The sequence below is a fragment of the Brachycentrus maculatus genome, unplaced genomic scaffold (genome assembly GCF_059751285.1).
Source record: "Brachycentrus maculatus isolate JH-2025_06_01 unplaced genomic scaffold, ASM5975128v1 h1tg000315l, whole genome shotgun sequence".
NCBI lineage: Eukaryota > Metazoa > Arthropoda > Insecta > Trichoptera > Brachycentridae > Brachycentrus > Brachycentrus maculatus.
The window spans coordinates 2,977,447-3,049,535 of NW_028281064.1; the positions used below are offsets into that span (position 1 = coordinate 2,977,447).

General features: G+C 30.6%; 1 protein-coding gene across 1 annotated transcript; it reads right to left on the minus strand.

The window, feature by feature from the left end:
• Window positions 1–576: 576 nt before the first annotated feature.
• On the minus strand, window positions 577–19,385 carry LOC148304491 (organic cation transporter protein-like). The gene is made up of 6 exons (XM_088268196.1): window positions 18,779–19,385; window positions 9,637–9,862; window positions 8,010–8,265; window positions 6,335–6,997; window positions 5,015–5,196; window positions 577–1,117 (listed from the first exon to the last, which is right to left on the minus strand). The coding sequence occupies exons 1-6, from the start codon at window positions 18,934–18,936 to the stop codon at window positions 962–964; spliced, it is 1,641 nt and encodes a 546-aa protein (XP_088124322.1). The 5' UTR covers window positions 18,937–19,385; the 3' UTR covers window positions 577–961.
• Window positions 19,386–72,089: the final 52,704 nt, after the last annotated feature.

Genomic DNA, 72,089 nt, shown 5'->3' on the forward strand with positions numbered 1-72,089 from the left:
GGGTACCAATTATAGCAAAAAAAGAGGGAACCATCTATTATAATATAGGCAGTTTAGTACTCAAACACAGAAAGATAATCACAGGGAATCACTGCAATAGTAGAATTATCCGAACCCTGAGGTTTTTTCCCCTTTATTTGATTCATATTAATTAGTATTCTTATTGTAGGAATGTAAAGACCCACTCGCTTTAAACGTGCTAAGAAAGGACACCATAACAATGGTTTGATGCGTATTTGGTCAAAAAAATTATATTAATATTATTTATGTATCTAATGTGTAAAGGCAACTACCCGTAACTCAAGTTGCGGCTGTTTGGCTTAACACGGCTTAAAGCATTCTTATAACTGGCCTCTATCATATACAATCACAGATTTTGCTCTATCTCTTTCCTTTACCGAGATATTCAGTATCCAAATAGCCGTAAAATTGTATTAATTTGATACACGTTTTGGCAAAAAGCAATATTATAAGTTAACGATAAACTCGTTTATCTCAAAACTACTGTTATTAATTTGCGGCTATTTGCCCTTGCACATTAAATATAACAAATTGCATTAAAATAAAATAAAAACATTTTTTTTTTGTATATATCCCATATAAACAAGAATGCATTCGTGAAATCGCTGTATACTCATATATGCATACTTTGCCATGAAAAAGACATGATTGAAACCGGTTAGAAAAATAGTACCAAATTAACATAAGTTTAAAACAAAGCTTGTGTCTAAGAATTCTATAATAAATTTATAAAATGTGCCACTAAGTATAAGTAAAATAAATACGTATTAAATACTGTTAAACATACGTATAAATATTATTGCATCCATTTTCATTCACAAAGTTACTTTATAATATCATTCCAATATTTTTTTAAGAAATAATATTACTCAAAATAAATATTAATCCTTCAGTGTCTACTTATTCTGCATTTTTTTAAACATAAAGGGTCCTAAAAAAATTATGGTACATTATTTCGATTTGAGATTTGTTCGGCTTCCTCGACTGTCTCTGGTAGCTTTCGATTTAGCGTTTCCGGTGATGTGAGCATGAGTGCAGCGGAAATGAGACAAGTTCCGGCAAACAGGAAGGAAGGAAGAGCATCGTAATATTCAGCCTAAAAATTAAAAAAGCAAATAAACAGGTGTCATTATTATAAAATTATTGCAATACGGATCGATAACCGCGTTCAGAAAATAAATTAATTTTATCGACTCTTCGCTTTAAATGTGTCTTAACTCGATATGAAACATATCGCTCACTCCTTTCAAGAACGTCATAAATCAAAAATCGTCAATTTCCAGTTGTGCATGTTTTCGGAATGCCCAGATAATGTTCTATATCCCAGCAAAAGCTGCATATTTTTAACTTAATATTTACCCGCTACAGGGCAGAAAGTGTTGTTTTTGCATTATGAAGAAAAGGTATTGTTCAAGTATTTTTTGAAATATACTATTATTTTTCAAATGGAGAAAAAACATTCAGGTTTCACCTAAAAAGATCTGTTGCACAGTAAAAAGTTCAATAAGTGGCTTGATATTTATTTTTAATGCATTGTATTATATTGCTTAACTTTAAAAACGTTCTACTGAATAATCAAGTTTTTTGATTTATGACGTTCTTGAAAGGAGTGAGTGATATGTCGTTCTTCCCTTTATATGAAAGAAGACGGAAGTCTGAGCATCCCCGGGCTAACGACCTGGCATTTTGTAAACCAGGATATCACTATGGATTTTCCTCGAAAGACATCTAGAGGAAGACCAAAAAATGCATGGATGCTACAGAAACATGACATGATTCGAAAGCATGACCTAGGTGATGTTTTATATGATAGAAGGACCTACAACCTGATGACGAAAAGAGCTGACTCTAACAGTCTACAAAGACGATGAGTTGGGATGGAGCAGGGAAGAAAAAGTCGTTCTGTACTAGCGTTCACATTTGCTAAATATACTTCCTTTGTCATTCTCTCGCTATCCATTCGCTCCATACGTCCAAACCACCTTACAGAACTTTGCTTCATCTTATTTGATATCCCTTATTCAGCCTTACATTCCATTCTAATACCTTCATTTGAAAATCTGTCATACATCGATTATTATCCTTATATTCGTCTGAGAGAATGCATTTCAACAGTGTTACCTGTACTTTCATCGTTTTAAAACCAATTTCAAGTTTCGCTTCCATACACCAGTGTCTCAGTACTAGCACTCCTTCGTGAACTACCAGCCAAGCTTCCATGGACATATTTTTATTTACAATCACTCTATTCAAAGTATTATGAAATACGTAAGTACATAATTACGCGGTTCGTAACAAATGGACGATTTAAGTTCAAATATGTGTGAAAATAAGGCAGTGTGTCAACGAGGCACTATACATGTTATATAAACAGACGTCGAAAGACGTCAGAGGTACCTAATACCTGATCAATATTCGTAAGGCACAATCCTTTTGTGTTCCAACTACCACCTTAAAATGACTTAAGAACTTAGGGGTTTTAATTAAGTTATTATGTAATTCTCAAGACAAGATTATCGTACGCAGTAATACCGAACCTAATGTAAATAATTCTTTTTAATTGGAAACGAAAATCGCATTGGAGATGGGTTGGTTACTAGGGATGTGCATTTAATATAGGCAGAATGCCAGTGCCTACAGTACCATACTAAGTAGTCCCTACATTACCTTACTGCCTACCCTGCCTACCTTACTTGCCTACCGTGATCGAAAACTTTGTGTTCACCACTGTTGGTAACCAACATTTTGATGTTAACTTTCAAACATCCATTTCTCACCTCTCAAAATTGTATATTCAGTCATTTAAAGAATTTCTTCAATGACGATCATGCCAAAATGCATATGGACTATAGATCTTTATACCATATAAACGTATAATTAATATTTTACTGTTGATAAAAAAAATACTACTACTACTACTACCATCACGCCGTTTCCCCTCAGGGGTAGGCAGAAAGGATGGAACGCCACACTCTTCTGTCCTGACATAAGTACACTCCTCGCCTTCTTCACATCCATACATTTAGTCATACATGCCCGCCGATTACGCAGACTTTTGACACCACTATACTTTAGGTCCTGATTGATCTGATCGTGCCAAGTCTTTTTCGGTCGTCTTCGATCTGTTTTCCTGCTCACATTCGCCACAAATATTTTCTTAGTCATTCTCTCGTTATCCGTTCGCTCCACATGTCCATACTACCGTAAATAACTCTTCCTAATCTTTTCAATTATTCCTTGTTCAGCCTTAAATTCCTTAATACATACAAAAATAAGTTTAACATAAATACGTAGATGAAAAGAAAACTGTATATTTTAATTATTAAAATGAAACACTGATTTTTAGGGTCTACTAAGTTGTCTGTTTTATTTTAGAAAAATTTAAAATTAAAAATCCGTGACAATTGTTTCGCCTTGATAGGGCATTACCAAACTATTGTAGTGTGATAATGCCTTATCAAAGCGAAACAAATAACGGTAATTAGTATTTAAAATTATATTAATACATATATATAATGTATACAACTTAGTAGACCTTAAAAATCATTACTTGTTTTTCATATTTAAAACATAAATAATAGAGTTCTACAAATTAAACGCCAAATCAATTGATAAATGTAAACCCTACAATACGACAGATGATTTAAAATATTAAAATCATATTCGGCGTTGCGAAATAGTTCATAATATCTCTCAAATATCCTTCTTTCCCACCGTTTATTTAGCTAAATTCACAGTTGCACAATTGAAATCAAAAAGGTTCGTCAGTTAATAAACAAACCCAATCAGCGAAAGGAATTAATCCTCAATATTTTTAAAATTATTATTTAGTTCAAGTATAGATGCACGAATCAATAATCCGATATTTGACATTGATTGGACCAATTTGCACTAGAGATTTATCCTAATAAAAAAATCGCACAATACATTTCTTTTCAACGATAAGTCACGGCTAAATCGTGATTTAAAGTGCTCTATTTCATCAAATCGTGATACTAATGTAGATATCTTGGTGCAATTTTTGAAATCTCCTTTCGTCTGCAAACAGTACGAGCGTGATTTGCGAATTAAACCTGATCCGAAATTTTGACAGTAATTAGTCAATAATTATTGAGTAACTTTCAGGTAATAAATCAATATAATGCTATGGTTCCCAAGTTCTAATATTAAACACATTTATTTTATTTTCTTAACGTAGAGAAAAAATATGGAAACCTGGGTATTTGCTGGGCTTACAATCTGTCATAGGCAGGGGCGTGCATTCCATAAAGGCAGAAAAGCAGTGCCTTTCCTAACCTACATAAAAACGCAACCAGTACCTACCCTACCTTACTAAGTAGTACCTAGCTTACCTTACTATCTACCTCCACTGCCTACCCTAGTAAGGAGTAGCTTACCTTACTACCTGCCTCTACTGCCTACCCTAGTAAGTTGTACCTAGCTTACCTTACTACCTACCTCTACTGCCTACCCTATTTAATCACCTGTGCGCGCCACTGGTTATAGACTGGTTTAAATGATCACTTTGTACACGTGTAACATTCACCATTCTACACATTTTGAATTTAACACGTGTAAAAAGTGATCATTTAAACCTGCCTATGATCGGTCGCAAACCCAGCTAATACCCACACTTCCATATTTCACTTCTATATTAATATGAATATGTTGAGATATTGATATAAATATGTTTTATATTTCATTAGTCACACGTGTATAAACTGATCACAAAACCAGCCTATGGCAGGTCGTGAGCCCCGTAAATATTCAGACTTTCATATTCTTCTTCATCTATCATAAGATGTCAAAATGTCAACTGTTAAACTAAGAATGGTATCTGGTAACCCCTTTGACTAAACAAAATTTAATCAAAATTTCTAGGTACGCAATAAATTATGAGGAGTTAGAATTAAAATATTTTTAACATGATAACATCTCATTCAATGTTTAATCACTTTTTAAACAGTCAAAAATAATAAATGCCATATTTTACCAGCAATGGTGTCTGTGGAGCTAGAATTGACCCAAGCCTGCCAATCATGGAGCATGCCGCCAGTAGAGAATGCCTTAGCTGAGTTGGAAACAGTTCTGAAGTGTATAGGTAAACTGAACCGAAAGCTAAGGTCACGAAAAACTTTCCAACAAAATAGGCTACTAATGACAACCAGGAAAGATCTGCAATGGAAAAAAAGGAAACATTTTTAAAGGTGACAATATTGGGAAAATTTTGACTAAATACTGCTAAATAAAAATGTTAATTGAAGCGGAAATGCATGTTTACAAGAACTCTCCAGCTAAATTAAAATTTTAATTTAAGTTAAACTAAACGTGTTAAATTAAACGTGTTTCGATGCATTCTGCATCATTTTCATACACCGTATGTGAAGTTAAGTCCAAATTTAATCGTTTTGTCTATGGGTCGTTGAAATGAAGAGGGGGTAGGAGCTGTGTAATTCTTATTATTATTCATATTTTTTTTATCAGTGGGAACATAGACAATACCATCCTTCAACGTACTACAGATACAACTCTAAAATTAAGAATTAACTTCACGTATGGTATTTGAAAATGATGCGGAGTGCATCGAAACAAGTATCACAATAGATTTTAAGAAAAAGTGGTAAGTACCTAGTAAAACTTAAATGATTAAATATGTGGTACTATTAAATATTAATAGTACCACAGAATGCCAAATCAATTAATGAAATTTAGTTAAATTTACTGAAATGGAATGGAAATGAAATGGATTTAAACATAATTATAAAATTATGATTGATTTGGAGTTTAATTTGTAGAACTCCATTTTAAATTATGTATTAAATTTTAAATCAAACATCGATTTTTTGAGTGTACTAAGTTGTATTTTATTGTTTAAAAAACACATTAAAAATCAATATTGTGACAATTGTTTCGCCTAGTTATGACATTCGTTTGAAAATGCCATAACTAGGTGTTTTTAAACAATAAAATACAAATACTTCAAAATCATTATCAAACACTGAATACATGGTATTGATGATGATGATGATATTGAAAAATCTTGATTGATGTTATATATTGTTTTATTTTTAGGGATCAACCTCATTAATTTATTATTTGCTTTACACATTCACTATCATTTTTAAGATATATAAACAGATATGTTATGAATCATTGTACATAAGAGGCAGGGAAAATTTTCTAAGGCAACTAAAAAATATAAAAAAGACCTAGTAGATAAAATACCATAATTGTTTATTAAACATTTCTCTTAATGAGATACGTAAGTATCAAGTACAAAATTGATTCAAATATTAAATAGACGCCTTCTTACCTTCAGGTATGAATGGGAAAGATACCAGACAGAGCCCTCCAAGTAAAAAGGACGTAAATATAGTCTTCTTCCTGCCAAGGTATGTCAATCCATAATATGCCATTATGTGAGATGGTATTTCAGTGGTAGCAGATATTATAAAGTTCGCAAAGTTGTTTCCCTTCAGAACCGTTGAATTAATTGAGAGTCCATAGAAACAGAACGTACAGGTAATCCACCATACCGACGCCTTCAATACCCTCAGTATTAAGATTTTAGACCTCAAGACAAGTCGTAGAGGAGATTCTCGCTTCCGCAACGCCTCGTCGCTTTTACCGTCATCATTTATGGAATGGAAATTAAATTTGTCTGCATTTGCCGCATTAAACCTGAGGTTTTCCAAGGCCTTTTCAGGGATTTCCTTTTTATTTTCTTTAGCCACTTTTGTGAGCAAGTCGATGACTTCCTGGTATCTGTATTTTGAGAGCAGCCATCGCACGCTCTCGTCGGATATCCAGTAAAAAATGAATATGAATAGAGACGGTGCGTAAATGACTTGTAGATAAGTTCTCCAGTAAGGGATGCCCCAAGCAATGGCTCCCATTAGCATCTGGCCAATAGCGAAGTAAACGTTGATAAGGGATGTTGCAGCTACCCTTGTGGAAGGAGTGAGAATTTCCAAGGCTGAAATAATAAAAAATATAAAAAAACAGACGCTAAGTATTTATTCTTCTTCTTCAAACCCTCATCCGCACCTGATGGTGCATAGGGCACTGCATTATATAATCGCAGTGTTATCTTAATCATTAACACATCAAGGAAAATGAATCAACCGTCCGCTTCAGGCACCAGTCCAGGGTAGCATTGAATAAATATTAGAGTGAAAAAATCAATTATATTTATTTGACCCCCCCTCTGGGAATCGTTCCCGGAACCTCCAGAACTTTAGCCATTAGAATAAAGATAATGTTATACACTGTGACATTTAGTATACAATAATATGACTCATATATCGACATATAGTAAACCCCCCTATAACACTGAGATAGGTACCGCGTTATCGGAGGGGATGTTATGGGAAAGTTTTTAAATGGCATTTCAATTTTAAACGATTCATTACGGGTTGGGCTGTGGTCCCGTAGTTAGCGTCACGGACTCTTAAGTCAAAGTTTTTTTGGTTCGAACCCCTCTCCCGCAATTTGATACCTATTTCTATTAATGAGCCGCTTAGGCTCACAGAAATAGTATGAAATTGATGATAATAAAAACACAAATATTTCTCTTAAAAAAAAATTAAAACATCAACTCCTTATACAATTCCCTAAGATAAAGGAGTACCTATGTCAACACTTTAGGGCGGTTTACTGTACTTTCAGTATATATGGTAAGTAAAGAAAAATTACGAAGACCTTAACCACATATTCTTTGTTTGCCCAATAAATGACCAAATGCCATTTTTTTTTTAATCTCTGGCCCCGCTTTTTCCCCTCCCTACAGATATCCATCTCATCCAGGCGAGCAGGAACCCAATTATGTACAGACTGTTAGTTGTTTTTTTTTTTTTAATTAAATGGAATTAATTTGTAGTTTAATAATAAGTCTATCATATTTTTTAATTATGAATTCAATTAACTTGACATTGGCAAATGCAATGTATTTCATGTGCAAAGCCATTCTATATTTTAAAAAAAATTACCTAAAATATAAGCTGATGTGAATACTCCTGACCCAAATGTAGGCTCGATCAACTCGAAGGCAAGAAACATCCCATAGTTGACTGAAAGGGACTTTATGATACCAAGGACTCCTTCCAGCATAGACGAGACGATGAGTCCACTCTTCCTGCCGAACTTATCTGAGAAGGCTCCAATCAAGGGGAGAGCAAATAATGTACCGAGACTGTGCATGGTACCGATGAGAGTCCTCTTCCATCCTTCGCACGGAATATCTGCCTAGAAATCAGTACAAAGCGATTTTTTTATTTATTTAATGTAGTTACATTTTTAAGTACAACATGATTATAACCCTTATCCGCACCCAATGGTGCATAGGGCACTGCATCGAATTGACGCAGTGTTATCTTGATCATTACTTACACGAAGGCAAGGTGATCACTCTTGCGCTTCAGGAACTAGTCCAGTCCTTACCCCCCTTGGGAATCGAACCCGGGACCTCCAGAACGGTAGCCGAGAGTGCTGACCATTACACTACGGAGGCGGACAAAAAAATGAATATTGGAAAATGAATATATAAATAAAAAATATTTTTTGCTTTTCTTGATTATTTATGGTCGTCATATAACACATTTTATAATTTATCGCCTTATATTTGCGGTGTCCACCTGATTTTAGGTTAGTTTTACAAATCGTGACAGAAAAAGATTCATATCTTTATAAATTTCACGTTTTCTAAAGCCTAACTGTGATACAAATTGGTTTATTTAGCTAATAACTAGTTTAGTCGGCAGAAACTCTATTATTACGTAAAATGGCGTGTTTATCGACGTAAATGCAAACTTATATAATAATGACACCACACAATATAAAGGCAAATTTTATTTTACCCATAACACTAAGGGGATATTCGCAAACTCTGGATTATCTCCAAATACATTCTCTCACAATACATTTTCTTCTTCATCTTTGATGTGATGTCAAAAAATAATTTGAAAAATAACTCCTCCAATTCGCATTGGAAGGGACAAGGTAGAAAGTGATTTAATTGAAGTCCAGGTGTATTTTTTTTATTGTAAAACCGTTGTGCTGTAAATTATTATTGTATCTCCTGTATGCAATGTATAAACTCTTATAATTAAAAAAAAACAAACAAATAAAATAATAATAAAAAATAAAAAATACAAAAAATGTATTAACATGTTAGTATTTCGGCTTAACACAGGCCATGCCTAAAGAGCAATAATACATATAGTAAATGTATCTATGAAATAAATATGTATCTATGTATGTATGAAATAAATAAATAAATAAATATAATAATAATAAAACCCTTACCCGCACCCCAATGGTGCATAGGGCACTGCGTCATATAAACGCAGTGTTATCTTGGAAAGGAAAGGTGATCAGCCCTCCGCTTCCGGTACCAGTCCATGGTAATATTGAATAAATACAGTGAAAAAATCACTCATATTTATTTTACCCCCCCTGGGAATCGAACCCGGATCCTCCAGAACGGTAGCCGAGCGTGCTGACCATTACACTAAGGAGGCGGACAAAAAAAAAAAAAATAAAATAAAATAATTGGAGATAATCCAGATTTGTGAACAAGTATTTGGATACACTCAAAATGTTGTATGTTTCTGTTACCTCCTCGACGAAAGTGTTTTGTTCCGCGAATACGTAGCCCTCACATTTGACTTTCTTGGAGTTATCGAACAGGCTAGCTGGACATTCAGTTTCCTCGTAATGACTCCAGCTGGAGTTGGTTACTGCTGCACCATACCTGGAACATTTTTCTCCCACTTTTATAGCATTGGGTAGCCAGGCTGTATCGTATACATTGTCATTACCATCGCATTCAGGTATCCGGCATCTGCAAACAAAGAAAATATATAAGATTTTAAAAACCAAGTCTGAAAACTAAGAAAATATTTAAGATTTTAATTTGTATTTACAGTAAAACCTCGTTATAACGGACTAATGGGGGAAGGGGGTGACCGTTAAAGCCGGAAGTCCGTTATATAAAAATAGGTTAAAAATATTTTTTATTTTAATTTGAACACTTTTTAGATAAGTATATGTAAAGAAACAATAATCTATTTACTGTCTTCGGACACGCGTCGTGAAGTTATATTGCTGTTTGATATCGACACGCTTGCTTTCGGTAATCCTGCTTATATATATACACACACACACACACACACACATTTATATATATATATATATATATATATATATATATATATATATATATATATATATATATATATATATATATATATATATAAATATATATATATATACATATATATATATATATATATATATATATATATATATATATATATATATATATATATATATATATTTATTTATTTATTTTTTATTATTAAAATACGATTACCATCAACCTGATACAAAAAATACATTTACTTAAAAGCTGATACTAAAACAGGTTCGCTGTAATAAACAAATAAGTTTTGTTACTAAACAAAAAAAACTAGTCTCAAACTTATTATATATATTCAAAATTTGGAACTAATTGCTATAAATAATTACTAGATACATATTTTTATAGCAATTACTATAAGATAATAATTTGAATATCTAAGATAATAAATATGTAATTCCCTATTCTTATTATGTGAAATCATTATCTGCATTATGATTCAATTAAATGCTTTTTATTAAATTATTCGTAACCTTCCGACGTAGGTAGAAGACAAAATAATTTAATTTTTGTATTAGGAAAATAAAAAAATTAAAACCTGAAACGGATGCAACAAATAAAGAAACACAAGGTACCAAGAAGGAACAATGTGACAAAATGACGAGTAGGTATATTATGTGTGTGGTGAGTGTCAAACGTAGAATTAACACAGGCTTCCGAAATTTTAGGACCCCAAAGCTTTTAGGATGTAATTTATGATAATTTTTGACATTTGGTATTTTTTTTATACTTACTTCAAAATAAAGAAACTGAAAAAAGTAAAACTATAAAGTGTGATATTTTCAATTCCCCGTCACAAATTTTTGGAAAAAATTGGTTTATGATCAACCTTTATATGTTGGTATTATGTAACTACGTATTTAATTATATATTTCCTAATGATTCGAAATTGAAGGTTAACAAATTTGAATTACGTGTTATGTTTATATATATATATATATATATATATATATATATATATATATATATATATATGTATATATAAATATATATATATATATATATATATAAATATATATATATATATATATATGTTTATATGTATATATATATATATATATATATATATATATATATATATATATATATATATATATATATATACATATATATATATATATATATATATATATATATATATATATATATATATATATATATATTTATATATATATATATATATATACTTATGTATGATATACATTTTTTATTGATGCAGTATCTTGTGTACCATTGATAACAGCATATCTTGCATGTTAAATTTCAGTTAAAATGACAGTGAAATAATATAATACAACAATTATAATGTGTTGGGTTATAGTCCTGTGGTTACTATCGTAGAGTCAGATTTTCTGGATTCGATCTCACCCTACCACAAGTTGATACTTATTTTAACAATGAGCCATAAAAAGGGCTCAATAAATGGCTTATAAAAATAGTAAGAAATATATTTGGGTATTTGTGCATTTGCCTAAATCGAGTAGATCACATCTGGATTTTTTATGTTACACATATCGTTCACTCCTTTCAACAACGTCATATATCAAACATCGGCAATTTTCAGTTGTGCATGTTTTCGGAATGTCCAGAAAATGTAATATATCCCAGCAAAAGTGGCATATTTTTAACTTAATATTTACCCGCTACAGGGCAGAAAGTGTTGTTTTTGCATTTTGAAGAAAAGGTATGGTTTAATTATTTTTTAAATATAAGTACTTAATATTTTTCAAATGGAGAAAAAACTTTTAGGTTTTGCCTAAAAAGATCTGTTGCACATTAAAAAGTGGCTTGATATTTTTTTTTAAAACATTTTATAATATTTTTAAACTTTAAAAACCATCTCCTGAAAATCAAGTTTTTTTTATATATGACGTTGTTAAAAGGAGTGAGCGATATGTAAATTATAAAAGTATAGTGGTTTTGTGATTTTTAATTTGGTATGATTATTTAGATTATTATTTTTATTTTTTATGTTAAATAACTTGATAGTTATTATAATTTTTTAGTGACAAGATTTTCGTTCATTTCTTATACCCATGTATAGTCATTGTAGTGTTTATGAGATAAGCAAATGGAATAAATATTTAATCTTCTGTTTGTTTGTTGAAATTACACTCGGGACTAATCCAGGACATACAACTAACGTACATAACAGGATACAGAAACTTACGACTCGGACAATTCTCAAGTTTGTCTCTGCGTATGAGTGATTCGGCGAATTCGTAAATTGAAACACCACAATGTTGCATTGTGTTATTGTACTGTCCATTATAATACGTAATAGTCAACGTCCGACCTCGTTATTGAATCGTATTGCTCTTGAAATTTGTATACAATGCCCAGATAATACTACTTCTTATCCTACACTACGCACTGAGAATAATGCATTATCAATTATATTTTAGTGTGACAATCAAAATTCTGTGGAGACTGAAATTTAATTTTAAAATAAAAACTAACTAACTAAACGTCACACGCTTCTCCCTGAGGGTCGACAGAGAGAATAGAACGCCATTTCTTATAAATTAAAAAAGGTTTAACATTTTAAAAATATTTGGCAATATAATTTTACAAATTGTATATATTAAAAGCAATGTTGGCTTTGTGCTTTGGTTATGTAACACTCTCCTTATCATTAATTTAAAGTGGTATAACACAAAGTAAACGATGAATGATAAAGAGAGTTTTATATACAACATTTTGAGTGTGTCCAAATACTTGTTCACAATATCTGGAAATCAAAATCTAGTGAAGTTCTAGTGATTCAAGAACAAGGTTTCTAAATTGGTTCATATATATAGAACTTCTTAGAATTTGAGTAGTGTGGTTGTCAATAATGGGTAGAATTGGTGAATGTTACACGTGTTAAGTGATCACTTAAACCAGCCGATATGACGGTCGTCAGCCCCGTAAATGCCCAGACTTCCATATTCTTCTTCATCTTTGATGAGATGTCAAAAAATAATATGAGTTTTTTGTAATTTAATCATTGATGAGATGTCAAAAAATAATATAATTTGGCATGTTTTCAATTTTATGTAGATTACTGATAAAATCGCAATTCTGGTGATCTATTATGCAATTAACGATAATTCAGGTTATTGCGCAGGTAAATTACTGATATATTAGATAAAAATAAAATAAAAGATCGATTGATGTCTAAAATGTCAAATATGTTATTTATTTATTTTGATAAATAAAATAATGAGGAATAAAATAATATTATTTAAAAAAATTTGTTAAACGTGAGTCCCATTTGAATCCTCTGCCACATATATGAGTAAGGTCCGTGTAACTTTCAACCAAGCCTTTAACACGTAAATTAAATACGGAAAAATTTCATCGGTACCTGTCTATATTACAATCAAAAGATTACTATTATTACTATTATTACTATTATTATTCTTTCCCCCTATCCTTATTTATAGAACAATTTTATATTTTATATTTTAGTTATTATACAGACCTGAATGATGGAAGTTTAGCTTCTGAAACATGTAGTCTATAATTAAACTCAAGTGGTAAAAAACGAAGTGTTTTCTTTAATTATTGTAACATGTCTTACCACAAAGTTAATGCCGAAACAATAAATAAAATAAAAGATTACTTTATGAACTAGGTACGCCCGTCCCGAATTGCTGCGGATCAGTTTAATTCAACGAGAGAAAAAGAAAAGAGAAAGCACACATTTCTAAACGGGTATACAATATTTTTTATATTGTTTTTTATATTTTTTAATATTGCAAGTGTTGTTATTACGTTATCAGATGGCGCTGCCATGTCAGAAAAATGTTTTTATAGGCATGTTCTTACGTTTCACAGACAAATATACCTGTCATAGGTAGGTACATGCAACGTTGTGTCGAAAAATCAAAGTAATCGCTACTTAATAAGCAAAATGGAAATTTTTAATTTTAAACATATTAACATTTATATTTTTGTTTTTATTTACAAGTAGAATTATAGATTTAAACACGAGCATATTTTATTGAAACGTTGTCAAGATTTCAAAGCAATCGGAGTGTTACTTTACCATAGGAGATTTAAGAATTTAAACGAACGACCATTTTCCTTTTTTTATACATATATATGTCGAGAAAGGAATGTAAGGCTGGACGAGGAATAATTGAAAAGATTAGAAAGAGCTCTTTGCGGTGGTATGGACATGTGGAGCGAATGGATAGCGAGAGAATGACTAAGAAAATATATGTGGCGAATGTGAGAGGGAAAACAGAAAACGACCGAAAAAGACTTGACCGAATCAGAACCTAAAATCTGGCGGTGTCAAAAGTCTGCGTAATCGGAGGGCATGTATGACTAGATGTATGGATGTGAAGGAGGCTAGGAGTGTATGTCAGGACAGAAGAGTGTGGCGTTCCATCCTCTCTGCCTACCCCTGCGGGGAAACGGCGTGATGGTAGTAGTAGTAGTAGTTTATGTCGAGAAATGTACATACATTCAATGTGCAATGGTTGTTTTTTCAATAAACTTGACATGTTATTATAGACAGTTACTGTTTGATTTTATAGTATAATTTATAATGAGTATGACCTTCCTGGCATATAATTTCATATCGACAATATTCTGCTAAAGTGCATGTAAATTACAGATACAAAATTATTATTCATACTTTTTTTTGATATCTTAACATAGATGAAGAAGAATGTGAAAGTCTGGGTACTTACAGGGCTTACGACCGTCATAAGCTGGTTAATGTGATCATACGCACGTGTGACATTCACCGATTCTACATACCGATTCACTACCACAATATTAAAATTCTTGGGAATTCTATATACATGGTTCAATTTCGAAAAACAGTGCTTGAATCACTAGAATTTCACTAGAGACATTTATTGGTAATATGAAAAAAGCTTTTTATTAAGCAGAAACTTTTTAATTTGTATGTGAGGTCCAAATCTTGGATAATATTCACATACATCGCTCACTCCTTTCAAGAACGTCATAAATAAAAAAAACTTGATTTTTCAGGAGAACGTTTTTAAAGTTTAAAAACATAACACAATGTGTTAAAAATAAATATCAAGCCACTTATTGAACTTTTTACTGTACAACAGACCTTTTTAGGTAAAACCTGAAAGTTTTTTCTCTATTTGAAAAATACTTAGTATATTTAAAAAAAAAATTAAACAATACCTTTTCTTCAAAATGCAAAAACAACACTTTCTGCCATTTAGCGAGTAAACATATGCCGCTTTTGCAGGGATATAGTACATTTTCTGGGCATTTCGAAAACATGTTCAACTGAAAATTGACGATTTGATTTATGATTTTGATTTATGACGTTCTTGAAAGGAGTGAGCGACATGAGAAACGCTAGAGCATACCATTTTCATTTTATTATTTTAGCTTGCAATTCAACTAGTTATTTTTTTTACAACATTTTGAGTGTGTCCAAATACTTGTTTCTGGATCACCTCCAATCTGGATTATCTCCAATAAAGAGTTTTTTTTTATTTTTTTATTCTTATTTCATTTAGGTATCACATTATTATAATCGTATTTCAATGAACAAGATATGAGTAAAAATACCACTGAAACATTTAAATGTGATTTAAAGATTATGTATCTTTAAAGATAATTTATTGAATTGGATTTTCCGAAAACGTTTTTCTTGTTAGCTCAAGTGGCCGGATGTAAAAATTGATCGAAAACAAATTTCGAATTGAATATCAAATCATAATCATATACTTTGAATTGTTTTGAAAATATTAAAATACAAAGTAATAAAAAATACTAAAGCTTGAAATTAAATAAATTTAATATTTGTTTAAACTTCTCATCTCTCCCATGCATTTAAACCCTTATCCGCACCCGATGGTGCATAGGGCACTGCATAATACAAACGCGGTGTTATTTTGATCGTCCACATATGACGGAAAGGTGATCAGCTCTCCAATTCAGGTACTAACTAGTCCAGGGTGAAATTGAATAAATATTATAATGAAAAATTAACTTATTTTCACACTTTTATATATATCACTTATGTATCTATAGATACATAATTTAAAACAATAAATAAAAAACAAGCCCTATTTACGTTATGTATTGAAGCAATTAAAATCATTGTCATCAAAATTAAAATGTAATCGATGTAGTTTCCAATCATCTATACATATAAACGCAGCTTTGCCATATTCGATTAGTAGGTACAATGATATGATTGATTAATGAGATCGAGCGATTTGTTGTGAAGAATATGCAAGGACGTGGCTTTTCTCTTACTTATGAAAAGAGAATATTACATAATAAATCTTGAATAACATGGATGTTTGGATAACCTTTATCAAAAGCCGTTCCGTATGAAATAATATATATATATATATATATATATATATATATATATATATATATATATATATATATATAAATATATTAATATATTAATATAATAAATCCCTAACCGCACACCAATGGTGCATAGGGCACTGCTTCATATAAACGCAGTGTTATCTCGATCGATTACACATGAAGGAAAGGTGATCAGCCCTCCGCTTCAGGTACCAGTCCAGGGTAATATTGAATGAATATTGCAGTGAAAGAATCACTTTTATTTATTTGACCTCCCCTGGGAATCGAGCCCAGGACCTCCAGAACGGTAGCCGAGCATGCTGACCATTACACTACGGAGGCGGACAAACATATATATATATATATATATATATATATATATATATATATATATATATATATATATATATATATATATATATATATATATATATATATATATATATATATATATATATATATATATATCGGTAGTGTAATGGCAAAGGGGTATATCTGTAAAATTTTTCATTTTCAAGTATGTTCCACAAAATGTCTAAAATAGTGTATTCCATAATCTGGCAAAAGGATATACCTGTAGTCGCAATACTTATTTAGTTTATTAAGATATGTACATATAAAAATACATAAAACAAATGGTTGATTTAATTTCACAAGTTTGTTTTTGCTCTCCTGCAAAATTTGGTCCAAGACAGATATATATACATATATACATAAATAAGGATTTTAACAGTAAAACATTAGCAGAGAATGGAATTGGATTGGTAGATATCGTAATTTGATGTTACCATATAAATTAAATTACCAAATCTTCTTAAGTATTTCACCAATTTCTTTTATAGTTTGACGTAAAGTTGCATTTGAAAATGGGTGTGTTTTAACATATATTTTTTCATTGTTGTTTCATTGATTTCAAACATTTTCATCGATTAAATTTCTTTTTTTTTATGTACTTCCCATATTTTTATATTTAACCAGATTGAGGCACAGTCACGCTTAGCCAGGTCCAGCTAGTCTAAAATAAAATAAGTTTTACATGGTAAATATCACTATTTCTTAAAATCTATTGTATCATGTATTTCGATGCATTCCGCATCATTTTCAAACACCGTTTAAACGTTACGGAATGCAACGAAACTCGTGTAATAGTTGACTATAGGAAATAATGATATTTACCAAGTAAAACTCAAATACATATTACTACAAAGGACTGCCGAATAAAAAAATAAATCAAAATAAACTAGGGCACATTATTACGAGGGAACTTGCTAAGCAAGACTAGTTAATATGACCTATGTAAACTCTTTAAAACTGATAAAATGGACGTGTTACATTAAAATTGAGTCATAATTTGCACATTTTTGTCTGTTTTCTCATATTTTACAGAATTTTTCCCGTATCAATCTGCTATCGCCGACTTTTATATGTTTCATTCCCTTCCAAAAAAGGGGAATCAATCAAGAAATACTAAAAAAAACTGAAATAAGTAAAATAGTTGAAAAATGACTCTACGAAAGTTTTGCTTCATAAGACAAACAGTTTTTGTGGCATGGTATTCATAACCTATCTGAAAGATGAAGAAAGTATGTGGAAGCCGATGGCCAGTATTTTGAATGAGCAAAAAACAAAATTCCCTTGAAAATAACGTGTTTTCTTTACCATGAAAACCGGCAAAAACGTTTGCATACACCTAGTATACTTTATGCTCGCACAACTTCAAGCCTGCAAGTAGATTTATATTTTTAATTTTAATTTCGAATTTTTGATGAGTAAAAAGGTATTTTTTCGCCTCCGCAGTGTAATGGTCAGCACGCTTGGCTACCGTTCTGGAGGTCCCGGGTTCGATTCCCAGGGGGGGTCAAATAAATATAAGTGATTTTTCACTGTCATATTTATTCAATACTACCCTGGACTGGTACCTGAAGCGGAGGGCTGATCACCTTTCCTTCATGTGTAAACGATCAAGATAACACTGCGTTTATATGACGCAGTGCCCTGTGCACTATTGGGGTGCGGATAAGGGTTTTATTATTATTATTATTAAAAAGGTATCAAGATTCGTATCGCACTACAAAGAGACCATAAACCCTTACATTTCTGCATACATTATAGGACACATGATGATCATAGAACATTAATATTTTGTACAATTTTTAATTCGATATAATCAATCAAAAGGTAATAACAATAAAAACAATCAATTCAGACGTCAATCGAATTATGACGTATATCAAAAATCTTGATTACCTGTATGCGACGTCTGGTGTGGTGAATATATAATTACTTGCGTGCAAGGAACAAAGTACCACTGGAATTAAGGTCCATAAAAAATGCTTTATCTGGTACTTTCCAACATGTCCAATGTCCTCTATAATACTATCCAGATCAACATCTGCCGGCTTCATCTTAGTTCAAATATAATAACACTCTAAAATTATAACAAACACAAAACTGTCTCACTCAATTATCATGTAAACAATAAACCAAAACGGTAAATTATGTTAAGTGAATTGTAGTTTTTAAATGTGTCAATATAAAATTACGCAAAGATTTCTGCAGTTATCTCAAAACTTTACGACATATTTATTTATATATTTTAATGTCACGGTCTCATTTTTTTATTATTATTTAATTCGTATTATGTTCACTGCGTTACTTTTTCATTGATACTGTTAGATTGAGTGCTGGATGAGCAGTGGCTGTAATCACGACTGGACACATACTAAAGTCACTAAAGAAACAATAACAAATTACTTCAAGACCTAAAGAATCAATGACTTGGATGATAGATAAGAAGAAGGTAAGAATTATAAAACAGAACACGCACCTACGCCTCACGGTCAAGATCACGATTGGACAAAATTGCTACCGGACTGAATAATAAATTATTTTCAATCAAACGTGAATAAATTATGATAGTTTTGTAATCTGCAATTAATTGTATTGTTATACACGAGTAATAACCGATACAGGCTGGTACATTTTTTCCTCTATCGACAGGTAAAGGACATATTTTTTTAGACGTTTAATCACCGTTAAACAATTATAATATTACAATTTATATTTGAAGCAATAACTTTGTGAATTTTCATTTTAAAATTAAAATAAAACTTTGTTTTAAAATCACTATAAATGATTTTAAAACAATGTTTAATTTTAATTATAATCTTGTTTGTTCAATATATCTAGAAGTTTAAGGAGTTAATAAGTGTGATTATCAATCATGGATAGAATTGGTGAATATTTCACGCGTGTAAAAAGAACACTTAAACCTCCTCCTTAAGTTTTTCCCTCTACCTCCCTAAACTCCCTTTTTCCTTTGCCCTCCTTGTTATCATCTTTTGCAACTTATGTTTTTTTAAATGTCTAATTGTAATTTTTTTTTAAGTACTACATATCTACTCTCCGATTGCAAACAGCTAATATATGGTATCAGACGTTTTGATCAATATCACTAGTCTGTTTTCGTTTGGTTGGAAGATATTGCTTTTTAACAATAAGTCCGCCATTGTACTTATTTCTATTCTGTAAATGAAGTTTGAATAAATAAATAAACCAGCCTATGACGGTTATTAGTCCTGTAAATGCCCAGACTTCCATATTCTCCTTCATCTAAATTAAGATGTCAAAAAATAATGTAAAAAATAACTACTAATTAGAGGTAATCCAGATTGGTGAACAAATATTTGATAACACTCAAATATCTATATATACTGTTCAAATTCAAAACAAAGTGCTTGAATCACTAGAATTTCACTAGAGACATCTATGATGAGATGAAAAAAGCTCTTTATTGAGCAGAAACTTTTTCATTTGTATGTGAGGTCTGAATCCTGCATTATTATCACACACATGAGAAGCACTAGAAAATATACTTTTGGTTTCATTATTTAAGCTTAAAATTTGACCAGTATTTACAACATTTTGAGTATATTCAAATACAAATCTGGATTATCCCTTATTAGGAATTATTTTGTATTTTTTTCTTTATTTTTTGATCACACTCAAAATGTTGTTAATACATGGTATATACTTAGTACTGTTTATTTTAAAGATAATTTGAAATAATACAGTTGTTTAACTTAAAAAAATATAATAAATTGTAGATAATATAAAATATGACATTCTTTAGAAATAAAGGAAAAAATATATCTATCTCGGAAGAATGTTATCAGCCAATCAATTTTCATCGTTAAGAAGGTTAATTGATTAATCTTAAACAAAGAGTTTCACTATCTGATAATTTGTGAAGAATTTTGATATATATTCCTGTAATCTGATAATACAATTTTGATTCTGATTTTTTGCTTCCTGATGTTAAAAGTCCATTGTCAATCTTAGTTTATAATAGTTATAAATACAGAGGAACCTCTCATAACGAATTATTTGCATAACGAGCAAAAAAAAGTGAAAAAGTTGCTGCCCTAACGAGCTGCTCCCCTAATTTTTTAGTCTGTCCAAATATTTACAAATCTCAGCAAATTAATAGCTGCCTCCGTAGTGCAGCTCGCTCGGTTACCGTACTGGAGGTCCCAGATTCGATACCCAGGAGGATGGGTGAAATAGATACAAGTGATTTTTCACTCTAATATTTATTTAGTATTACCCCGGACTGGTACCTGAAGTGGATGGCTGCTCACCTTTCCCTTAACGATCAAGATAATACTACTTTTATATGATGCAGTGCCCTATGCACCGTTGGTTGCGAATAAGGATTTGTAGATAATTGAAGAAGAAGATATATAAACATATTCATTAATCTTCATTCAAAAACTTGGAACCGTTTTTAAAACGAGATTTAATATATTATTTATTGATTCGGTATTAACTTTGTGGAATGAAATGTTGATTTTTTTTTTAATTGACCACTTAATGAGTGCCAGTTTTAATTTTTACCAGATGATGTAAACATCTGTAAGTTTTCGAAACTAGTCGTATTTATAAATAAAACTCATTAGTGGTATATTCGAGATTAAGAACACTTTTTTCTGTCCGCAAACTTAAAATCAATATTAGTTCAACAATAAACAACGGAATAAGTTTTCCTAAATGGATTACCACCAAAATACTCGTACCTATGTACTTATCAGATCATGGAGAAGGAAACTGTAGTTTAACAAGATTAACTAATCACCAGTATGGTGGTAATGTCTTCCCACGCCCTAACTAACGTACGCCATAAGTACAATACGCTATTACTTACACTTGTTTCAACTTGGATAATTATGCATTGGTTAACCTTTCAGCCATTGTGGTTATTCCGAATCGCTACATGAAACTACTGTAATAGCGAAATATGCAATTAAAAAGTAGCACATTCTCTGAGGCATGGCCCCTTTTTAAATGTTTTTGCGTGAACTGCAATTAAAATATCGATTTGTATTAAGCCTGGAATTTTAAAATATAAAAACTTCAAAAAGAAATAAATTATTAGAACTTCAATGCGTAAGAAATTTCAATGTCGATTAGACAATTGTAGTTTAGCATTCAGAAATTAGTTCATTAAGAAATTGTAAAAATAAATTAAACTAAGTCGTTTCCAATTTAAATGTTTCCTTTTCAAAAATTGGTCATATCTACACTGAATGAAGGACATCTTGTGATAACGTCACATTCACATTCACAAGTAGAGTTTTGAAAAGTCTTATTTTTCTTATTTTGTGTTACCTACATACCTTAGTTATCGGCTATTAAAAATCGTTTAAACAATCGAATGCTGTGACAAAAATTATTTGTCATTTTTTTTTCTTGAATGTTTTTCTCAGATACTTTAAGGCATATTTTATAAACTTTATAAAATAAAACAACTTTGTTGTTAACCACTTTTTTATTGGTCCATTTTTTCTACAACCTGTTTCGACAAGAACCTTGTCATCATCAGGGTTTAACATGCACAAATTCTAGAATTTTTTACATTTATACATTTTTAAACCCTGGTCGATTGGTCGAAACCGGTTGGAGAAAAAATGTACCAACAAAAAAGTGGTGTAAAACAGAGTTGTTTTATTTTATAAAATTTATTTGTAGTCTTTGTGGGAAACACATTATCAAACATTCATACCGATTCTAACGAATCAGTGTCATAAATAATGGTGTGTAGGTTTTTATAAAGCGTGGGTTAATGATTATTTATGGGAATTAAACCATAAGTTTTATGCAGAGTTCGACAATTATTTATTTTTTTTCACTTCCCAATTAATATGATTTTAATTTTATCTTTTTATTTTTTTTTCAATTTTAATTAAGTTATCTTATTTATTTATGTAGTAATAATGTTCAACTACGTTATACTTCTGTTTCGGAATTCATATAAATACAAAATTGCAAAATTAATCATCCATTTTTTTTAAATAACTAAATAAATAACTACATAAATAACTACATAAAAAAAATATGTTTGAACATCTTTATTTTGACTATTTATATCATATAGGGTGGCGCAAAATTAATCCTCCATTTTTTTTAAAAATAACTGTTTACTACATAAAAAAAAATATGTTTGAACATCTTTATATTGACCTTTTTTGTTTTTTTTTTACAATTTTACTCTGTTAAATGGAAAAGGTGATATCCGTCAAGTGGCTGCCGCCAGTGTTCATACATATTTGTGCCTGTTTTATCAATTAATCTGTAGTATTGACGTTCGGCGTCGTTTGCAAAAAATTGATATCTTTCAATAGGGTGATTAATTTTGTGGCACCCTGTACATTTATTTCATTATCTTTTTTCACACTTTATCGTAGGGTTATATTATTTATAGCGGAGTGTGTTAAATTTAATCGAAATTAATTCATATATGTCACGACAAGCATCAATTCATATTTTTAAATTGTAACATGTCGTGAATTAATAAACAACTTGCAAAATTATCAAAACAACCATCACACCGCTTCTCTGTAGGGGTAGGCAGAGAGAATAGAGCGCCACACCAATCTGTCTTTGCAAACAATCTCCGCCTCTTCTACATTCATGCGTCTCCTCATACGTGTCCGCCGATTATTTAGACTCCTGACCTGACTACTTTCAAGTATTTGAAATACTCGATCATGCCAAGTCAAATACCGTATCATGCGGTTGAAAATGATGCGGAATGCATCGAAACACGTGTCACAATATATTACTATATGTGTCACTATATTAGTACATATTTTTCAAGTAAAACTGAAATTAAAAATGGATAGATATTGTAACAAAGTGACTACTGAATCCATTAATGAAATCCACATTCTTTTCTTCTCTATTGTGATGGCAATATGTAACATTAAATATGGTGTAACACCATATACATATATCATGTTACATTGTATTGACATCTCAATATAGGTGGAAAATAATATGGTTTCCATCAATTGATTCGGGGCGTGCGTTCCATATAGGCAGAGAAGCAGTGCCTATCCTTACTTTCCACGTGACATATAAAAACGTAACCAGTACCTAGCCTACCTTACTAAGTAGTACCAAGTAGTACCAGCTTACCTTACTACCTACCTCTACTGTCTACCCTAGTAAGTAAGCTAGGTATTAGCTAACCTTACTATCTACCTCTACTACCCTGATTAATTCTCTGCACGCTACTAATTTCGTTTCATTTGACATCTAATAAACATCAATTATTGGTGTTTATTTGATACAATATCAAATGAAACAAAATATGTAGCATATATGTTAATGTGTTTGAAGTTTCGCGATATTTATAATTTATTATTTGGAGAAATAAAATGACATTGTTTTTTGATCCATTCATATTTTTATTAAAAACCAACAAGTTTCGACAACAACTTGTTACCCTCTTCAGGGTTTGTTTTATAAATCAGAGGTAAAATAAATATGAACATGAATAAAATAAAATAAATATGAATATAAATAAATCAGCGGTTAAATAAATATGAACGGACAGTACTGTTTGTTTTATGAAAATAGTATGGTTTTTAGTAAAAATGTGAGTGGATAAAAAAAACAGAGTCATTTTATTTCTCTAAATAATATATTATAACGATCAAAAATATTAATGCTTAAATATTCAAAATATATTTATAATTATTTTAAAAGTGGGGCACGATTATAGCTTAGTAGAATATACGTTAATTAGGTTTATTCTCATACTTATATCATATACTCTCTTTATTATCTCTCTACATTATCTTATTTTTTTTACTTTCATTTAATTTAATTTACAATATCTTTGTTTGTAGTGGAGTGTGTTCAACTTAGATAAAAATAATTTTTATTTATCACGTTATTGTAAACATTAAACGTCGATCTTATAAAAACAAAGTATTTTTTTATGTCAAATACTTCATTTTAAAATCAATTTGATTCACTGTTATCTTTTAATATAACATACATACATATAATTTATAACATATAATTTATAACATACACACATGTGGTATGTAAAAATTGTGTGTAGGTATATATTTTTTTATTTAATATTGCTATTTTTTTTATAATTTCAGTAATTTGCTAGACATTTATACTTTAAACGATCTTAAAACTAGTTACGCTGTTAGTTCTCTCCAATAAAGAGATTAAGCTCTTATGCTAACATATTAACCTTATTAACCTCCCCTAACAAACTTGTTTATAAAATAATTTGTAAATATCTTAAAATTAATTGTATAAATTTGTAAAGGTGTATGATAACTTACTAAAATAACTCACTAAACAAACTAACATTACTAATAAAACTAACCCCACTAACAGGAATACTAACACTTATAAGTCAAATGTAAAAAGTGTAAATAAAGAATAACTCAACACTGGCTATAACACCCAAGAAGGGTGAAAAGCCATCAAAAAGAAGAAGAAGAAGAAACTCTTATGCTTGGAGAGGGAATTACACTCATAGTTAATTGTTTATACTTATGAGGGATTCAATAGTTATTTTTATTGCATTTTAGTTTTGTATTTTATTAAAGTAATTATTTTTTAGATTTTAATATCTTCATTTTTTTCACCTAAACAGCGCTTTACAAATTATCCATTCTTATTCTTCTTCTTCTTCTTTAAATGAATAAAGGCCTATTCCAATTTTTCCAAACTTTTTCTATACGCTTACTACCAGCGACGAGGGCTTTTTCATAGGCCAATTTTTTATGTCAGTAAAAATTATAACCATGTAACTACATCTCGTAAAATAATCTGAATTTCTTAAGTAACTTTAGTAGTTTTTTATTACCTTTCTAGAAACAAACGTGCTTAACTTTACTCACTCATGAACTAATCATAAATCAAATAATACTGTCAAAAATTGAGTAAAATATCGTTATTTTAAAATCAGCTGTCAGCGGTTTATTAGCATGTATCTTATTTATTTCCTTTTACTCAAATAGAACCTAAATATATCATACTTATACATAAATTTTTCTGAAATGTTGGCTTTTATCTTGTCAGTTGTTATTACTGCATGTCTTACTTATGTCTTAACTTATGTCTTTACTTATGTCATTACTTATGTCTTAACATAATTTTGAAAGTGTTGAGAAATTGAGAATGCACCATCGCACAAAACGCTATAACGAATCACAAATGCAAATTGTAAATCTGGGTTTGTTAAGCCAACATTGGACACAATTATTTACGGATGCATAATACAATACTAGCCATACTATTCTCATTTATAAAAATTAAATAACTAGTTTTTGAGCACAGTGTATCTTTGTTTATTGTCAGTTATGTAATATTTTGTGTCACACTTGGTATTATGCCATAGTAAAGGAATATATGATACTAGATTTAAGGGGGAACTCGCAAACATCTAATTCAGAAAGCGAACGTCTAAGTGGTCGAATTCCAACTGCATTCAGGGTACTTTAATCCTTCTTTTGATAATTCCATGCTTCACTTCAATACATCGATCTCTCGATAAACTTTGTCTAATTATTGAACAAGAATCTTATTTTTTTAAAATCCGGTATCAAATTCTGTGAGCAGTAGTGAGCGGACGTATAGTATAGTGATAGTTACAGATAGTGATAGCTTATTGCCGTATTAATTACCGTCTATATACTAACCCGCGCACGCCCGGACGGACGACGCGAATTCGTGCCCAATATGGAGCCAATTTTTAATAATATAAGAAACGAAATCAACAAAATTACCACAGTGAAAGACTCGAAAATTAAAAATATTCTGGAACAAAATTTAAGGGCGCTAGAAGAGCAAATCAACATAGAAAAAAATGAATACCAAAAACAAATCATTAATCTACAAGAAAAAAAATATTAAAAATAACGAAAACTTCACAAAAAACATCGAAGAATACTTAAACAACAGCAAGAGGACGTACTCACAAGTACTCACAACAAATATTAAAATACCTGTACCCCAACAAAAACATGCCATTATAATAACCGGAAAAAATGACATAATTTCTCAAGAAATCAAAGATAAAATAAATAAAAAAAACATTAAAATACCAAAACTAAAAATAGGCATCGACGGTATAAAAAAAGTCGGAGCAAATAAACTGATTATCAACTGCACTAAAAAAGAGGACACAAAAATACTAGTTGAAGAAATCAATAATATACTAGGAAAAGACGTAAATGCAGAAGAAATGCAGAAATCTTGGAGTGTCTTTTTATTGATTAAAATAAATTTGTACACCTCATTCATCTAGTAATATGTTTGAGTAAATTTTGACTCGTAAATATTTAATAACTGTATAAATGTGACACACATTATATAATTATCTTGGTAATTAAGAGAACGTTTTAGATAATAGCAATGAACGAAAATTACTGTCTCAATTTCGTACACGAGCACACTTTTTGAGATAATAGGAAATAATAATATCATTACAAACCACTATGGATGGATAAACATCATTATTGCACACTTTGAACTAATTAAGGGTCATTGATTGTGCGTTATTCTTTGACATCTCAACATTAACGAAGAAGAATATGGAAGTCTTGGCATTTAAAGGCTTAAGACAGTCATAAAATTCGTTTTGTTTATTTATTTATTGGCGCATACGCCTGTAAGGCATTTACGTGTAGAATTAAGTACAGCAATATAGTTGAAAGTAAGTGAAATAGTAGAGTCGAAGGGAGAGAATATAAGTCAAAGAGACGCATACGGCTCCCGAGCCACACTTTGCCGACCTATGATATAGATCAGTGATCGGCAACTTAAGATTTTCACATAAAATTATTTACTCATTGAAAATGGAAAAAAAAATTATGTAAGATGAAAAAGTAATAATGTTTTTTTGTCAATTAATAATTTCATGTAAATTACTGAATGCCAAAGTTTACACTATTATTGTCGACTACAGTCCCTTACTTTAAAAAAAATATTAATAAGTGACATTGTTTTTACAACATTTTACCCACTTATCAAATGAATTTTTAAAATTATTTTTTCATACCCAGTCTTTATCAAAGGTCGACAAAGTTTGGTTGTGTATTATGAATATGATATAGTGTATATGAAAATATACGAGTACAAAGAGGCTATAAACTATTCGCAATTCGAAGACAGTTTATGACTCCTTGAACATACATTATACACTTTAAAGCTTTTTATAACGTAATAATCTGTAAGTTAAGACCGAAGTTGCCTTGGAAATAAATTGGTTTAAAAATTGCATGGAGATTCGCGTTGTGTGGAAGATTGCACTGGGTACAATTTCTATAAAGTGCATTTTGCGTGGAAATGGTTCAATTTACCCGACGCACTGCGACTAGAATCACGATCGCTCCGGGACATCACGATAATACCTACTGCGTCTGCGCTGTATTGTCATGCAGTGGTCCACAACCTTTGGTCTAAGAACCCTTTTATTTATGACCTTAACTAAAAAATATTGTGAGTAAAATCAATTCGATATTCTAACAAAAAATAATCTTCTGATTTCTTTTACACCAAATAATTTTGTATCTGCATTTATTGTACATACACATTATTTTATTTTCGCTATCGTTATTCTTTGTATCTAAATCAAAGCCAATGTTAAAAAATGATATAAGAAAAACACAAATAGTTAAACAATGTAAAAAGCCGGAAAAACTCACCCTTCTTTTTCAATTCTTAGTGTAGGCCTTGTGGCTTGTTTTTAAGAGGTTTTAGGCTCCTGTTATGTCGATTCCTAGCTGTCAATCCGTCTGATCGGTGATCTGCCCGGGAATCGTCTACATTAAGGTTGGCCGTGAAATACAATGTGGAAGAATCTGAATGGTTTTATTCTCTTCACCAACAATTACGAATTGAGATTCGTTATTCCACAATATAGTATTTTTTGACATCTTTTGCAAAAACATTAGTAGCTAATTAAAAATCTTCCCTTACAGTGTAGTGATTAGCGCGTTTGCTCAACATGAACATCCTTACTTCTAGCAAAGATACACAAGTGCTACTTAGTAGCAATTGCTTAGTAATAGATGATTTTGTTCCAGTTATGAGCATGTGTATCTAGACTTTTACAAGCACATCTGATTATTTATTCATTTTGACAACATTTTGAGGGTGTCTAAATACTTGTTCACAAATCTGTTTATTTAGTTGAGTACAAATAAAAGGGTCTCTATAAATTAAAAGCTTTCTCAATCCAACACAGATAGCTGTTGTGAACTCATATGTACTGCGTCATATGATCAATCAATATATCTAGGAGTTGCGAAATTATGAGTAGTGTGTTTATCAATCATGGGTTTAGTGGTAAATTTTGCACGTGTGTAAAGTGATATAGTGACTGATAAATACTCAGATATCCATATTCTTCTTTATCTGTGTTGAGAAGTCAAAATTTATTCAAAACGTATCCTTTTTTTAAAAATATTATTGTGGCCCGAATACCAAAGTTTATTGACTACTGAATTTAAATATGTACCTACGTTTTTAGATACGTAAGAGAGTATTTATTGTATTTTGTATTTTATGTGAATCCCAAACACATTGCTAAGATCTCGCTGCCTCAGGCAGTACATTTAATGATATATTTATGTACATCGCAGATCGAATTGGCGCTATTATAGGCACTGCATGCAAAAATCTTCTTCGCATGGATACTTTCACGAAATCAGATAATGTGACCGGCGTAAATGATCGATTACTATTTGCTTTTTATTCGTTAAAAAAATGTGCATACTTTTTATTCGTTAAAAAATATGTGTACACTATTTTTAGGGTTCTGTCTTGTTCAATTTAAATTCTAACACAGTTTTTTTTTTATTCTGAAGGATTAGCACCATGTTATGCGATTATTTTTATAAAAGCTTATTTATTTAACATTTTTGTGGAGTGAACGTTAGATTTCCATTTCGTTTCTTGCGGATTTAAATGCGCAACAACATTGCATTAAGGTTGTGCTCGCAAACATACAATGCAGTATGCGACCGGCTGCGCTAGGAGCTACATGTGTGCGTATAGTTGAATTAACTAACTAACTAACTAATTAACTAACCATTACGCCGCGTAGGCGGAGAGAATAGAATGCCACACCACTCTGTCTTTGCAAACATTCTTCGCCTCTTCCACGTTTATGCATCTCCTCATACATACCCGCCGATTATTACGAGAAAAAAACAATTGAAATAATGACATTAGTTGATTCGGCAGTCACTTTATTGCAATATATATCCATTTTGAATGTTAATTTCACATGGTAAATACCACTTTTTCTTAAAATCTATTATTACATGTGATTTGATGCATTACGCATCATTCACAATGCTTTAAGGACCAGTAATCAATGCCCCGCAACTTAATTTTCTTTAAACCCAGGTAACATTTAATCTAAATGACTTTTTTTCTTCACCGATTTTGTAGTGAATAAAAACGTATTTCTTTGCAATAAATATATGGCTTTGAAAAATAAATATAAATTTGTTGAAAGGTATAAAAGTGTGTTTAAAAAAAAAAGAGACCAAAAAAATCCAATATATATTCTATAAAAAGAATATGTTAGGCGTGAGGAGACGTGTGGCCCCTCGCGCAACCGGTGGCTTAATGAATTCTATGTTTGCAAGTTAGGTCTTAAGAAATACATAGTGGTGTTTACAGAGAAAAATTGAGATTTACAATCATTATTTTTTCCATAGTTTATTAATATCTATAGACATCAAGATTCTCGTTTAAAATATTTATTATAATGTTGTTTGTATACCAAGATCTAATGTGTATCATAAAAAAAGTAATAAACTCATATTTAAAAATATAATAATAAAACCCTTACCGCACCCCAATGGTGCATAGGGCACTACTTCATATAAACGCAGTGTTATCTCGATCGTTTAAACATGAAGGAAAGGTGATCAGCCCTCCACTTCAGGTACCAGTCCAGTGTAATATTGAATAAATATAAGAGTGAAACAATCACTTATATTTATTAAACCCCCCTGGGAATCGAACCCGGGACCTCCAGAACGGTAGCCGAGCATGCTGACCATTACACTAAGGAGGCGGACAATAAAAAACATAATCCACAATATCGTAGATTTAAAAAGGATCTAAATATAATATTGTATATAAGAAATCCTGGGTGGCATTTTAAGTTTAAAAATTCAAACTTGTTTTTTTTTCTGTCACAACATAAACTTTTAATCCACATAATTATGGTATAATAATTCATACTACAATAAATTGTTCGACAGGCAATATCGACTGGAAAAAATAAAAATGGAGGACGAACAATAATTCAGGATTTTGTTTATTGCCCTATATATCGAGAAAACAATAAAAGTCGCATTAATTTAATATTTCCTCGATAAACTAAATTTAACAAATGCCACGGGTATAATCTACCCGGACCTTCTTTTAAATGCTGTATTGACAAATTTTTACAAATATTAGTCATTCTTAAAAAAATACTGCCTTCAAAAAACAGGATATTAAGCCGTTTTATTTAAACCTCATTTTAAATGACGTCCATATTTGGCTAGTACATTTTTAAAAATTCAGTAATACCTCGATATAACAGACTAATTGGGGGGAAGGGGTGTCCGTTCGTCAATGTCGAAAGTCAAAAAACTTTTTTTTGAAAAATATACCTTACTTATATTTAAATTATCAATGCAAAACACAGGCCAAAATCTATTTATTGTCTTCGGACACTCGTCAAGGAGTCACGTTGCTGTTTGATATCGACGCGCTTGCTTTCGGTAATCCTGCTTTGAAAAAGGAATCAAGTTTTGTTGGCATTTTAATTCTCAAAAATTATTAAAATACGTATAATAATTATTAGCCTGATTTTTTTCCGTTGTATCCGAAGATCTTTAATAGATGTCTGTTATATCAAGGTTTTATTATAATTTTATTTATCCTTTTTTTGTATATGCATCTCATCAAACTATACCAAACCAATATTACAAATAATACGTATTTTTTTTAATAACAAGTGATTTTTCCTGGAAATATTTAAAAGTCATGATATATAATTTTTTATGTGAACATCGAACATCTAATAAATAAATAATCAGTATATTTGTGAGTTAATAACTAAGTTACTTGGTAATTCATTGAAGAAATTGAATCATGATCAAGATAGAATTAAAATACGAAAATATGGTCATTAAAAGAACTGGAATTATATATTATTTATTATATATAGGTACATAATTATCTTTAATATATTTATTTGAAATTTTAATTAAATATTTCATATACATATTTAAATTTATATATATATATATATATATATATATATATATATATATATATATATATATATATATATATATATATATATATATATATATATATATATATATATATATATATATATTATATATATATTTATTTATATATATATATATATATATATATATATATATATATATATATATATATATATATATATATAAATACATTTTTAAATAATTTGGTTATAAAAGTTTTTTTTAATATTTTTTATTCATTTTCTAGACATTTTTACTTATGTAATATTAAAATTGATGACTCAATATATTTAATAAAGATACTAAGCTCTTGTGCTTGAAGAGGGACTTTCACTGAATATTTTTTGTTTATGTTTGATGGTTTTATAATTTATTTATATTTATTTTATATTTTTGTGCGTGTTATTCTAGATTAATTCAATTAATTTTTAAGCAATGTAATGTCCTCAATTTTTCTGGGATATATCTAGGAGATTAAAAAATGTAAGTTATGTTTGTTGTCAATCATGGGTAAAATGATAAATGTTACACTTGTGTAAAGTGATTTCGTAACCAGGCCATGACAGATCAAAAGCCATGTAAATACCTAGACTATATTCTTCTTCATCTATGTTAAGATATCAAAAATTTTAGAAATAACTACTTAGCAGAGAAAACCCAGATTTGAGAAAAATATTTGGACTCAATGGAAAAAATGTTGGAATATTAAAATATGAACTTATTTTGTAAAGCCTATCTATAAGATATTGTCCGGCGCCGTGGGTTGGGTAGACGCTCGACTGCAAAACTGGCGTTGCGGGTTCAATTTCCGCGAATTAAAAAAAATATGCATTTTAATTTAAAACATTTGTTTTTGGGTGATTAGATTAGTTGTTATTTGGGGTTGCTACGCAATGAATAATATAAATAACATTTAGGATTTTTCACTTGAGTATTTTAATGTTTTAGAATTTAATAAACCCTGATGATGACAAGTTTCTTGTCGAAATCGGTAGTTTAAATTGCATTAATAAAAAAGTGTTTAAAATAAAGTTGTTTAATTTTATAAAGTTTATAAAATGTGCCACAAAGTTTCTGCGGAAAACATTCAAGAAAACATAACACATTGTTTAGTGTAATACATTTTACTTCAGTAATTGAGCGATAGCGCTAATAAATATGTATTTTGCAAGAAAAAAAAACACATAAATATTTAATTACGATAATCTGTCTTTCTCTGTAACGCCGAATGCCGCTGGAAGATTGAAATATGTGAATAAATTATTCGGTGTCTCTTCACTCTCCATATTATTGTATTACGTAAGCGGGCTACAGTCCAGCGTGCAGATTTGACAAATGTTCACCTATTCTCCAAACGAAGTATTGTGCGGCCGGCCATAGGAAGTATTGTGATATCTGTGCTATTAACACAGTGTGTCAGAAGCGGCGAACGTTCGCCCATTAATCACCTCGTGGTTCGTCTCGAATTTCTTCTTTCTGTCATCCATGTGTTGCATAATATTACCATCGCTTCCCAAATGGAAACATAGTCGGAGCTAAACAAGCGTGAGATAGTGTCATCTCACGTTGTGTCAAGATCCACGCTTGATTTAAGCCGGAGGGATAAAATAAGAAATATTTTTTTGTATAATTTTTTGACATCTCATCGAAGATGAAGAAGAATATGGGCATTTACGGGGCCGACGACCGTCAAAGGCTGGTTTAAGTGATCACTTTACACACGTGTAGCGTTCACCAATTCTACCACACTACTCAAATTCTAAAAAAAGTATTTGGACACACTCAAAATGTTGTAAATAAATTATCTGGTCAAATTATAAGCTTAAATAATAAAAATGAAAATGGTATTTTCTGGCGTTTCTCATGTGTGTGATTATAATCTCACATACTAAAATAAGAGTTTCTGCTTAGTAAAAAGCTTCTTTACATCTCACCAATATATGTCTCTAGTGAAGTTCTAGTGATTCAAGAACAAGTTCTTAATTGGTTCATATATATAGAACTTCCAAGAATTGGAGTAGTGTGGTTATCAATAATGGGTAGAATTGGTGAATGTTACACGTGTGTAAAGTAATCACTTAAATCAGCCTATGACGGTTGTCAGCCCCGTAAATGCCCAGACTTCCATACTCTTCTTTATCTTTGATGAGATGTAAAAAAAATTAAAAGTTTTTATGTCTTAAAAATGATAGTGGATGCGTGTTAATAATAAATTAATAACGTTGATCCCTTTAAACATTACAATAGGTACGACAATACAATAGACACAATGAATTAAATATCTTATGTCAAGATTTGTCACCATGCTTAATTATTTGTCTTATTGGTCGTGTCATATTTTCTAAATAAGACACCACAAAATCTGATAGATCTTTACGTCTTATTGCCTCATCAATTTTTGTCAACAGAATATTTTCTTTTTATTTATTTTATTTATTTATTTATTTGAACTTTTTGTACAATATGTGTGTACATTGGCGGGCTTATTGCTATAAAGCAATATCTTCTAACCAACCAAAAAAAACAGACTAGTGTGAACGATCTAGGCTTGTACCTTTTGATGTCTGTTAGAAATTAGTGGGGAGATAATGCTTGAACAGGTTAAGACAAGGATAAGAAAAAAATAAAACAAAGAAACATAAGAGAGCATAATTACAAATTAAGAATTTAAACAGGGTAACATGAATAGAAAAACAAAATGACGATAGAGTAAGGAAGGCATGGGAAAAGGGAATCAGGTAAAAAGTTTAAGGAAGAGAGGAGGGGTCAGGAGAGGAGGAGATGGACAGTTGGGGTTCTAAGGTAAGATAATGATGTTTCAGGCGTTTTTTGAAGGTTAAAATAGAAGGTGCATTTTTTACGTGTAGAGGTAGTTCATTCCAGAGTCTAGCCGCTTTTGTACATTCTGTTTCCAATTTAAATCTTTCCCTTTAAAAAATTGGACATACCTACACTAAATGAGGGATATCTTGTGATGACGTCTCATCACATTCACAAGTAGAGTTTTGTGTCTAATTTTAAACGGGAGAGGTATGAAACACTTAAAGAAATAATCCGTAAACTTCTTAGCTAATAACCTAGTTATTCATTGTAGAAATTGAGTCATGACTATCAGAAAATAATAAAACTCTGAAAATATGGTCATTGAGGGAACTAAAATAAGTTATTATTTATTATAAGAAGGCACACAATTATCTTTAAGCTTGTAACACGCAAGTAGCAAATATGTTATTATTACTACAAATATGTTACAACTTTAAGCTTAAATAAATAAAATATCATGATTTGAAGCGTTTTTCATGTTTTTCATAAAATCCTGGATTTGGACCTCACGTTCAAATGGAAAGAGCCTCTGATTACTAAAAGCTTTCCTCAACCCACCATAGATAGCTAATGTGAGCTCGCGTATACTGTGTTACGAGTTTGATTCATATCTAACAGTTTCAAGGATTTGAGTAGTGTGGTTGTCGTTCATGGGTAGAATTTGTGAATGTTACACGTGCGTGAAGTGATCACTTATCCAAGCCTATGGTAGGTCGTAAGTTATGCAAATGTCCAGACTTCTATATTCTTCTTCATCTTTGTTAAATGTCATAAATAGATACATATGTCGAATTATGTCCATAAAATTAAAACACGTAACCATTGGTTTAAACCGAGGTTCCAGTACGGTAGCCAAATGCCCTTACCACTACACTACGGAGCCGACAAATTCTAATACTTGATGGAATTTACATTAATGTTTTTTACGGTTATTAGAAAAGTTTGAGAAGCTTTTCCTTCCACCGTATAAAGAAGGCCTACATTCTGGTGGAATTAAACTCAAAAATCTCACTTTAACAAAGAGGTCAAAAAGTTTAAAAGTCAAATAAATTTTTGCATCATCTTTCGTAATAGATATTTCGCCGCGTGCCAAATGATACATTGATCATTAATCGGTAGTTGCAAATACAAGTCCCTATAAGTCAATACTTTTTGTATAGTCCGTTCGATTCGGAAGACTAGTCATAACCATTTATTAGGAGTTTACGACTTAATCTGAATAAACTAGTACATAAAATTTGATTGACTTGTATCGTTATTTTCACGCCTATCCGTATCCAATTATTAAGTTAGGCAATTGTATCGTTAAAATTAAGAAATTTCTGAGATAGTAAAAAAATACTTCTTCTTCTTCATCTTGGTGTAGGCCTTGTGTCCTGTTTTTAGGAGGGATTAGCTTCCTGCGATGTCGAATCCCAGCTATCGACCTATCTCTTCTGTGGTCTGCCCGGGAGTCGTCTACCGTGGGGTTGGCCGTACAGTACGATGTGGGTGAGTCTGGATGGTTCCATTCTCCACCTGACGACATCTTCTCGCATATTCCTAATAACTAATTTGTGAAAAAATGCATTTTGTTTCAATTTTATTTTAATTTTGAGTTTGTCTAAAAAAAAGTTTTTTTTTGTTAAAATATAATCAAGGTTATTATTGGGTTATTAGAGACTAAAGGTTTATTTTTTAAGAAAATGTGTATTCCGGCTCTACTCGTACCACTTGATCTGTGCCGTCCATTCTTCGAAATTTTTATGTTTATTCTTGTGTATTCACAGAGAATCGTGATATTTTTCTCCTTATATGGGCAGGAATCACATATCTTGAATAAACAAAACAGGAAGTAAAAAAATCATACTCTTTATGATTTTTTTAATTTTCTACTTATTATCTTTGAAAATTTCGCGAAACAAAAAAAAAGTGCATTTATATCAATATTAACGGACTTATACGGGTCCTGGGCTATATTTTCCTCAAAATACTTATATTTATGTAACTTATTATAATTTAAAATTAAATGAATTTTAAATCATTTAAAACACATTAAGTATTTAATATTTTTGTTTCACGATGGAACATACTACATTTATTAGGCTTTCTTCGATCAAATATTACCACAACAAATCGATTACGTAATATTTCTTTAACGATTATTTCATTCCGGTGGATCCATAATGCCTTCTAATGATGGATCAGTTTACAAAAACTATTAAACATTCATTATCGTTGTTTTAATATTTAAATAACCTTAATTCCAACGGTAAAAAAAACTTTCTTTGTGATGTAATTATAGGAACAAAATAAATTTCATTTATATTAGTAATTTTTTACTCGCTAATTATGATATGATTAGTAAATATTTTGAAAAAATAATTTCAAAATTAATTAATTATTTTATAAAATGAGTGCACCAACATCGATCATAGCGTCATAGTATTTAATTCAATTAATGGCTTAGTGCAATATTTTTTAAAATTATTATGATAATTATGATTTATGGCAAAATTAAATAATCGTTATGGATAAAAATGTACTGGTGGTAGCAAAAAAAAGTTTTTTTTGACGACATCAAAATCTTTATAGATAAAAAATGTTGTTATTTACAGAGCTTACGACTTGTCATAAGCTGGTTAAGTGAACACTTAACACAATATAAAATAACATAGCGTAATGTCAAACATGTGAAATAATTGGAAAAACCCAGATTTGGAAACAGTCAAAATGTTGTAAATAAATAAGGTTTATTTAAGGGAACTATTCATTGTGGTAAATCTTTATAAAAGCAGATCAGGACCGCTTAGTATTCATGGTATGTATTTTCAAAAACGTATTTTTCAAAACTGCATAGATATTATATCCAGTTTTTAAATGATCATTTTCATAAATTCGCATGAACCATGTTTGCCAGAAAACTAAAACAATAAAATTCCGAAGCATTTTCTTGAGTATACAAATTCTATGTAAAAATATATTATCTGTTGAATATAATACTAACTAGTTATATCATTTCATCCGCCTCCGTAGTGTAATGGTCGGCACGCTCGAATACCGTTCTGGAGGTCCCGGGTTCGATTCCCAAGGAGGTAAAATAAATATAAGTGATTTTTTCACTGTAATATTTATTCAATAATGAAACATTTTAAAATTCAAAATTAAACCCTTTCATAACCATTTGCGTAAAATAATAACTATAATTAGTTTTAAATTCTTAAAAATCTATCACTTGTTATTATTTTTAGATAAACCATTCATAAGAAAACGTCACTGTATATTTTTTTTAATTCTCAAAAGAGTATTGTAATTTTAACAAACGTGGTGATATTTTTTTTTGTTACAAAATAATAATTTTATCTGAACGAAGTTATCATTAATCTTTACTAATTAATTTTCATTAATTTACTACAGTGCTGGAGGTCCCGGGTTCGATTCCCAGGGGGGTTTAATAAATACAAGTGATTTTTTCACTCTAATATTTATTCAATATTACCCTGGACTGGTACCTGAAGCGGAGGGCTGATCACCTTTCCTTCATGTGTAAACGATCAAGTTTATATTACGCAGTGCCCTATGCACCATTGGGGTGCGGATAAGTACAGCACATATACATATACAGTGGAGACAAGAGCCGACACATTTAGAACCAAAAATCTACTCAGAACTTCGGAAATGCAACTCTTAAGAGCTCACAGAGCGGACGCTCAGAAACAAAATTGGAAACGAAGATATTAGGCGAACCTATGAGACCGAAGTGATTGTCGTACGATGGAGTGGTGAAAGAAGAAGATTTTGTAGGGACTATATCAAAAGGATATCCGCCTCCGTAGTGTAATGGTCAGCACGCTCAGCTACCGTTCTGGAGGTCCCGGGTTCGATTCCCAAGGAGGGTAAAATAAATATAAGTGATTTTTTCACTGTAATGTTTATTCAATATTACCCTGGACTGGTACCTGAAGCGGAGGGCTGATCACCTTTTCTTCATGTGTAAACGATCAAGATAACACTGCGTTTATATGACGCAGTGCCCTATGCACCATTGGGGTGCGGATAAGGGTTTAATTATTATTATTATTATATCAAAAGATGGATGAATCAAGGATCCCATACGATAACGAGAAAACGTGAGATCCTTCTCCTTCTTCCTGCTAAATCTATTATTTTATATCATACCCTTTTTTTTAAATCTCTTAATGTTTTTTAATAGTTTTATAACATAAATGTGGAATTGATTAGTTGGCTTTTTTTACGTAACTATTTTTTGTTCATGTAATGTAATGTTTATCATTGTTAATGTAACTATTGTTAATTATATCATTATATATATATAAGCTGTACAATTCCCGAATAAATAAAATAAATAAATACAAAATAAATAAACACCAGTTCACCGTCTTCCCGGAAGACCACCAAAGAGATGAAAGGGTAGCTGGGCGTCAACATCACAGGAGGAGTCACATTCTTGGGAAAAAATAACAGATTTTCAGATCTAATATATTATAAGAAAAATATAAAGATGGAGAAGTAAAGCTTGTTTGTCTGTGGGTATCTATAACGAAATTATAGGCACGACATTTCGCTCACTCCTTTCAACAACGTCATAAATAAATAAAAACTTTATTTTTCAGGAGAACGTTTTTAAAGTTAAAAAATATAATACAATGCATTTAAAATAAATATCAAGCCACTTATTGAACTTTTTACTGTGCAACAGATCTTTATAGGTAAAACCTAAAGGTTTATTCTCCATTTGAAAAATATTTAAAATAATAAAAAAAAAATACCTTTTCTTCAAAATGCAAAAACAACACTTTTTGCCCTGAAGCGTGTAAATATTAAGTTAAAAATTTGCCTCTTTTGCTGGAATATAGTACATTTTCTGGGCATTCCGAAAACATACACAACTGAAAATTGTCGATTTTTTATTTACGACGTTCTTGAAAGGAGTGAGCGATTTGATAGACCATACTGTTATAAAAATTGAAAACACAATAAGTCTTCTGGACAATGATTAAAGAAAACAATTCGTTTTTTACCACTAGAGTTTTATTATAGACTACATGTTTCAGAAGTTAAACTTCCATCATTCAGGTCTGTATAATAATTAAAATATAAAATATAAAATTGTCCTGTAATTGTAACATGTCTTACCACAAAGTTAATGCCAAAACAATAAATAAAATAAGTCTTCTGGAGTTTGAAAAACATCAGGAGACGTCGCATAACGTTTTATCTTCCATCAGTAATAGAAACATTTCACCACAATAGCCAACTTTGTCTTCCGAGATCATATCGAAACTTGTTCACGATTTCATTTACAAAATGTCCGCTAAAGATGTAGTCTCGATTATTTTCTTTCACTTTTTCTGTTCTATAAATACGGTTGCATGGCTGACCAAAGCTCGTGAAACTAAACAATCCAGAGGTCATCAAATAGCAACGACCAAGTGCTTTTTTACCCAACATTCTGATTGAATCGAGGAAGTCCGCCATTCTTGTGAGTTGAACGAGTTTTTAATAAATAAAGTTCAACGTGACAAACTGATTGATTGAATTTTAGAAAATTAAATGATGCAATAGTCTTCGTGGAAAAAATACAGATAACACAACGTACAGAAATTGCGAAAGGTACTAAATTTAATAATATGGATATATTCGTATTATATTAATATTGTAGGTTGGTTTCATACGCATCAGATCCCCCAGATTATAATTTTATTAAAATACCAATCTCTATTATTATACTTCATGTAAAAAACATACGTAAACCATAAAGCAATACCTCGAAAAGAACAAAAAAAAAATAGACGAAAATTGTTTGCAAAGACAGGTTGTTATGGGGTTTTATTATCTCTGCGTTAAAGTGGGGTGACGGTTAGTTAATAAATAAATAATAATAAAACCCTTATCCGCACCCCAATGGTGCATAGGGCACTGCGTCATATAAACGCAGAGTTATCTTGATCGTTTACACATGAAGGAAAGGTGATCAGGTACCAGTCCAGGGTAATATTGAATAAATATTTCAGTGAAAAAATCACTTATATTTATTTGACCCCCCTGGGAATTGAACCCGGGACCTCCAGAACGGTAGCCAAGCGTGCTGACCATTACACTACGGAGGCGGACGGTTAGTTAGCTAGTTAGTATTTTATTCGAATAACTTATTTGAACGTTTATACTGTACTTTTAATAATTAATTCAGCAATCATTTTGTGGTACATTTTAACAATCTACCCATTTTTTATTTAAGGCCCAATATGCGATAAAACGCAATGTAATTTTCTTTCAAGCCATGTAACATTTAAAGTAATTAAATTATTTGCTTAATACACGGTTTTGTATTGAAAAATAAGTATTTCTTATAAAAAATATATGGTTGTGAAAAGAAAAGAGTAATGGAAAGGTAAGGATTTTAAAAAAATAATAAAAATAGTTTTGTTTAATAGATATTCAAAAAAAATAGTGCGGAGACACGTATAGCTCCTCGCGCAGCTGGTCATCACAGACTTGTATGTTTGCGAGTAAACCCTTAGATTTAAAACAATTACTATACTGTAAGGATGATTTTATTGTACTATCACATGGAACGAACAGAAGATTTGTACAATTGACTGGAAACGTACTACGCGTTTGAAATATCGTTGACAAAAATGTTTAATTCCACACTGTAAAGAAATAATATCAATGTTTTTTTTGTTTTTAATGTGGTAGATACACTTCTTTCATCAATTACAATGACATTTTTTACAGACAAATTAAAAAAAAAACGACAGCAAAAAACATCAAAATGACATCGTCAAGATTCTTTGAAATTATTTTCATGGTCACAACATTAACAAGTGAAACAATGACGTGTCCAGTCACTAAGAATATGGATCAAACTTTTGAGATTCAAACAAGAAATTCAACTGGAACAGGAAAATGCTTGGATCTTACCTTTGGTCAGCTGCACGTAAGTTGAACTACAATATATACCGAATTCTAAACCCCTGCCTACATTTAAAATTATGCCTAACAAAATTAATAACAGTAAAACCTTCATTTTGAGACATCAACAACCCTTGATGTTGAGTAACCAGCGCATCGAAAGGGTCGAGAGTTTCAAGTACTTGGGAGTGTACGCGACTGAAAATGGCAGCCTTCAAAAGGAACTGGGAGTGCGATTAGGACTCGCTGGGTCCGCATTTAACAGTATGAAGGCTGTCTGGAGATCGGATTTATACTCAGTGAAAACCAAATGCCGCCTATACAATGCCTGCATTGCTCCTGTTCTCTTATACGGCTGCGAAACATGGCACCTTACAAGGGCCCAGAGCAGCCGTGTACTAAGCTTTGAGAATAGGTGTTTGCGGAGAATCTTAGGCGTGCGGTGGTTTGACTTTGTGAGGAATGAAGAGATAAGGCGTAGGACGCAGCAAATCTTGGTCACAACTGTCGTCAAGAAAAGGCGATTCAGTTGGCTTGGCCATGTACTCCGCATGCATCCTAAGAGCCTTAATCAAGCTTGCCTCTTTTACAAGGCATCAGGTTCGCGCCGCCCAGGACCACCACTGCTGACAATTCGTCAGCAGTTCTCGTCAGAACTTCGGGACGCGGATCTGACTTGGGAGGATGCAAGGGAGCTGGCAGCCGACAGAAAAGCCTGGAGACAGTTTGTGGACTCCATATGCTCCACCTATGGAGCGGATATGGTTAATAATATAAAACCTTCATTTAACGTACTTCAGATATAACGGACAAAAAATCCGGTCCAATGTTAGTAAATTTAAAATGTTCTATTAATATTGTACGAGTGTCGAATTCAAGTGCCACCGCGTGTAAACAATTTTTAGAAGCCATGATAATCACAAATATAATTTTGTTCGTGTATTGATTTTTTTCTGTCCGCCTCCGTAGTGTAATGGTCAGCACGCTCGGCTACCGTTCTGAAGGTTCCGGACTCGATTCCCAAGGGGGGTAAAATAAATTTTAGTGATTTTTTCACTGTAATATTTATTCAAAATTACCATGGACTGGTACCTGAAGCGGAAGGCTGATCACCTTTCCTTCATGTATAAACGATCAAGATAACACTGCGTTTATATGACAGTGCCCTATGCACCATTTGGGTGCGGAAAAGGGTTTTATATATATATATATATATATATATATATATATATATATATATATATATATATATATATATATATATATATATATATATATATATATATATATATATATATATATATATATATATATATATATATATATATATATATATATATATATATATATATATATATATATATATATATATATATATATATATATATATATATATATATATATATATATATATATATATATATATTTGATTGATTTTTTTTAATTTGTATTTAAAGGCAGTATTCAAAATTTCAGAAAAATGTTTTTTGATGTATTTTAAATCTATTTTTATACAACGGACTTTCGGTTCAAACGGACACCCCCTCCCCCCAATTAGAACGTTATATCATGGGTAGAATGGTGAATGTTACACTATATAAAATGAGTATATAGTGTAACATATATATATAAAATGAGAAAATGAGTGAGTGAGAAATCACTTAACCATCCAATGACACGCCATAAGCCTCGAAATACCCAGCCTTCCATATTCTCCTTAATCTATGTTGAGATGTCAAAAAATGCCTTTTTTTACAGGATGGAGCGGAATGCTTTGAATATTATCAACAAGGACCTTGCAAATCAGGTGAAGTTATAGCATACAATTCGCTTTCCGGTTACGGAGAATGCATACCAGACATATGTATGAAAGAAAACCTAGAATCGTCTAAGTCAACCCTTGTCAAATCTGCTGACGGTACATCAAGAAAAACTACAGTGTATGCACCATTAAATGGAGATGGTGCGTGTCTGGAACTAGCGTCAAAAGGATGTGATAAAGAAAGTACTTCCATCTTCATGATAGATGCCGTTTCAAAATCTCCTAAATGTGTTGTGATTTTACAAGATAAAATTATTAACAATTCCGAGTTTGACCGAGAAGATGAAGAAGAACGTGATTTCACGACCGAATCTTAATAAAACCGATACAATTTTGATCATATTTTATTAAACACATTGTCATTCTTGTAGGCGCTACTTATTATTGTTAGGCGGCTGATATTTAAATAAAATTGGCATAAAAGCTTTAAACACAGAAGTTTATTACCCAAAATCTAACACGAAATCAAAGTGTTTTTATTGTGAAACCAGCACTAAAATGGATAGCAATAAAGGTTAAAAAATATATAAAATAATATAAAATATTCTTATCCGATCACGTCTTCAGTAATCAAAAATTTATCTTCAGGTAATTGAAAATTTATTGTGCAAATGAAAGAAATAAGAGTTAAACTATTTTACAGTACAGATAAACATATTGTGTTGATTACATTATGATTTTATAATCTTATATTTATCTAATCTTACCCTGGACCGGTCCCTGAAGCGTTAGAGTGATCACCTTGCCTCCATGTAAGTAACGATCAAGATAACACTGCATCTATACAACGCAGTACCCTATGCACCATTGGGAGCGGATAGGGGTTAGAAGAAAAATAAGAAGAAGACTTCCCAGCCCTTCTTGATACCTCGTTAATCCTCATACGTTCCGACCGACAAATCTCCAACCTGTATCCTGTACCATCACATCTTAAACGTCTACAGCAATGAGCAAATGCTGAGAAGTTCCTGATTGGCCCACACTAGATTATCTCTCCTGTTCCCAACACAGATTAAAATAAAAACATATTAAATTAGCTAGAAGAAACAAACATCCACTAAATGATCTATATATATATATATATATATATATATATATATATATATATATATATATATATATATATATATATATATATATATATATATATATATATATATATATATATATATATATATATATATATATATATATATATATATATATATATATATATATCTATAAATAATAAATGCAATTCGCATCTAAAAACAAACAAAAAAACGCCTACAGCCGCTCTTGTTCTGCATGCCCAACAGTCCACGTTTCGCTTCCATACAGCAGTATGCTCTAGACCAGAGTTGACTTACTAATATGAAGAAATAATAAATCTACATAATGAGCATTCTGCATATTAATTTAGCCTTCGATGGATCTTCCGCCAAAGAGTGTGAGATATGGTGAAAGAGTTCATTCGCGGCTCTAAGTAGCTAGGAACAACGCAATAAAAGTGAATAATAATCGGCTCATAGGTGTGGATTGTAAAATGAAATCTGAAATACTAAATATCAGTAACGGCGGTGTCGCCGTTGGCAATACAATTATTACGAAACAAAGAGCAAGGCCAACCTTGTAACAAAGAAGTCATCCATTTCAACATTTCTCTCCATAATGTTATACATCTCGTGTTAACCTCTTGGGGTCTTGGCAAAATGCATCCGCATCAAAAACTTGGTAGGCCTGTCCTGTTTCCACATTTTTTTAGTATTTCTAACACTATTTTTACATTTTTTGACATCTCAGATTTGTATTATCAACTCATATAAGTATTTGGACATACTGAAAATATTACTAAAACTATTATTTTTTTTAGTGTTTTGCCGACGTTTCTTAGTGGAACTGTACTTTATATTTATTTCTTTTATTTCTTTTTTTATTTCTTTAACTAGCTTATATTACACTAATATAAACTATTATTTACATTATTTATATTAGTCCGCCTCCGTAGTGTAATGGTTAGCACGCTCGGCTACCGTTCTGGAGGTCCCGGGTTCGATTCCCAAGGGGGGTAAAATAAATATAAGTGATTTTTTCACTATAATATTTATTCAATATTACCATGGACTGGTACCTGAAGCGGAGGGCTGATCACCTTTCCTTCATGTGTAAACGATCAAGATAACACTGCGTTTATATGACACAGTGCCCTATGCACCATTGGGGTGCGGATAAGGGTTTTATTATTATTATTATTATATTATACATCTTCTTACGGTAAACGAAACACTATTTTTAAATTCTTTCAGACTCTTTTCATTCTTCATACATTCAGGTATCTAATCATACATTTTCAAACCCTTATACATTAAACAATTTTGTGACTCGGTTTTTTTTTCAACAATGGCAGTCTTTTGTTATTCTTATTTCTAGTAATATGTTAATGAAAATTTTGGTTAACACTATTTTATCCTTAAAATATTTGGGTAATTTATTGTTTAAAAATTTTCATATAAAAAGATCAGAATATTTAATTTTAGTCTATTTTTATAGATAACCAGTTAAGTTTTTCTCTCATTTTTCTATATTATTATATTTTTTCTTAAGTACCATTCTCATCGCTTATAAGAATGAAACAAGAAATAAATTAATATTTTCTTTTTTATTTTACTGAACCGCAACCGGGTTTCGTCGTTACCGACATCATAAGGCTCAACAAAATTCCTTATTATGTGCAAAACAAGGTATAAGTTTATAACGATGATTTATATTGAAAAAAATATATGGTAAAAATTTAAATTAAGGAATTTAAGGAATGTATTATTCTAATAATTACATCCTAATTACAACATATGACAAGAGTTGAAAGTAGGCTAATCTGATGATTTTTAATGTTATATTCTCAGTCGTATTTCAAATGAGATATCAATCAAATAAAAATGAAAAAAGCTGTTTTTTTATGTTTCTTATCTGTAAAAAATAGAAAGCTTCATTGATGCTGAAAGCGATTAGTCTAGAACTGCCATATTAAGTGTGTAAAAAATATTAAACTTAGTTTAATATTTTTGTAATGATAAATTACAAATCTTTTTAGGATATGAATAGTCAACGACAGTTTATTTTACTGTGGACAGATATAATAGTCAAAACGTAAAGAAAGTCTTAATAATGCTGAGTTGTAAACCCTAAAATGCTCAGACCATCTCCCTTCATATAAAAAATAGACGCTATCCGACAGGCGTCGGCGTCGTGGCTTAGGTTGGTAGACGTTCGACTGCGGATCGATTCCCGTCAGTTGCAAAATGAATTCATGAAAGATATATTTTCTATTGGTCTGGGTGTTTGTGATGTCTTTTTCACATTTCCTTCCCTATACTTACTATCCTACCTGCAGACAAACCTTTTAAAGTAGGTGCTTTGCGTGTTACTCCTTTTTTTTAAATCTCGGTTAAAACACCCTTAAGTATGTATATAAATATCAAAATTAATACGCTTAAAAATGTTCTATGACCGGTGAGAAATTGGTTTAAAAACACTCTAACATTTTAGCAATTATTGCATAGTTATCAGGCGCTAAAATGAAATAATACTATGATCTCATGGATCTCTGGAGTCCTTGAACTTCAAAAACATAGTAAATGTAATTTTAGATACGTAAAAATAATTATAATGGCCATTATTTACATTGTTCACGTTTTATCAATATAGGTAAATCTATTTTACGGAATAACAGTAGATAATGGGATATTCAGAAGATATTCAACAAAGATTCCATTGAAATTGACGCGTTTTTAAAATAGTTATTGTTTAAGCAAGGTTAATTAGTACTGACGTGCGTAGTGGATATACAATTTCGTAATTTTTAATTACGCAATAAATACCCATAAGAATAAATACCCATAATTATAGTATCATGGTTTAATTTTTGTAAACTTTCGATTTCCTTGGGCAAACGAATCTCAAAGTATTCGGTGATAATTCAGAAAAAAATTGCCGGGAAAATTGGCTTGATATTTTTAAAATCTAACAGCTTTAAATGAAAATTTAAAAAAAAAAACAGTATTGTAGGGATCTAGCTAATCGTTAAGAAGATGTTGAGCAAACGGACATTTTCCTTGTTTTATTTATATAGATATATTTATATATAGATATATTTATATATATATATATATATATATATATATATATATATATATATATATATATATATATATATAAATTAATATATATATATATATAAATATATATTTATCTTTATGATTATATTGTGTTTATGTATGTACTTTTGTGTGTTTTTTTGTGCAAATAGGTGAGGTTTCATTTTTCTAAAATATGATCATGGTATTTTCGCAACATTTTGTTTGATTTTCCAAAAAAATATTTTAGCTTTACTGTGTCGTCCTATAATTATGGGAGACTTATCTCTTTGTTTAAGGTGACTTGAATTCTTTTTTAAATTCAATATTACCAAAAATGCAGAATAACTCCTGTATATAACATACCATATAAAACCATGTAATATAGTGTATTATGTAGTATATTTACAAAGAATATTAAAAAAAATAGTAAAAAATGTGACATGAAAAAATCACATGAGCTTTAGGCGCAAGTTCAAATTCCTACTCCAAGTTTTTTTTTTACATACTTGTTTATTTATATACTGATAATTATAAGAATAGTGTCGATAGCCTTGTGATTTTTATTTTTATTTATTATCTATTAAAAAACCCGTGATGATACCCTTTTGATAAAGGAGTTTATAATTAATTATGACCGCATATGATGGTTTAGAAAATATAGTTTAATTCGTGTTTTATGTTATGCCAAGGATTCTCTTCCTGGAACCGTCTTAATTAATATTCAAAACACGTGCTGCTATTTTTTTAAAAAGATGAATCACAACATTATCATAATACTATTAATAGCACCTACCACATACTACATATAATTAGATTTGTATTTAATAACCATTTCGATGTAGTCAGCCGTTTTGTATTCTCTTAATAAATGGTGTCATTAGAATAAGTCATTTTTTAAATTTATTCGGCAGTCGCTTTGTAGTAATTTATCCATTCAATTCAAATTTGAATTTAACATGATAAATACCACTTTTTCTTAAAATGTATTACGACACGTGTTTAGATTCATTTCGCATCATTTTAAAACACTGCATGTGAAGCTAAGTCTTAAGACTTGTGTCCTTAGGACGTTGAAAGATGAAGAGGGGGGGGGTTTATCAGTAAGAAAATTTACAATAGGGGGGAGGCTTTAGTGATTATAATATTGTTTATTTTAGGGGTATTATTATTATTTACATTTTTATGAATTTCTATTGTTTAAAAATGTTGCGGTTTATGACTCTTTGTAACTATTACTATTTTTTAGTGTTTCTTCGTTATTATTGTTATACATTACATTCATATTGTTAATTACTTACTACTCGTATTAATTAAATTTTTTACCTACATAAGTTATTACTAAACACAGATTTTTTTTTCTATACAAGGTTCAATTTATTTTCAAATTGAAACTTCTTTGGCGACGATTCCATAATCGATACCACGGACCAGGCATTGTGTAAGTAATATATATCATTGTATTTTTTTTATTATTTACGTGTTTCTCGTTTTATCGATAAAATAGAATCGCAGACATAAATCTCATGTATTAGTTATTTCCATAGTAATTATAAAATATTCCGAAAAATAATTTCCAAAAATTATAATCGTCAGTCAATGAAGATTATTTTTTGATTTGGAGTTTAATTAGAAGAACTCTATAAGTTATATTTAAAATATTTAAAAAAAAAAAACACTTTTTTAGGGTCAGAAGATAACGAAGTAAAGTTGTATAAGTATGTATTTATATATATATTTTTAAATATAAAACTAAAAACAAAAATTAAACAAAATACTAAGGAGACAATGGTATGTGCATGTGAGGAGAATGGAACCATCCAGACTCCCCCACATTGTACTGTACAGCCAACCCCAGCGTAGACGACTCCCGGACAGACCACCAAAGAGATGGAGGAGGCTAATCCCTCTTAAAAAAGGCCACAAGGCCAAGACCAAGCAGAAGAAAAAGAAGAAAAAAATCGTGACAATTGTTTAGGCATTGTTTAGGCATAACCTAATACTGTACAGACCTTATTAGACCCTGAAAATCAGTGTTTGATTTTAAATATAAATGGAGATTGTCCGTTGTCCAACAGATTGCCTTCGTTTTTAACTGTAAAAATAATCATCCGACCCTTGGAATCGAACCTACAAACTTGGTTTCGCAATCATTATTCTCCATTCTGTGGCAGTGATTGTCCTGGTAAAGTGTTATTTCATTGCTGAACCAGTTCACTACTCTACTGTGGGAAACCCACAAAGGTTATTGTGACGAAGATGGATAAGTCACCCGAGTATTTTACAGTCGTCTTTGCGACAAGCGGACAGTTTAGATGTATGTAGATCTCGCATTGCAAAATTGTCTCGGATAGACACCCGTTGCATTTAAAATATATAAATATATATATATATATATATATATATATATATATATATATATATATATATATATATATATATATATATATATATATATATATATATATATATATATATATATATATATATATATATATATATATATATATATATATATATATATATATATATATATATATATATATATATATATAAAATATATATATATATATATATATATATATATATATATATATATATATTCAAACTCCTCACTCCGCACTCCTTTGAAGAACGTCATAAATCAAAAATCGTCAATTTTCAGTTGTGCATGTTTTCGAAATGCCCAAAAAATGTACTTTACACCAGCAAAAGCGGTATATTTTTAACTTAATTCGCTACAGGTCAGAAAATGTTGTTTTTGAATTTTGAAGAAAAGGTATTGTTTAATTATTTTTGTAAATATATTAAATATTTTTCAAATGGAGAAAAAACATTCAGGTTTTACCTAAATAGATCAGTTGCACAGTAAAAAGATCAATAAGTGGCTTGATACTTATTTTTAAAACAGTTTATTTTATTTTCAAACATTAAAAACGATCTCCTGGAAAATCAAGTTTTTTTTTATATATGACGTTATTGAAAGGGGTGAGCGACATGTACGCATATATTATAAAAATAAAATGAAATATTACTTCATATAATGTAAAAAAATAATAACTTGTAAATATTTATAATAATATTCTCATCTGGATAAATATATCAGAGGTTCATTCAATAATCTGATTTCAAAATTATTATAATCCAAATTTAACTAAAAATTCGACCATGAACTAATAAAATGTCTAATAGATGGCAAATCAATAAAAAGCAAATAAATGAAGCTATATAATCCGGTTTCCCAAACTCTAATGGATAAACGTTCCTTTTTAAACCGAAACGAGAGATTATGTAGAATGTAATTTCACATATTTCCACCTGGTTACGTTGATATTAAACAATAGTTAAAATTTTGTTAGGTTTAACTGAGAGATTTCGTTGGGGAATATGTTTAGCTTTTGTCATCGTTTCGCAGTTAGTCTTTTATACTTATATTTAATGACCAAAGTAACAAAGATAGATTTACATGTAATTTAAGAGGGAAGCCTTACTACCGTCTTCAGGTGTCCTATACATTAATATTTCTCAATTTAAACGATCTTCGTAAAGGTGTATCAACTTGAGATAAAACATCTATCGTTCATATTAAAGAAGAAAAAATTCCGTGCATTCCAGGGCTTATGACCTGGCATTTAGCTGACTTATGTGAAAACAGTGTAATAAATTTTAAGATTTTTAAGTAGAAATGTCTAGAAAATTAATTAAATTCTAAAAAAAACTCTTTTAACTTTATTAAATTAATTAAAAAAAAAAAAAAAAAACATTTGTATGACGTTCATCAATCTGACATTACAAGTGTGTCAAGTTTTCCACGGCCTTTCTTTGCTTCTATTTCCAAATATATTTCCCTAGTTATTTTTTTTAAACTGTTGCTTCTTCAGTCATTCGATTCACGCGCTCAAACCATCTCAACACATCTTTCTTAATTTAATCATTAACGCTTATTTCCTTATATCACCGTTCGAACATTTATCATTCACCCTTTTACCGCACATTCATTTCAAGATCGCATTTCGACTGCTTACTCCTGACCTGTCAAATTAAATAAAATAGAAGTCAAAAACCCTTATTCTTGTTTTTTTATTAAATATCTAAACAAGGGAGCTGCTAGAAAAATAGTTTTAAAACGTAATGATCTAGTGTGTAAAATGGCCTCTTAATATTTTGATCGAGTGACCTGTGACCTATAATAATGAGAGACGACTATTTATTAGTTGTCGCACAAGATCAAGCTAATGAATAATGTATTAAACTATTGATATATACAAGGGACAGTCAAAAACTAATCTTTCCTATATTTTTTTAACTCAAATTTATTTATGGGATTCTCAATTTGAGTTGAAACATTTATCGTTTTTATTTAAAGGAGGTGGAAGTCTGGCATACCAGGGCTTACGACCTGCTTTTGGTGGTTATTTTATACAATTATGTAACGTTCACTATTCTGCCCATTATTAAACATTCATATTGCATTATTTTTTAAACTTATACGCAATGGTCCTAGATCCCTTTCAAATTTGGGTAATAATTCAATAAATTTGGAAGTATCTCTGCAGGGATAGATAGAGAGGATAGAACGCCACACTCTTCTGTTCTCACAGATACTCCTAGTTTTCTTCACGTCCATAAATCTAGTCAAATACGTCTCTTGATTACGTAGATTATTAACACAATTAGATTTAAGATTCTGACTGATCTTGTCGTGCCAAGTCTTTTTTGGCCTAACTCATTTTGTTCACATTTGCCATATATATTCTTATTCATTCTCTCGTTATCCATTCGCTCCACATGACCATACTACGTTGAAGAACTTTTCTTAACCTTTTCAATTATCCCAAGTTAAGCCTAACCTAACAAAAGATTCTTCTACACATTTAACAAGAGTCTTCTTACTTACTTTTTAATTTGTTTTTTTTTTTTAATGTATACGCCTTAAACGTTAGTTTGTAATGTATATATTAATTATAGAGTAAATTGAAATTGAAAATTGAAATTGAAATTGAAATTGAAAGATATCTTGATAATATCAAAACTGTGAAAATGAACAAGGATTATACAAAAGTAACTGATTAATCGTCAAAAGTGTGGTTTTAAACCATGTAAATAACATTTGTTTTTTTTTGACGATTTAAAAGAAAAAATATAGGAGGCATCCGTTTTTGACTGACCCTCGTATATTTTAAAAATGTCGTATCTAACAAACATTGAAAAGACAGTTTTGTGGCCTAATACTAGAGGTTAACTGTACATCTGTTCAGGAAATTGAAAATAAATTTATACTAAAGAATTCATATTATGTTAATAACATGACCACATTTTTTATACATGCAATAAAGAAACGTGATAATTTACTTAATTAATAAAAATCTAGCAATTTATACGCATTAAAAAATAATAAATCCTTCAGCGACGCATATTCAGAAGCAAATCACCAATCATTATTTTATTTTTTAACATTATAATTAATTTCCGGTGTTGGAGTTGGCAAAAGAAGGATTAAAGTAGACCACCTGTCGAAATTCGATCAATCAGATGATGTACGGCAAAATGATGTATGATAGATGTTCAAATGGTGAAATAAGGAAAGAATTTAAGGCTGAACCAATGGACATCTTCTTCTTTGCGTTGAGTATCACTTGTGAGAAGGTGTCCCTATTTTGGGCAGTCCGAAACTACTCCTTGACGTTCTGTACTCCTGTCCACTCGTGTGTCATATGGAGCCAAGAGATCCGCACTTTTCCCGACACCTCTTTGACCTTTGATAATACTTTTTTACTTAATTTTCTCCTCTGAGCACATGTCCTAAATAGGACACTTTCCGGGTTACTTTTTAGACATGGGTGATCGGATAAAAACAAACGATTTTAAAGGTTTTCGATCTTAAAGAGGATTTTTATTCTCTAAAATGAAGATATCGGTTAACGCAACAGAATCCTAAAAATCTAACTTTTAACTGCCAATAATTTCAAAGTAAAAATGGTTTACTCAATCATTGCAAATAAAAATAAGGAATAAGAAAATAATGTAAAGCAAATAATAAAAATAAGCACTATCGATAAAATTAAGAAAAGAGTGTTTACATGGTATGGACATGTGGAACAAATCTGTGATGAAAGAACAAATTTATAAGGCGAATGAAGTCGGAAAAGGCAGCAGAGGAGGACCGAGTAAAACTTAACATGATCAGGTATGTCAAATACGAGTCAGGAGTCGAAATAATTGACGGTGTGTTTTAGGGTGGAGATTGACCGGAGCATCTCGTCGTAACGTAACGTCGTAACATCGCTCGCGGCGAGTATCAGCGAGCATCCGAAACTATGGATGGAGCGCTCGGCTCGCTGTACTGACTACACGAATGCTCGCATCGTAACGTGTTACGTTACGACGAAATGGCTCTGGTCAGTCACCACCCTTAGAGGTGCATGAATTTGGAACAATATATTATATTGTTTGTTATGTATATATATATATATATATATATATATATATATATATATATATATATATATATATATATATATATATATATATATATATATATATATATATATATATATATATATATATATATATATATATATATATATATATATATGTATATATATTTTGTAGAATAAAATTAAAAATTTTAATTGAATATTGAAAACAGGCAAAGAATGTTTGCAAAGACAGAGTGGTGTAGCGTTCTATTCTTTCTGACTCACCCTGCGGGGAAGCAGCGTGATGGTTAGTTGGTTTAGTTAATAATTGTAATTTCATATGACACAGTGACTCGACAAAACCAATGAAGAGAGAAAAATCCCTATGACTACGCAAATTAATATTATCAGAGTCATATACCCATACTCATACAATATTGTGTAAAGTATACACTGCTAATTAATGTCGATCAGAATTAAGGTATAATCCATAGGTATTTTTGTACATTAGTTGTTCCTACATATTCTGCATATTTTAGTAAAATCGCTTGCTGTACATAATAATGATGATATTAAAAAAATTGTTTTAATATTTCTGAAAATTCATTCTGACACGAAAATGTTTGTTTTTATTGAGGATGCTTTTATGGAGACAAATTGACCAACATTCTTAATATCGTGAGAAACCATTGTATTTATGTTTCCTCCCTATTGTTGTGGAACACCTTCACATATTAACAACTGTTTAATTAATTATGTCATCTCTTGTGTGAGAATTTAAATTGTATAACTTTTTGCAACTGCTACTGCCTACTTGAATATTTATATATTCTCTAATTATATTAAAAATATATTGAACTTTTATTTGCATTTTTTTTTATTAAATTCTATAGTGACACTTGTTATCTTATCCGCACCCCAATGGTGCATAGGGCACTGCGTCATATAAACGCAGTGTTATGTTGATCGTTTACACATGAAGGAAAGGTGATCAGCCCTCCGCTTCAGGTACCAGTCCAGGGTAATATTGAATAAATATTAGAGTGAAAAAATCACTTGTATTTATTAAACCCCCCTGGGAATCGAACCCAGGACCTCCAGCACTGTAGTAAATTAATTAAAATTAATTAGTAAAGATTAATGATAACTTCGTTCAGATAAAATAATTTTTTTGTAACAAAAAAAAAATATCACCACGTTTATTAAAATTACAATACTCTTTTGAGAATTAAAAAAAATATACAGTGACGATTTCTTATGAATGGTTTATCTAAAAATAATAACAAGTGATAGATTTTTAAGAATTTAAAACTAATTATAGTTATTATTTTACGCAAATGGTTATGAAAGGGTTTAATTTTGAATTTTAAAATGTTTCATTATTGTTGTAGTACAATGATATTTAGGTGACACCTTAAGAGATTATTCATGTATTCAAAATACAAAAAAAGGAGTTATTTTAGCAGGAGTAATAAAGTTTGTCGTTTTAGACAAGTTGATTGGATAAAATCCTAAAGGTCCAGAATAAATAACAAAGTATTCACCAAATTTCGAGAATACAAAAAAGGTTTTACGGATAATGAATATACATAAATATGCAATGGATCTACATACATATTTGTATGGATATACGTACATATATGTACTATATATAGGTAATTAACATCATTTAGTGGACGTCAGTAGCACTAGCAATCTCCATAATGAGACTCTAATACAGGTCAATAAAGCGGCTGTATTATCGTGGCTTGAGAGAAAAAAATCTGGAAGATAAAACACATGAATATCTAAAGCAAAGTAAAAAAATATAAGACGTGGGTTTAATGACGGCCTATCGCTACTTCTCCACCAGTAATCAGTCTCTCTGAAATCAACACTTATTTTTATTATTATCATTATTTTTTAATTAAATAAAAATTAATTGTATTGCAAGCAAACAATCAGGAAATCTTTGAGCATAAAATTGAATGTTTAGGATCTAGAATCGTCACGTATTTTCATACCGGGAAACTCATATGCAATACATCATTTTATAATAAGTTATATTTAACCGAATAAATTATACTCGCACGATTATAAATGAGTTTTATCTCAATGTATTAAATACTAAGCAAGCATTGAAGAATCATAATTCATTGAATCAAATAAAGGCTAGTAATCGATTTACGATAATGATAATATTTACTACCAAACAAGGAACTGGATAATTAAACATACTCAATGCTCGGTTTACTAAGATGTTCATTTCAAATGAAGATAAATAAAATCCATGACACCAAGAAGTGTACAAGACGCCTTTCACGATCCGTTTGATTTTTCAGACAAAAACTATATATACTATTCCTTTCAAAACCTTTTTCGTACCCCAATGGTGCATAGGGCACTGCATCATATAAACGAGTGTTATCTTGATCGTTAACACATGAGGGAAAGGTGATCAGCCCTCCGCTCCAGTTACCAGTCCAGGGTAATATTGAATAAATATTATAGTGAAAAAATCACTTATATTTATTTGACCCCTCCGGGAATCGGACCTCTAGAACGGTAGCCAAGCGTGCTAACCATTACACCATGGAGGCGGTGTCCATATATACCATACTTTACAAATACATCTATATACTTTTTCTCGATAATCTATTCCATGCAGTAGTTTAGAAAAAAAGTCGAAATATAAAACTAGCATTTTATATAGAAACACGACCAGTGCCTACTATGCCTTATCCTTACTCAATCCTACTACCTACCCTGAAAAAAAACTCTGCGCACGCCACTCAGCATAAGCTTAAGCCAAATAAGCAAACTGGTATCGTGTTTGGACACCTATAAGTTGTTATTATTAAAAATCTTGAACTTAACACGCGTGATTAGTACAACAATTAACGAAATCACATACATCACGCTTTACTGAATGGCACACATGACGTCCACACTCAATTATTTATAATTTAACATAATTATTTAATGGTGTATTAATAAGGAAATCATAATTTACGACTGATGAATAACATTTTTGACAGGTTTTAGAAAAATGGCAAACTAAAACATACAAAACAATTAAACATCAGATAACATACTGCTTCAGAATAAGTTATTATCATTTTTCAGGTATCGCTCACTCCTTTCAAGAACGTCATAAATCAAAAAACTTGATTTTTCAGGAGAACGTTTTCAAAGTTTAAAAATAAAACACAATGTATTAAAAATAAATATCAAGCCACTTATTGAACGTTTTACTGTGTAAACAGATCTTTTTAGGTAAAATCTGAGGGTTTTTTCTCCATTTGAAAAATATTTAGTACATTCAAAAAAAAATATTAACAAAGCCTTTTCTTCAAAATGCAAAAACAACATATTCTGCCCTGTAGCGGGTAAATATTAAGTTTGAAATATGCCTCTTTTGCTGGGATATAGTACATTTTATGGGCATTCCGAAAACATATGCAACTGAAAATTGACGATTTTTGATTTATGACGTTCTTGAAAGGAGTGAGCGACATGTTTATCTCGATTTCATATAACTTGATGTACAATAGAAACGCATACATATAATAAAATAAGTTTGTTAGCAATAATGATGCAAATACACTAATATGGGACATTGGATTTTTTTGTTCTATTATAGATGCGCATATAAATGTATGATTCATCTTACACTATAAACTTTTTGTTTCAGGTAGGAAAATAGTGTTTGTATATGATTTTTTATATTTGTTTCAGGTAGGAAAATAGTGTTTGTAATGTTTTGTATATGAAACATCCTACAAAATGAACATATTTTCACACGCATGTATGGAATGCATCATCTATGTACCTACAATCTATGTACATTACATTATATTGCATGATAGTATGAGGCGAGTGTGATTGGTAATAGAATCAGAGGAAATCCGAGAAAAACTGGGCATGATAAAGCATTTCAAATACTTCAAAGTGGTCATCCCGGAGTCGGAATAATCTGCGAATATTATTTATTTATTTATTTATTTATTTATTTATTTATTTTCATAATACATAGATACATTCAATATACATATTCATTTCATATACACATTTATTATACGTATTACGGCTCTTTAGGCATGGCCTGTGTTGAGCCAAGGAAGAAATAATAATAATAATAATAATAATACTAACATGGTAATACAAGTTTATATATATATTTTTTAAATTTTTAATATACATATATTTTTTTTAATGATTAGATTATAAACATAACATACAGGAGATACAAAAATAATTTATGTTTTAAGGTTTTTTAGTGTGATAATTACACCTGGACTTTAATTAATTCACTTTCCACCTTGTCCCTTCCAATGTTAAGTAACCATCGACGGACACTGTTCTTAAAGACCTGATCACTCCTGGAAATCTTAATGGTTTCGGGCAGCAAATTAAATATTTTTGGAGCGAGGAATGAAAAATTTTTTTGGGCAAAACTTGTTTTAATGGCTGGCCCAATGTAGTTTTTATTTAATGCTGCCCGGGTTCGAATAGTTTGTTGCGTTCTAACCTTTTCCATTTTATTCCAGAAGTGAATCAGTACTTCCTTGACGAACAGTTGAGTATGAGTATATTTATTTAGAATATGTATGAGTAGATTTCAAAAATGTAAAATAACTCCTATGTGGAGATACCCTGATTTATGAACAAGTATTTGAACACACTCAAAATGTTGCGTGTAGAAAAAACTGTTTATTTTGAATTGAATTAAGCACAAATTATTTCACAAACTAATGTACAAAGGCAATATATGTTGTTACTATTAATTAAGGAAGCAAAACGTAAAAAAATTCTTGAATGAATGGAAATACTTGAATGTGGTCAGGTCAAGAGTCAAGATAATCGGCGGGTATGTATGAAGAGATGCACGAATGTGGAAGAGGCGAGGAATGTTTTCAGATACAGATTGGTGTGGCATTCTATTCTCTCTGCCTACACCCCTGCGAGGAAGCGGCGTGATGGTTAGTTTAGTAAGTATGGCCCGTAGATATGTGACTAATAGGTATCTGTTACTTTTTCGGTAAACCGATTGCGATAGTATTATTTTTTTCAGTTTATATTTTTGTCAATCTTTAGTTTTGACGTCGAATATTCAAATATATTCCAAACCCTTTTCGGCGCCAAATGGTGCATAAGGCACTGTATCGCATCGACGCAGCGTTATATTGATCCTTAATTACATGAAGGGATGATCAGTCCTACGCTTCAAATTGCAGCTAGGCTGATAAAATATAAACATCAGAGAGAAAAAATACTTATATTTGAATTGAAGAATATTATCGTGGGGAAGGCAACGAAGAAGATAATGGTATGCGCATATAAGGAGAATGGAACCGTCCAGACTCCCCCACATTGCATTGCACTGAAAACCCCAAGGTAGACGACTGCAGGTCAGATCACCGAAGAGATGGATTGATAGCTGGAAAACGACATCCCAGGAAGCTATTCCCCCTTAAAAATATTCCATAAAGCCTACACTAAAAAGGAGAAGACTTTAAAAAAAAACGGATAAATATTTTTTTAATGACTATACTAAAAACAGATCGAGTTCCCGGGTTCGATTCCCAGAGGGGGGTCTAATAAATAAAAGTGATTTTTTCACTCTGATATTTATTTAATATTACCCTGGACTGGTACCTGAAGCGGAGGGCTGATTATCTTTCCTTCGTGTGTTACCGATATAGATAACACTGCGTTTATATGATGCAGTGCTCTATGCACCATTGGGGTGCGGATAAGGGTTCGAATGAATGAATGAATGAATACTAAAACTTGGTACGAACTTTTTTTTTAGTTTTCAAAATCAATTAGACAAAACAAAGTTTTCGCTTACGTAATTACAATCTTTATTTATATAATTCGTCCAAATGATAAAATGTGGTATTGTAATGAGTATTTGAATGATATTTGAAAAAAAAATAAGTGAAAAGCTTGACATGAAGTGATTTCCGGGACCTTCTTTGTTTAAAAAAGCTCTTGGTATAAGGAAACAATTAAATATCAGGATTAACTGATCAAAACGTTTTTCTTTTTCTTCGTGTTCGCTTAACGTGGCCAACATTGTTTATATTTTCCATAGTAATAATTCTTCGAGATGATCATAGTTCACAACATTTGAAAAGATACATATCTTATTAGTACATAATATTATCAGCATGTAATCATAAATCTACATGTGAAGGCCATCTCGGCAGAAAAGTGCACACACATGACGTATCACGTATAATTATCCTTCTAATCAATTCAAAATTAATTTCCTGAACTATGACCTGGCGAATACCTTCAAGCATACGTTATTACGATTCGCTATATTTCTGACCAGTCTAAATATCAACAAATAAATATGAAACGCATGCGAGATGTCGAGGATCAGGCAAATAAATTATATGTATATACATATGTATATATATATATATATATATACATGTATAAATATAAATATATATATATATATATATATATATATATATATATATATATATATATATATATATATATATATATATATATATATATATATATATATATATATATATATATATATATATATATATATATATATATATATATATATATATATATATACATATATAAACCATACATAAACATTGTTGTAATGAATGACTAGAATGTGTATAATATTTTGAGTGTGTCCAAATACATGTTCACCTAGGAGTAATTTTTACATTATTGTTTTGACATCTCAACAAAGATGGAGGTCTGGGCAAATCATCTTCAATTAGGAGTAGTTTTTACATTATTGTTTTGACATCTCAACAAAGATGGAGGTCTGGGCATTTACAGGGCTTACGACCGTCATAAGCTAAGTGATCATGTCTCTAGTGAAGTCCATTGAATTCAAGTACTGTGTTTCGTGTTTAATCTATGTATCTAGTGTGTTCCAAGAATTTGAAGAGGGTGGTTGTCAATCATGGGTAGATTGGCGAATGTTACACGTGTGTAAAGTGATCCGTCTATGACGGTCTTAAAGCCCTCTTAATGCCCAGACCTCCAAATTATTCTTGTATAATGTAAAATGTATTTAAATAGATACAGATGTAAAAGTCTTTTTATATGACATCCTTAGCATTGAAATATTAAAACTTGGTTTATTTCCATCATTGCAAAAAACAGCACAAAAAATAAAGGCATTTGACGTCTGACGTTTCAACGTTTCCGCATTTTTTTGAATCGTAAAGAACACAATATGATAAAATAAAATGTGCGTGGTAAAAAAACTAATTTAAACGCCGTACGAGGTTAAATCATAACACTGACCTTTGGTAACTGAGATCAGCTATGCGTTGTTGCTTGCTGAACTTTTAAGTACAAATACCTAGATTCAAGTAAAATAATTTTTTGCCGTAATTAAAGTAAGTACCAAACAATTTAAAATAATGGTGGAAAACGATGAAAACGTGATAGAATCCAAGCATTTTGAGATAACAGAAACATTAAGATATACGATTTATTATACCGTAAAGAGATAAATTTTGCCTAGAGTAAACAGCACATTAAATTTTATGCTTTTGAGTCTTTCACTTTAAAATTTACGTACTCAAATCTATTTCTTAACTTTTCTGATACCTGATATAGCCATACACACGAATATCTTCACAATTGCATATGGTGGACCATACAGAATTTTCAGAATTGCAACCTGACAACCATGGATATAGTGATTATTGCCAAACTGGCTATTACAGTAAGGTCACTTCACATTAAGACGGCATGAATAATTGTAAACAAAAATAACAAAAACCCGAAATATGGTATAGACAGACTGATTTCCGCTTCTTTGACGTGCGACCAAAAACCGATAGTGAACGGATTAGTGCAAATGCATGGCTGACTTTAAACTATAGGCAATACCAAACGATAACGACGAAATGGATCGTATGCCCATAACATTAGTGAAGACATTTAGGACTGTGTGCAGGATCAATGATATATTGTCTGGAATGTTCTTTGAGTATTTCTTTGACATCTCGTCCGTAGGGTAAATAATCCAGTATCCGATATAATAACAATAGCATAGTCGGAGACTATGAGCACAAGGAGACCTAAAGGCTCCTAATGGATCATTCTCATGATGTGTTATTATTAGTTCATAATTTAATATGAAAAATCACAAGACTATAGGTAACATTCTTATTAAAATCTGTAGATAACTAAGGGAGATATGAAGTTTTAAACTTTAGATATTTTAATAAAATGAAAAACGGACACAGCTATACGTCATCGTGTGTATTATGGGACGTATCCTTTTATGTATCTGCTTTATAGAACTGTAAAAGTAGAAGCATAGATTCGTTTCTGTGACGTCATTCGTTACCAACTTACGAAAACAACGTTTTTACGAAGGCGAATTTTGCAAAAGAAAATTATGAATGAAAATATCGATTATATCGGCTGTTATAAACGCAAAACGAGTCTTACACAATCATTTGTAGGTTTAGTGTATTAAATTAGATATTCCTCACGGGTGATAATACCCTATTATAATTTATAATTATTTCCATATAAATTGTCCGTGCGACCGCGATTAAAGTACATCAAGCAGTAAGACTTTAATGTAAACAAATATACTTTATTTATTTAGACTTGTATTTCATTTGGCAGAATACGGCCATTACTTACTATCTTACAAATTTTATTCTGTTTTACTTTATTTTGAAGTCACGTGAGTTTAAACATGTTTTATGTAAATAAGTTCAAGAAGTTGCTCAATTTCTCACGATTGTATTATTTTTGATCTTAGATTAAATCCATTAAATTGATTCTGGCATATTAGTGAGTTATTTTTATGGACCAGCTAACCTATTTAATCAAGTTTGTCTTAGTAATTATCTAGCTTTCATTGAATTATTATTCCTTATTACCCAAAAAAAACAATTACGTTAAAACATCCTTAATTAATTACTTCATTTATTGATTGCCTTTTTTGATCAATTTTATTACGATCATTAAAAAGAAGATGGAAAAACAAAATAATTAATTATTCGAGAAAATTTTACTATTAAGCTTCCTTCTGTTGACGATATTTGATGTTCCTACTACATATTACCGGAAATGTTTTAGATACAGGGAATAAAAAGCCTTCTAATATTTATAATTCACGAATATTTCTACACATTTGTGTCTATAGATTTCACAATATTTTGATAGAGAAAATGAAACAATTTTCCTAAATGAACTAAAAGAACATTCGCGTATTCAGAAATACACGAATATTTTCATATTCGTGTATCATGCAAAGATTTTAACACAATTTAATAGAGAAAAAAATCCGTATGAACTGAAAGATCTTTTCAGTATTCAGAAATGAGCAATATAGAGAAATATTCAGTATCATCTATGCATTTTAACACAATATAACACAGAGAAAAAAAAACAATATTCGTAAATGTACTAAAAGTATCGTATTTGCTTAAGCATTCATACTGCGAAATTACTGTTGTCAAACGTACCTACTGCATAATTACTTACTGTTGTTCTTAATCGTACGTACTGCATAATTAATGTTGTTCTTAAACGTACCTATTGCATCATTACTGTTGTTGTTAAACGTACCTAGTGTTGTTCTTAAACGTACCTATTGAATAAATCCTGTTGTTCTTAAACGTACCTACAGCATAATTACTGTTGTTTTTTTGACTAACCTACACCATAATTACCGTTGTTAAGCGTATCTACTGTATAATTACTGTTGTTCTTAAACTTACGTACTGCATAATTAATGTTGTTCTTAAACGTACCTACTGCATAATTTACATTTGAAATTATAGCAGAAAGAAAATTTAAAAAAAATGATTTATGAAATTTGGTAATAATTCACATTTGCCCGCAAAAATTAACATGCCTATATACGTACGAATATATGTATATGTATTTACTATACAATACAATACTATACAATTTTGTTCAATGTTAAAATAATTAACAATGTTGATTCCATTTATTTTCATAAATTTTGAATGGATGTGGATAAGTTTATAACTAGAAAAAATATATAAATTAAGAAAAGTATAATTTTTGCTTAAGCTTACTTACTGCAAAATTAATGTTTAAAATTGCCTCAAATAGTAAACGAAGAAGCATAAATTGTGAAATAAACATTAAAAATAACACAAAATGATATTTAATACTATACAAATAAAGTTAAATAAATACTCATTATATTCGTAAATATCCCATTCATACCATAATCTCAACAAACCTCACGATAAATCAATACATTTGTCCTTGATACCGAAAGATAAATTCGATTCCAAGAGTATAAAGGTGCGACATAATATTTTAATAAAAATGCCGGATCGACATTTCAATCTGACATTTAATAAAATTAAAAAATCAACTCATCTCGAAATTAATGACGACACGAGATGGTCCAAATTGTAAATTGTCGAGATAAATTTGACGATGGGAAAATCTGCCCAGACCTTGAAATACTTGACAAGCGTTACGGCTTGATTAGGATTATTTTATTGATGCAAATAATTTTGAAATATTATTGACAAGGTAAAAAATATGAATAAATAATATGAACGCAATTCATTTTCAAACATAGGCGATTGATGCAAAACTGCCAAAAAAAATAGCAATACTCAATAGGCTGAGTAAATAATTTTACTTATTTAAAAATTATTTTATTATGAACTAACTAAACCCGACGAGCGTTACTCTGACTCAGTTCGTTTTAATAGAAAATAAAAAGAAAACAGAAATCACACATTGATTTTTTTTTTAGAATGCTTGTGGGTATGCTATATTTTAGGTCTGTCAGTAAGCAATCTGTCCGCATTGAGCTATCATGAGTGTTGAGTGTATTGCTGTTATATTCAACAGATGGCGCTGCCATTGGTACAAAAAACACGTTTGAATTGAAGTTCTAAGTTGTGTTAAAATTTCAAATCGATCGGTGTATAACTTTAGGAGGTTTGATATTTTGAAAAAAAAACAATCATTTATTTTTTATTCATATCGATATACGTGGTAAATTTACCTAACTTTATTAATTTATGTTGGAAAATTTTAATTTTTTGGAGTATTTCAATATGAAGGGATAAAACCAATGTTCAGATGAGTCTAAGTTACTTTGTTTTACAATAGGAAAAAGTTATTGATCGATCCTAGAAACTCATCCTCCTAATACAAAACCACAGAAATTAAAGTGAAAAACTAAACACAATATATGAACATAAGAAGCTTTTTCTAAACCATGAGTAATGGTTTTTTTTCCATTTTTATTTCGAAAACATCATTATTTCGGCTGAATAGCAATAATTTTAATTACTATTTACTACATAGTAGGCCCTTTGGTATGGATAATATTTAAAACCAGTTTGCTGAAAACAAATGATGCCATGTTGGCAAATTTGAACCTAGATTACATTTGATATAGAAGGCACTGACATCCCAAGCCTCGATTTTCATAGATCCGCATTCAAATATATTTCAATAAATATTGAAGATGTGTTTTGTTTATGGTATGCGGGTTGATGTGAAATATTGAATTGCAAATGGCATCTGGGAGTGACTTTGAATATTATATTAGGATCACGAAGCTTCTAGATTCTAGAGAATAAAATGTAAACAATGTTGTACTGTGGTTACGTTGTTCATAACTCTATTGTTATTGAGTGACTGTGTTATTTATTTATTGTATGCAAGGGGAGGAAAAAGTAGAAACTTTTAGACAATGACAAAATAATGGTAGAATAAAATTCTAGAATATTTTTAAAGCATCATAGTTCAAAAACTTACATTATTCTTATTACAACACAGGAGTTAAAAAAAATTATTATAGATGCCTCAAATACAATTATATTATGTATAATGGACAAGGGCTGCTTCCTTCAGTGACTGGATGATGAATAGTGAGAAGTATCACCCAATTCTACTGGAAAATATACTACCAGAGATACAAAAATGATGTTCATATGTTTATGGAATATTTCAGAAGGATTTAACCCCCTGGCAGAAATCTAAAAAAAATATGAATTTTTTACACAAAACCAATGAACTGTGTTGGACAGGTCAAGAATTTTGCCAGAAACTTTGACATAAACCTAATTGAAAATCTATCGGCAATCTGTAAGAATCGGCTCTCCAAAATTGATTGCACTACGGCGGAAAAGCCCATTTTGTCCATAATTCAGGTATGGTTTCGAGTCGAAACAATAGTATCCGCGTGCCAAAACCTTATATAATACATGCAAAAAAAGAGTGAATGAATTCTTTGATTTAGCCCAAATGAGACCATAATATTAATTTGTGATATAACTAATAAACAAAAGATTTTACAAAACTTTTTACGAAAATACAACACAAAAGTTTTGTTTCAATTAATCTGTCCGAAACTGTATATATGATACGAGTACATCTATTGTTCCTCTTCATGTGCTATAAAATGGACATCGGAGCATCTCAACTTGATATGAAACATTTATGGTTCCTTTTTATATGAAAGAAGATGGAAGTTAGAATATCCTAAGGCTTACGATCGCTTACGCCAGCAAAAAGCAAAGTCTATTTTGACACATATGTTATGGTTCATTTAAAATGTAAACCGTTACCCAAAAACTTATAGAACAATATTAATCACGTACAGTATTTCTTATGAAGCCGATAACTCATATAATATATCGCTCACTCCTTTCAACAACGTCATAAATAAAATAAAAACTCGATTTTTCAGGAGATCGTTTTTAAAAGTTTAAGAATATATTGAAATGTATTAAAAATAATTATCAAGCCACTTATAGAACTTTTTACTGTGCAACAGATCTTTTTAGGTAAAACCTGAAGGTTTTTCTTCCATATAAAAAATATTTAGTGTATTAAAAAAATATATAAGCAATACCTTTGCTTCAAAATGCAAAAACAACACTTTTTGCCCTGTAACCGGTAAATGTTATACATATAGTACATTTTCTGGGCATTCCGAAAACATGCACAACTGAAAATTGTCGATTTTAGAGATATGACATTGTTGAAAGGAGTGAGCGATATGTACAACAGTTTTGGATCATAGCAGATGGAAGTCCTGCATTTTCGACGTCAGTATAAAATACCAAATAATTAATTTTAAGCTTAAATTAATTATAGCATTGATTCAAGGTCTCCATATATGACTGGCATCTATAATTTATAAAAGCGTTGTAAAAGTCTTGTCGGTAACAATATAAAATAATTTATTTGAATTACAAAATTAAACATACAATGGATAAATGGCAACAAACTTCTTGTCTGAAACGTAAAATACATAAATATTTATTTTAATTATTATATATGGTTTATTACAACTAAAACAATAAATATATCCAAAAAGAGACTAGCTCTGTTGTATTATACTAAAAATATAGTATCTTTATGTTTTTTTTTTTAACATTTTACAAATCGCTCACTCCTTTCAACAGCGTCATGTATCAAAAATCGTCAATTTTCAGTTGTGCATGTTTTCGGAATGCCCAGAAAATGTACTATATCCCAGCAAAAGTGGCATATTTTTAACTTAATTTACCCGCTACAGGGCAAAAAGTGTTGTTTTTGCATTTTGAAGAAAAGGTATTGTTCAATTATTTTTTTTCAAATACTAAATATTTTTCAAATGGAGAAAAAACATTCAGGCTTTATCTAAAAAGATCCGAGGCAAAGTAAAAAGATCAATAAGTGGTTTGATATTTATTTTTAATGCATTTTATAACATTTTTTAACCTTAAAAACGATCTCCAGAAAAATAAAGTTTTTTGAAATATGACTTTGTTGAAAGGAGTGAGCAAAATATGCCCATACTAGCGCTGCTTTTCGCGTTCTGAAAGCGGTTGAGATGTTTTGAGATCTCAGCCTTAACTGTAATTTCCATTGTCATTTTTCCACTCTCTTAATGATAATAAAACCAAATTTAATAACCCGCAAAACTTAAAATCAAGAGTCTTTGCGGGTTATTCTTAGAGGTAGTTGTGAAAAATATGTTTCAAATACCTAAACTAGAAAATAAATACATAAATTTATTTTGAATTGGGGGGAAACGAGCTGCGACGTCCGTTTCACTGTCGATAGTCTACACAACTACGCCACGGCCTGCCAAAATCAGCAAGAAATATGATTCATTGAATTGCTTTCAAAAAACATACCATATGTTATGATTTTCCTCGAAACACCCAACGAAGTAGTTGTCAGAAAGACCTTTAAATTGACTGAAATATTCGATACAAATTGGTTTTTCCCGTTTCATAAATAATGTTAACTTTTTATTTCTTTTAGAAGAGAATGCAATGCCTGGAATGTATGTATCGCTTATTTTTTGAGTTACGGACTACAAAAAATGGGTGCGCAGACACCTGAATAAATCTTTTTTCAATCAGGAAGCTTTACTAATCATACGAACATGAGAATTAGCGTTTAATAAAATATAATAGGAGAATAACTTACAGACACAGATGAATTATAATTGCATCTCGGGTGCAATATAATTCAGGGGTGAGTCATTCATTTGAGACAGATTTACGATGTGAAGGTATGTATTCGAAAAACACGAAAAAGGTCGATTAACATAATGATATGAAGTTTATGTTATATTGATTTAGTAACTGTTCGATAGGGTCGCTTTCGTAGCTTAGGTTTCCTCCTTAGGACTTTGGGTAGTATTATAATCCTCCAAACCCTTATCCACACCCCAGTGGTGCATAGGCCACTGCATCATATAAACGCAGTGTAATCTTGATCGTCAACACATGAAGGAAAGGTGATCAAACCTCGGCTTCAGGTACCAGTCCAGAGTAATACTTATTGAATAAATATCAGAGTGAAAAAATCACCTTTATTTATTTGACACCACCTAGGAATCAAAACCGGGACCTCCTGAACGGTAGCCGAGCATGCTGGCCATTAAACTATGGAGGCGGTCAAAAATACAAAAGTAATAAACTTACATGTCCCGCTGACAGTGATGGGGATTTTAAACGCATTGGTTTTATTTTTTGTATTTTTGACTTATTAAATGATTTATTTACCGTTATTAAGATTAAAAAAATACAATTTTTTTATGAATTAAAGAAATCAACTTTCATAAGTATTTTTATTTTATTTTTGAAATATAGGTTATTTTTCACTGTATTCTATACACTATATTCCTCACTCCAATAAACCCAAGATTACGACGGATCACATTCTCATAATAAAATTTTTACCAAGACAACATAACACGTTTTATGCAATACCCTTTGCACACGGATAATGGTGATAGAAGAAAAATTACTCTTTAAAAAAAAACAATTTTCATAAATAATCTTCAAGGCTATGCGTGTACATGTCCATACAAACACGAAAATGACTCCATATTCGATACTATATATGGTCATATAATTACCAGAGTATTAGAATAAATTTTTAAAGTACCTACTTGAATTATTACAATCAACGAAGGTAAAATTAGCCAATTTCGTATTCCGATCACGTATCTTCATTGACTCGAATAAGTCGTAAAAATTATAGCGAGCTGCGTCCTTAAGCATCTGTCAAGCTGCTGTCGAGATGTCAATATTGTGAATTGTTCAAGACGTGAATCGTGATATGTGGATAATAAATTATAATGTACCTATCTTTAGATTTCTTCTCTTATTTTTTTTCTTCATGGAAAAGATCAAGATTACAATTTAATCTCCCATCAAAGCAGATTTCTCAACATGGTATTTTCACTAATGAGGCAATTTAAAATATTGACAACATTTTGAGTGTGTCCAAATACTTGTTCACAAATCTGGATTATCTCCAATTAGGAGTTATTTTTTACATTATTTTTTGAGATCTCAACATAGGTGAAGAAGAATATGGTAAATCAGGGCATTTACGGGGCTGACGACCATCATAGGCTGTGTAAAGTGATATATGATGATGATAAAGTGGACACAAGAAGAAGTAAGTAAGAAAAGCAATTATCTTCAAAAATTTCATTGGCAGTTTACTTGTTCCAGCGATACAAATGTAAAATACTTTTCTTCAAACCCTCATCCGCACCCGATGGTGCATAGGGCACTTCATCATATAAACGCAGCGTTATCTTGATCGTTTACGCGTGAAGGAGAAGTGACCAGCCCTTCACTTCAGGTACTAGTCCGTGGGTTAAATAAATAATAGAGTGAAAAATCACTTATATTTGTTTGACCCCCCCCCCCCTTGGGAATCGAACCCGGATCCTCCAGTACGGCAGCCGAGCGTGCTGACCATTACACTACGGAGGCGGACAATGTAAAATAAAACAGTAGTAAAAATGTTAAATATAAATATTTTTACGAAATACTTTGTTAGATATTTTAAAAGAATTATTGATAACGCAATTATTGGCTAAATAAATCCAAACAAATGCATAATATAATAATTTGTAAAATGTCTTGTTATTGTTACAGTCATGTATTATAATAGTGTATTTAAGGCGTTGCCATATTGAAATAAGGTTAAATGAGCTATTTGTTAAATTAATTGATGGATTGTTTCATAATTTGTTATGTAAATATTTGTAAAAGAACTTTCACAAGATGAAGTGGAGATGATGAAAAATAATGCAGATCAATCTGCCTACGCCATCATTGCAGCCATTTTAGGATAAGTATTGCGCAATGTCTATATTTAAGTAGATTAAAATAGTATGTACGTCTGGCATCTATTAAGCATAATGCTTTATGAAAATTTAAGTACTTCCTTATACTCTTCTTCTTGGTGTAGGCTTTTGGCCTGTTTTTAAGAGAGATTAGCGTCCTGTGATGTCGATTCCCAGCTGTCGATCCATCTCTTTGGTGATCTGCCCGGGAGTCGTCTACCTTAGGGTAAGCCGTATGTTGCGATGTGAGGTAGTCTGGATGGTTCCATTATCCTCACATGCGCAAACCATTGTCGCTTTCGTTGCTTTCTCCACCTAACGACATATTCAATCTCTCATATTTCCCTGATCTTGGCGTCTCTTATTCTATCTCGAAGACTCTTATGATCATTAAAAAAAAACATTTTTGTATCATTTAGACGAATTATATAGATATAGATTGTATTATTTATTGATTCGGCATTAACTTTGTGAAATGACATGATTATTTTAATAAAAATTAAACACTTGAATAATCCACTTAATTGAGTTTTATTTTTATTTACGACTAGTTTCGAAAACGACAATTGTTTTCATCTTCTGGTACAAATTAAAACTTTAATTTTTAAAAAGTTTAAGTGTTTAATTTTTATTAAAATGATATAGATTGCAATTACGTGAGCACAAACATTGTTTCGTCTAATTGATTTTGAAAATTTAAACAAAACAAATATCCTTGAAAAAAGGTGCCGGAACGCCGTTCCACCGCATTACATGAAAAAAAGCCCTGATTATAGCTATCAAGTTTTAATTGTATCGGTGTGAAGCGGTGCCCTGTGCATTATTGGGTGCGCATGAGGATCAGATTTTTAGTTTTTGTACTTCCTGCAATAATTTTTATTGTCTTTATGATCATATTGCTTTCTTAGAACCAAAGAAAATCCAGCGTTTCAGATTTATCGATGTATCACTCAATATTGAGTATTTTACCAAAAAACAACTGTATTGTATGATAATTATTGTGTTAATTGCTGTGATTTTGTTTTAGTTTGTTTCTTGCGTAATTGAATAAAATATGATAAAATTAATGAAAAATATGTATACTTATTAAAATTATTTTTGTCATTAATTTTGTCAGCTTAGAATTTTTTTTTTAATCCGTAGCTGATTTTTTTTTCAATAATTCACATAGAATTATGTGTAAAAGGATATTAATAGATAATTTTTAAATGATTTTTTTGATGGGTAGCAAAAAAATGAAAATCTTT

Coding starts and splice junctions, on each gene's coding strand:
- LOC148304491 (XM_088268196.1), bottom strand. CDS start 18,936: ATGAAGCCGGCAGATGTTGATCTGGATAGTATTATAGAGGACATTGGA. Junction 8,266..9,636: donor AAAACACTTTCGTCGAGGAG/GTAACAGAAACA, acceptor ACTGATTTCTAG/GCAGATATTCCGTGCGAAGG. Junction 1,118..5,014: donor CTCCACAGACACCATTGCTG/GTAAAATATGGC, acceptor TTTAATTTTTAG/GCTGAATATTACGATGCTCT.